The 59,703-nt window shown below is 43.0% G+C and overlaps 1 protein-coding gene and 1 long non-coding RNA gene across 3 annotated transcripts; one reads left to right on the plus strand and one right to left on the minus strand.

The window, feature by feature from the left end:
* Positions 1-10,296: 10,296 nt before the first annotated feature.
* On the minus strand, positions 10,297-15,477 carry LOC141100774 (uncharacterized). The gene is made up of 2 exons (XR_012234772.1): positions 15,386-15,477; positions 10,297-13,137 (listed from the first exon to the last, which is right to left on the minus strand). It is a non-coding gene; the product is annotated as an uncharacterized lncRNA (long non-coding RNA).
* LAMTOR3 (late endosomal/lysosomal adaptor, MAPK and MTOR activator 3) lies at positions 15,405-33,550 on the plus strand. Of its 2 annotated transcripts, none has more exons than XM_073589447.1 (7): positions 15,405-15,540; positions 19,740-19,774; positions 24,929-24,963; positions 25,234-25,292; positions 26,572-26,705; positions 27,635-27,698; positions 33,096-33,550. In XM_073589447.1, the coding sequence occupies exons 2-7, from the start codon at positions 19,766-19,768 to the stop codon at positions 33,167-33,169; spliced, it is 375 nt and encodes a 124-aa protein (XP_073445548.1). In that variant the 5' UTR covers positions 15,405-15,540; positions 19,740-19,765; the 3' UTR covers positions 33,170-33,550. The 2 variants fall into 2 exon arrangements, with proteins under 2 accessions (XP_073445548.1, XP_073445552.1); XM_073589451.1 differs by lacking the exon at positions 15,405-15,540 and adding an exon at positions 17,381-17,426.
* The last annotated feature ends 26,153 nt before the right edge of the window (positions 33,551-59,703 follow it).

Consider the following 59,703-nt stretch of genomic DNA (forward strand, 5'->3'; position numbering starts at 1 on the left):
TGCTGAACAAACCTTTTCCTAAAATTTGCTAACCCTATGCAATAGAAATGACACCTTACATTAAAGAGGTTATCTGGCACTTTTATATTCATGGCTTATACTTAGGATAGGTCAGCAATACCAAATCAGTGGGGTGCGACACCCAGCACCCACGCCGATCAGCTCTTCATGGTGCTGGATATAATCAGCTGTGGAGCGACACAGTACAGCTCCATCAACTCTATGGTGGCCACAGTAGGGTACTGAAAATCCACTGTCATTCATTCAAATAGGTGGTGGATGTTCAATAGCCGGCCGCGGACACTATACAGTTGACGACACTGTGCAGCTCTGCAGCTGATCACATCTGACAGTTGCCTGCTTCGAAAACAGTTGACTGTTCGGGGTTCCGGGTGTTGCACCCCCACTGATCTGATATTGATGACCTATGTAAAGGGTAGACCAAGACTACAAAAGTACCAGACAGCCCCTTTGATGGGTGTCTAGTAAGGTGTCACATCTGTTGTGTAGGGTTGCCAAATTTTAGAAACATTTTGTCCAGCAAAGCCAGACCAGAAAACTTTTTAAGTTATCTCTGTTCAATTTGTTGATCTTAGCTATTCTTTTGGTACTTTTCAAGTAGGAAAACTGCCACCTGAGCAAAAACCTTAATCATATGGGGAGTTGTCAACTCTGAATTATATAAGCCAGTAATAAAGGCATTCACTATGGCCGCCATGTTAGGAGCTCTCCTAATCCATGACAAAAAACTGGCAGGAACAACTTGGGTTATATGTTTGTACACTGTCTTTGAATAAAACCTATGTGTTAATTCCAAACTTTTGTCTCGTCTGGTTTAGGTCTAGCCGGTTTTACACTGTAATATAGGAATGTTCCAACTTTATGATTGGTTGCAAGCGTCATGATGTGGTGGTCTCCCAACCTTCCTCTGTTTTACGTTACTTTATCTCAATTCCATAGAATTAGTAGTCTTGTGCGGAGAAAAAAATGGGCTGCTGTTGTTTTACCTGATTGACCATAGCTGGGAAAATGTACTGCTCACCATACAATATATAAATGATTTTATGTAGACCTTTCACCAAGGTATACAACTTGAATATAAACCAAGAAATTCGAAGTGCACCTGAAGAAACAGAGGATTGGAGACATGTGACCCAGAGAAGCAGGAGGATCAGGAGGCAGTCAGCACCCATACTGCTCAGAAACCAGTACCAGGCTCTCACGCAGGAAAACGATGAAGAAATACATCAGGATAAGACTTTGCCAACAAACAGCAACCTTGTACGCCTTCAGAGTCCTCCTGGATGGAGAAAGAAAAATGTTGTGAAGAAGAAACGGAGAGTGGTGGTCATGGGGGATTCCCTGTTGAGAGGAACAGAGGCCGCTATCTGCAGACCGGATATAACTTCAAGAGAAATGTGCTGTCTTCCAGGTTCAAAAATTAAAGATGTGTCTGACAGGATATCAGGACTCTTCAGACCTACAGATGACTACCCATTCCTGCTACTACATGTGGGGACAAATGACACCGCAAGAAACGACCTGGAAACCATCTGCAGAGACTTTGAAGACTTAGGCAAGAAAGTGAAAGAACTGGGAGCGCAGGTGGTCTTCTCTTCCATCCTCCCAGTGGATGGCCATGGAACAAGGAGGTGGAATAAGATTCTGCAGGTGAACAACTGGCTACGTCGATGGTGCCGTCAGCAACGATTTGGATTTCTGGATCACGGAGTGAACTACTTATACGATGGACTACTTTCTAGAGATGGGGTGCACCTTACGAAGACTGGAAAGCAGGTATTTGGAAGTCGCCTTGCTACACTTGTAAGGAGAGCTTTAAACTAGAACAACATGGGAAGGGAAGCAAAAGACCAGAAAAAGCCATACACCTGACAAATGCTACTGAGAACTCTGCTATTAGAAGTGGAAAGGAAGAACAAAGACGAAAGAATCTAATTAATAAAAATATTGGAGAAAGAGAAACCAATCACAAACTAAAATGTTTCTATACTAATGCACAAAGCATGGGCAACAAACAAGGAGAATTGGAACTACTAACACAGGAAAAGAAATATGATGTCATTGGAATCACTGAAACTTGGTGGGACAATACACATGATTGGAATACAAGACTAGAAGGATACAACTTATTTGCAAGAAACAGACTTGATAAACGAGGAGGGGGTGTCGCATTGTATGTTAGAAATGCGTATATCTGCACAGAGATTGAAGCTTCAGAGACTGGGAGTTCTGTGGAAACTGTTTGGGTAAGAATACAAGGACAGAACAATGGAAAGGACACCATTGTAGGCATTTACTACAGGCCGCCTGTGCAAGCTGAAGATATGGATGAACTCTTTATGCATCAAATGGCCAAGTTCTCCAAAAAATATGACATAGTTGTCATGGGAGATTTCAACTATCCAGACATTTGTTGGGAATCTCTCTCAGGCAAAACTAACAGGTCAAGGAAATTCTTATCCTCTCTTGCTGACAACTTTATCTTCCAAAAGGTAAAGGAGAAAACAAGGGGAACTGCTACCTTGGATCTAATCCTTATAAACAGGGAGGAAATGGTTGAGGAGGTAAAAGTGGCTGGGACCCTAGGAGGTAGCGACCATGCTATTTTAGAATTTTGGATAACTAGAGGCGGAAGACCTGTGAAGACTCAGACGTCAAGGTTAGATTTCAGAAAGGCAGATTTTAAGGGATTCAGAAAGAGAATTGGAGGGATCCAATGGCTGGATATCCTTAAGGACAAAAATGTCCAGGAAGGATGGGAAATCTTGAAAAATGAAATTCTCAAAGCACAGTTGTTAACAATTCCGAAAAGAGGGAAGAATAGGAAGCATTTAAGGAAACCAGGATGGATGAACACAGAACTTAAGCACATGCTAAAAAGGAAGCAAAAAATGTTTATAAAATGGAAAGAAGGAGGCATATCTAAAGAAGAATATAATGCTGTCTGCAGAACCTGCAAGGCACAAATCAGATTATCTAAAGCTGAAAATGAATTGAGGCTTGCAAGAGATGTCAAAAGCAATAATAAAGGATTTTGGGGATATGTCAAAAGTAAAAGAAAAGTCAAAGATGCTATAGGATTTTTACAGGATGAAAATGATGAAATGGTAAGACAGGATGTTGAGAAGGCTGAACTTTTAAATTCCTATTTTGCATCTGTTTTCTCTCAGAAAGGAAATGTAACATCAACTGTTATTCACTGTCCTATTAAGGGAATAGAAGAATCCAGGATATCTATAAACAGAAAGATAGTGAGGAAACACTTAGCTAACCTAAATGTATTCAAGTCTCCAGGTCCAGATGAATTACACCCCAGAGTACTGAAGGAGATAGCAGAAGAAATTTTTGAACCCCTCTCCATAATCTTTGAAAATTCTTGGAGAACAGGAGAAGTGCCAGAAGACTGGAGAAGAGCAAATGTTGTTCCTATCTTCAAAAAGGGGAAGAAGGTGGACCCAGGCAACTATAGGCCGGTGTGTCTGACTTCTATACCAGGAAAGATCTTTGAACAAATTATTAAACAACATGTATGTCAATACCTGGATAAGAATGAAGTGATTAAACAGAGTCAGCATGGGTTTGTAACTAATAAGTCATGTCAGACTAATTTAATTTCCTTCTATGATGGTATTACTGATTGGGTGGATCAAGGAAATGCTGTAGATATAGTATATCTTGACTTCAGCAAAGCATTTGACAAAGTCTCTCATACAATCCTTATTGAAAAAATGACTAAGTATGGAATGGACAAGGCAACTGTTAGGTGGATTCATAACTGGCTTAGTGATCGGACCCAAAGAGTGGTCGTAAATGGCTGCACATCCAGTTGGAAGAATGTCTCAAGTGGGGTACCACAGGGCTCTGTCCTGGGCCCTGTATTGTTCAACATCTTTATCAACGATTTAGATGAAGGAATTGAGGGTAAACTGATTAAATTTGCTGATGACACAAAGCTAGGAGGGATAGCTAATACTAGAGAAGAGAGAGAGAGGATTCAAAAAGATTTAAATAAACTGGAGAAGTGGGCAGCAACTAACAATGGTTTTTAACAGGGAGAAATGCAAAGTACTACATCTGGGCAATAAAAATGAAAAAAGCATATATAGAATGGGAGGAATAGGGCTAAGTGACAGCACATGTGAAAAAGACTTGGGTATACTAATAGATCACAGACTGAATATGAGTCAACAGTGTGATGCAGCAGCAAAAAAGGCAAATGCAATTCTAGGATGTATTAACAGAAGCATACAGTCTAGATCACGTGAAGTAATTATTTCCCTCTACTCCTCTTTGGTCAGACCTCATCTGGAATATTGTGTCCAATTTTGGGCACCACATTTTAAAAAAGACATCAACAAACTGGAGCAAGCTCAGAAAAGAGCGACCAGAATGGTGACCGGTCTGCAAACCCTGTCTTATGAGGAAAGGTTGCAGGATTTGGGAATGTTTAGTTTGCAAAAGAGAAGACTGAGAGGAGACTTAATAGCTGTCTACAAATATCTAAAGGGCTGTCACATTGTAGAAGGATCAACTTTATTCTCATTTGCACAAGGAAAGACTAGAAGCAATGGGATGAAGCTGAATGGGAGGAGACACAGATTAGATATTAGAAAAAACTTTTTGACAGAGTGATCAATGAGTGGAACAGGCTGCCACGAGAAGTGGTGAGTTCTCCTTCAATGGAAGTCTTCAAACAGAGGCTGGACAGACATCTAACTGGGATGATTTAGTGAATCCTGCTTTGAGCAGGGGGTTGGACCAGATGGCCCAGGAGGTCCCTTCCAACTCTACGATTCTATGATTCTATGATTCAAGCAGTTTGATCTCTAGGTTTCATAACACTGCACAACAAATTTCAGGGAAGTTCTTGTCCCCTGAGAAAATGTTATTGTATCATAGATTTTGATATGCTGAACACGAATATGTGCTCCAAAAGTCTGTATCACATAAGGTTTTTAAGAAACAACAGTTTATAGTCTACATTAGGACGTTCACTGTGCGTGCACGGAATTCACATAAGTGCTTGCATATGTGTAGATCAGCAATTTGTTATTTCAGTGGAAAATTCAGAATATACTGTTTCAGAAAAAGTTCTTATGAGTTTTTAAAATTATAGAATTATAACAGAATATTATAATGTTTTGTATAATTTCTCAAAACCTTACGTGATGGGAAAAATCTGAAGTCATTTCTGAAATCAGCATGAAAAAATCTATCAGGAACCCTCAAAATTGTCCGAGGGACAAAACCTTGGTAACACAGTAGAATTGAGAATGAAAGAGAAACTCCTTTTTATGTCATGTGCCTATCTCCCCTCCTCCTAGACTGATCACTCTCCGTTCACGGGTAAAATCTGTGTTCATTGATGACAGATGTTCCCATTACAGAAATAGATGACAGTTGGTGCTAATAAAATGCTATGGAGAGGGCAGAAGGAGGGAGCTGGAGGCCGACACATTCTGCTTCAAGTTCTCCTGAAATACCAGGTACAGTTTTCCATAGAACAGAAAATCGGTATTCCCTGAAAACAGATATTACCTGTGAACGATCAGTCCAGGAGAAGGAAGAAGCGGATTTATCTGCTAAAAATATTTTACAAAGTTGTTTATTTTCATGTGTACTATTAAAGTTATGAAATGTAAAACGATGGTTACTCCTTAAGGCCTTGTTCACATGTTAAAAAAGTCTTTTCTTTCCCACTGCATTTTTTCTATAGGTGTCGGTTCGAAAGTACACAATAGCGATCTGCTCTGGTTTTGTATTTTTTTTAAATCGTTTCCCCTATTATTCATTTTTGGTGCATATTTGACACTTGAATCTGTCATCAGGTTTTTGCCACCTTAATCTGAGCGCATAGCTTAAAAGTGACTTTTAAAGGGGTTGTCCACTACTAGGGCAACACCTTCTTGATCAAAATGCTTGGCCCCTAAAACATAATAAAGCCTATACTGCTCTTCTATGTCAGCGCCGTTCCAGCGGTGTCTGCAGTCTCTTTCCCCAGGGCTGTCGTGCGGTGTTGTGACCAGTGATGCCAGCACCCAATCAGTGCTGGTGTCACAGTCCCTACCTTCGGACGTTTTGAACATGAAGAGGATGTCAGGGCTGAAACTGATCTCTGACTCTCCTTTTAATGCCCAAAACGTCCGAAAGTGGACCTAGTGACGCCAGTGCTGATTGGGCTCTGATGTCACAACACCGCACGATTGCCCCAGGGAGAGCTTGTGCCGACAGCGCAGGAATGGCGCCGGCACAGGAGGCAAATATAGGCTATATTATGTTATCGGGGCCAAGCGAGGGGTATGAGAAGTTGTCCAACTAGTGGACAACTTCTTTAAATCTTATCATTCTGGGCTCACATCATGGCAATGTCTACATACTTTACAACTACTCAGGCACTTGAGGCCAAAGCAGAGGTAGTACTGAAAGAAGGCGTTATATTATGTCCACTCTTTAGTCCCACATGGGGTGTTCAGTGTAGTTTCCATGCTGCTATACTGCATTGCAGATTTTGTGAGCTTCTTACCTGCACACGTTACATGCAATTTATTGTGAATTGCAATGATTTTGTGATGTCACGTTTGGCCATGCAGATTTTATAGGGGAAAAAACATCATTATAAATCATTAATTTATTAAAAACCAGGCCATTTACCCCTGTTCTTGACCTCCATTTACCCCTGTTCTTGACCTGGCACATTTGTGGTTCTTTCATACGTGTTTTTAACTCTGGGCAATTTTCTGTGTTTTTCCTCCCTTTTCTTCCAAGAGATGTAACTTTTTATAATTTTCCCAGCCATGTAGCCGTATGAGGGCTTGTTTTTGTGGAATGAGTTGTACTTTTGAATAACACCATTAATTCTGAAACGGTCTACTGGAAAACGATTCCAAGTGCGGTGAAATTGCAAAAAACAAGTGACGTTTCACAATTGGTTTATGTGCCATGTACAATATATGGTAAAATTAACCTGCCACTATAATTCCCCAGGTCAGTATGAGTACACAGATATCAACTGTATGTGTGTAAGAAGCTGAGTGTATGTGTATTTAGCCCCACCCACTCCGGCGGTGGGTTGGAAGGGGTCTGGCCTGACTGAGGGGATTTCAGGTGACAGAGGAATGGAGGATTTGGTGCTCAGGTGGTGGAGGACAGTGCGGGAGCCGGGTGCAGGTAATCACCGCATGAGGGGCCGTGGAGGGGGCGGCGGAAGCCCCGAGGGAGGAGGCAGCAGCCGCAGACAGGAGGGGAGCGCAGACAACTAACTTCTCCGCGTCCTCGCCCTTTCACCGAAAGTACTCCTCCGTGTCCCCATATGACTCTGCTGCCCTCAGCCCTGTCATGGATGGCGCACAACCTGAATTCACACTGCACAAGGTGGGTCTCACAATACAGAAGGGGTTCTCACAGTGCACGGGGTCTATGCCCGGGCAACGCCGGGCTCTTCAGCTAGCGCTATATATATATATATATGTGTGTGTGTGTGTGTATATATATATATATACACTGTATATATTCACTGTATATATTCAAAAAAAGTTGAGGCAGCATACCATATTGCAGTTACAAAGTGCTCTTTAATAGCCCATGTTAGCACTGCTCTGAGCGGAGCCACGCGTAGTGGTGACGTCACGCTGGGAGGACGTCCTGTTTGTGGCTCCTCCCAGAGTTAGAGAGCAGTGCACGTGTCACTGATAACAGCTGACATGCTCGCCTGCTGCAGACTGCAGCTCATTATAAGTAACAGCGCTCTTACGTTCTGATGACTTTTTCTGTCACTGCTCTGCCCAGTAAGACAACCGGAGAGAGCGGTCGGTATGCACATTTATGGCCCATGTGACTTATGTTCACTGTGAAGACTGCGGCAAACACTGCCTGCTGCTAAAGTGAAAATGTAATTCACCCCTCTCTATGTCCATGGGGGCGTGGGGAAGAGTGAATATTAATTTCTCTTTAGCAGCGGGGACAGGCTTTAGCCGCGGCAGCCTGCTTCTGCCTCCTGTCACCCACTGCTGCTCCGCTGGCACTGTGTGGTATGCCTCTATTAGCGACTTGCCGCTGGTTGGGGGCCCCTGCTGCAGTGGGGGCCCTAGGCAGCTGCTGGCCAGTGTGCCAGCAGGTGTCAGTGCCTGGGCTCACCGGAGAATCCTCCAGTACTCCGGTGGGCCAGTCCGACACTGCTCAGCTTTGTCTAACAGCAGGATCCCTGCTGCCGTAGCTGCGTGATCACGTGAAGCTGCTTTACACTGCAGTGATATATTAGAATGTCCCTGCAGAGTAGAACCCTGACCACCCAGAAGTTTAAAGTCTGAGCAGACTGGGAGTAGTTAAAGTAAACTTTTTTTTTTTTTTTAAGAACTGTGCATCACAAAACCTGCAGGACAAAATGGTGGCAATTTGCAGTAAATGCATGTGGTTCTACAATGTCTTCTCTGCAATTCAGAATCACAAAATATGCAATAAAACTGCAGCAAAAAATATACAGTAAGAAAAAAATATGCAGAAAAAATAATTTAACCCTTTAACGACCGCCGATACGCCTTTTAACGGCGGCAATTAAGGGTACATAAACCACAGAGCCGTTAATTCCCAGTGTCGGATTTTCTCCGGGGTCACGGCTGCCGGGGGTAGCCGAGACCCCAGAGAACATGAATCGGTCGGTTTTTACCGACCCCACTTTTGCGATCGCCATTATTAACCCTATAACGGCGACCGCAAAAAAAAAAGCGCCGCAACTTTACATTTAATTTCTCTTTCCTCTGATGTGATCGCACACCTGGTACCTCTCCGTGGTCCTCTGTCCCGCTGACGTCCTCCGGTGGGGCCGCCATCTTGGATCCGGGGAAAATGGCGGGCGCATGCGCAGTGCGCCCGCCGGGAATCTTCCGGCTCCGGCTGGCAGATTCCATTCATTCATTTTGATCACGATGATAAACTATCATCGTGATCAAAATAGTACATAACACCCCCCCCCCCCCCGTTTATCACCCCCTTAGTTAGGCCAACATAACGAAATAAAGAAAATATATTTTTTTTTTTTCCAGTTTTCCATTAGGGTTGGGTTAGGGTTGGGCTAGGGTTAGAATTAGGGTGAACTAGGATTAGGGTTGGGGTTAGGGGTGTGTTGGGGTTAGGGTTGGAGCAAGAATTGAGGGGTTTCCACTATTTACCAACTTTGGGGGTCTAAAAATTGGGTCTAAAAAAATCACTTTTGTGTAAATAAAAAAGACTTTTTATTTTCACGGCTCTACGTTATGAACTTCTGTGAAGCACTTGAAGGTTCAAAGTGCTCACCACACATCTAGATAAGTTCCTTAATGGGTCTAGTTTCCAAAATGGGATCACTTGTTGGAGGTTTCCACTGTTTAGGCCCATCAGGGGCTCTGCAAATGCAACATGATGCCCGCAGACCATTCCATCAAAGTCTGCATTCCAACATGGCACTCCTTCCCTTCCAAGCTCTCCCATGCGCCCAAACAGTGGTTCCCCCCCCACATAAGGAGTATCAGCGTACTCAGGACAAATCGCACAATAACTGTGGGGGTATGATTTCTCCTGTTACCCTTGTTAAAATAAAAATTTGGGGGCGAAAAGATCACTTGTGGAAAAAAATGGGATTTCTTATTTTCACGGCTCTACGTTATAAACTTCTGTGAAGCACTTGAAGGTTCAAAGTGCTCACCACACATCTAGATAAGTTCCTTGGGGGGGTCTAGTTTCCAAAATGGGGTCACTTGTTGGAGGTTTCCACTGTTTAGGCACATTAAGGGCTCTCCGAACGCAACATGGCATCCGATCTCAATTCCAGCCAATTCTGCATTGAAAAAGTCAAACGGTGCTCCATCCCTTGTGAGCTCTGCCGTGTGCTTTACCCCCACAGATGGGGTATCGGCGTATTCAGGAGAAATTGTACAACAAATTGGTTGATTTTCTCTTTTAACACTTGTGAAAATAAAAAAAAATTGGTTCTGAAGTAAATTTTTTGCAAAAAAAAGTTACATGTTAATTTTTTCCTTCCACATTGCTTTAGTTCCTGTGAAGCACTTAAAGGGTTAATAAACTTCTTGAATGTGGTTTTGAGCACCTTGAGGGGTCGTTTTTAGAATGGTGCCACTTTTGGGTATTTTCTGTCATGTACACCCCTCAAAATGACTTTAAATATGATGTGGTCCCTAAAAAAAAAAATGGTTTGTAAATTTTGTTGTAAAAATGAGAAATCGCTGGTCAACTTTTAACCCTTATAACTTCCTAACAAAAAAAAATTTGCTTCCAAAATTGTGGTGATGTAAAGTAGACATGTGGGAAATGTTATTTATTAAGAAATTTGTGACACATCTCTCTGATTTAAGGGCATAAAAATTTAAAGTTTTAAAATTGCAAAATTTTCGCCATATTTCCGTTTTTTTCATAAACACAAGACTTACCGAAGAAATTTTACCTCTAACATTAAGTACAATATGTCACGAAAAAACAATGTCAGAATCAGCGGGATCCATTAAAGCGTTCCAGAGTTATAACCTCAAAAAGGGACAGTGGTCAGAATTGTAAAAATTGGCCCGGTCATTAAGCTGCAAACTGGCTCTGTCGCTAAGGGGTTAAAGAGGACTTAGAATAATAATTTTATTTCTATAGCGCAAACATATTCCGCAACACTTTACATTTCAGAGGGGACTAATACAGGCAATAAGATATTATGGAATAATAATCACATAAACAACAGATAAAAAGAGGAATGAGGGCCCTGCTCGCAAGCAGGACTGTGGAGTCGGTGCTCATTTTGGTGGATTCGGAATAAAATGGACTGACTCCTAAAATATATAATAAATTGGGTACAGTAAGTCAATGCAGAATGTGCTGAATATTTTTTCATAGGAATTTGGGAAAGTTATGAAATGTCCTATAAATAACTGTTCTATTCCTGATCTAAGGCTACATTCACACACAGGGCTTTTCCAGGATACATTTTTCAGCTGCAAAAGCAGATCAACTTTTTAAAAACCGCATCACCTGAAAGGTTTTTGAGCTCATAGATGTTTTCAATACCAAAAGATTAGAAATCTGCTCTATCCATATCTTATCTGTACCAAAAAGAATGAAAGCTGGGTAGCACACAGACTAACACTCCTTTTTTTTTTTTTTTAAAGCATCAGTCAGGTACACTTCATAGCTGCTCAAAAGGACGCCCAGGACAGGCATTGCTCGTCTTCATTAACACATCAACATAATTTGATAGTTGGAATAAATAGACTGCATTCATCACCACATCTTAAGGTGCAGGGTTTATTTTCAAGTGTAGGGGTGTGCAGTATGAGGTTCTGCAGTAGCTGAGGTGTGCAGTATGAGGTTCTGCCCCCCTAGGTTTGATCCTGGCTATGCCCATGGTGTGAATGTAGCCTGAGGATCTAGGGTTTGTCTTAGCTGTGATAAGTCATAGTGTTATATATATATATATATATATACACACACACAGTACAGACCAAAAGTTTGGACACACCTTCTCATTCAAAGTGTTTTCTTTATTTTCATGACTATGAAAATTGTAGATTCACTCTGACGGCATCAAAACTATGAATTAACACGTGGAATTATATAATTAACAAAAAATTGTGAAACAACTGAAAATATGTCTTATATTCTAGGTTCTTCAAAGTAGCCGCCTTTTGCTTTGATTACTGCTTTGCACACTCTTGATGAGCTTCAAGAGGTAGTCACCGGAAATGGTATTCCAACAGTCTTGAAGGAGTTCCCAGAGATGCTTAGCACTTGTTGGCCCTTTTGCCGTCACTCTGCGGTCCAGCTCACCACAAACTATCTCGATTGGGTTCAGGTCTGGTGACTGTGGAGGCCAGGTTATCTGGCATAGCACCCCATCACTCTCATTGGTCAAATAGCCCTTACACAGCATGGAGGTGTGTTTGGAGTCATTGTCCTGTTGACAAATAAATGATAGTCCAACTAAACGCAAACTGGATGGAAAAGCATGCCGCTGCAAGATGGTGTGGTAGCCATGCTGGTTCATTATGCCTTCAATTTTGAATAAATCCCCAACAGTGTCACCAGCAAAGCACCATCACACCTCCTCCTCCATGCTTCACGGTGGGAACAAGGCATGTAGAGTCCATCCGTTCATCTTTTCTGCGTCGCACAGACACGGTGGTTGGAACCAAAGATCATCAAGAGAATGCCAAGAGTGTGCAAAACCAGTAATCAAAGCAAAAGGTGGCTACTTCGAAGAACCTAGAATATAAGACATTTTCAGTTGCTTCACACTTTTTTGTTAATTATATAATTCCACGTTTCACAGGATTATTCTGGTCTTTTCACGGAACGTTACATTGTTAGGCAACCCTTCACACTGCTATGAATAGCGAATCGCCATACCTCTCCTCCAGCCTATACCTCAGCCATTTATTACTATAGGCAGCACTGTCTCCTTCTACAAGATACTCTGTCATTTTCTTTGCAAGATCTGTGACAGTCAGTTGCTCTTCATCGTTGTCCTCGAGAAATGCACTCATTCTCAAGAATGCTTGCTCTTGGTCCATGTTCATCGGCCTCCCTACCTTCCGCGGTTTCTTTGTAGTAGATCCACCACCATGACGCATAGGAATTCCGTAATTTGTCCGAAAGTTAATGTCACATGAATGATGATACAGACAGTCTGCAGCATGTAAGTCCTTCCCAAAGTACGCGATTCTCCCTTGAATGGTGATTGCCCAGTCATCATTACGCTGTTTGCAATGTGACAAAATGGACCTTACAAATCCATCCGTTTTAACAAAGCTATAGTCATCGAAATCACTACTAGATCTTGTCCACAGAACAAACACTGCGTCGTGCCATCATAGGATCCAGTAGACACCCGTGTACCTCTCTTGGCAGGTGAACGATGAACGGAAGTAGCTTTCTCATGCTAGTCTATTTGCTTCTTGTTTATATAGTTCATACGACATCTCTTGTGCACCACTGCTCCAGCAGCTACCACAGTGCTAGCGCCCCTCTCAATACTGGCTTTATTGATCCCTTCAGCTCCTTTCGCTCCAATCACCACTCTTTCTCCGTCATCTTCTACTTCATGGCTACATAAGGGGCAAGTTTCTTGATTTTCCATCATTCTCAGCTCTGTAAAAGAAGATATATCGTTAAATAATAAATATAATAATAGTAGTAATTGTAAAAGAAATATGATAGACACTGAAAGGCGAGTCGCATTTAACATTTTACAGCTTTGGCGGCCATATTCTTTGACGTCACATTTGGACCCTTTGTGGTAACCCTATCTTGGTAAACTTTTAGTATGTTTTTCCCTACGTGTAATACTACCAAAAAAAAACAATAAAACGCTTTCTTGGAATTTGTTCAGGGTAAAGGATTTTTTTTTCGTATTTTGACTGGACTAATGTGTTAATTCATAGTTTTGATGCCTTCAGAGTGAATCTACAGTTTTCATAGTCATGAAAATAAAGAAAACTCTTTGAATAAGGTACGTCCAAACTTTTGGTCTGTACTTATATATGTAATCGATATTACATATTTACAATTTATTACAGTTTTTTGTGTTCTAAAGTTGTATTCCAATAAATATATATTCTGTTCTATCTAAATATCTTGATTATTGTATCATAAAAATAATTAAACGTCTGATGTTCACATTGTACTACAATAGATTTTTCACTTAAATATAAGCAATATATGTGGGAGTCGGAGTCGCAGGTTTGGCTTACTGACTCCACAGCCCTGCTTGCAAGCTTACAATCTATGAGGAAATAGGGGAGACATGAAAGGTGGATGGTAACAATTGCTTGCATTGTACAGTGCGGCCATCAGAGTAATAAATCGGGTATTCACGTAATAATGCTGCATGAACCGGTCACCAGCTAGAATGTGAAAACGGAGGACAGAGCAGAATTGTAAGGTCAAAATAATTAGCGGTACAAATCAATCAATGATATAGTACAAAATTTATTTTCAACAGCTGACATGTGCCCGCAATAGGCGCATGTGGATTCGCGATTCACCCGCGCCTATTAACTAGTTAAATCCCGCTGACAAACGCTGACAGCGGGATTTAACCAGCGCTTCCAGCCTCTGGGACGGAACTACGCGCATCGCCAACTCCCGTCACATGATGGGGGGTCAGCAACCCGGAGGATGGCGCTCATAACAATGTTGTAATTCTGCTACATATAGGCGATCTGCTCATCGCCTATATGTAGCAGAGCCGATCGAGTTGTGGATGCTTGTAGTCTCCCATGGAGGCTATTGAAGCATGCCTAAATTAAAAAAAAAAATGAAAAAAATAAAAAAAATATAAAAGTTTCATCCCATTTAAAATAAAACAAAAAAAAATCACACATACACTTATTAGGTATTGCCGCGTTCAGAATCGCCCGATCTATCAATAAAAAAAAAGGATTAACCTGATCGCTAAACGGCGTAGTGGGAAAAAAAATCAAAACGCCAGAATTACATTTTTTTGGTCGCGACGACATTGCAATACAACAGGCGATCAAAAGATTATATCTGCACATAAATGTCATCTCGGTGCGCAAAAAATAAGCCCTCCCCCAACCCCAGGTCACGAAAAATGGAGATGCTACAGGTATCGAAAATGGCGCAAACTTTTTTTTTTTTTTTTAGCAAACTTTGGACTTTTTTTTTTCACCACTTAGGCTAGCTTCACATTTGCGTCTTTGTGCGCATAGGACAATGCTATTTCCAGGGGACTTTTTTTTTTTTTTTTTACACAAGCCACGCTCAATGGGCGTGGCTTGTGTATATTCTGGCGAACGCTTGCATTCCCATATAGTAATGCGTATTTTTTACATTCATCCGCATGCAGATGACTGCGGATATTTGAAGCCCCAAAAAATGCAGCGATGCGTTTGCCGTGCTCCGCCAAACAACGCAACCGTACGCAAACGCATGTCCCCGCATACACCATGTTAAAGATATGCACGCAGGACGCATGCGGATGAAACGCTGCGTTCACACCAGCCTTAGACAAAAGAGAACCTAGACATGTTTATTTTCCCGTTTTGTAGTACAAGACATGGTAACACCAATGTTGTTGTTCAAAAGTACAATTCGTCCCCGCCCGCAAACCATAAGCCCTCACAGGGCCATATTGATGGAAAAATAAAAAAAGTTATGGCTCTGGAAAGAAGGGGAGCGAAAACCACTCCGGTCACTAAGGGGTTAATGACATCGTCCCTTTCTGCAGTCTCAGCGAGCAATGGGAAACCACCGACACGCTTCCTTATATGAGGGCTTTCTTCCTAGCACTAGCAGAGAGGAAAGGTGGGGGCAGTCAGCTCCTGAACGGGTTATCGTCTGCTATGGAGGCGGCTGTAGGCTCCGCTGCTATTACCGGAGAACAGAGGGACCGTATTCCGTACTTTCCCACCGCACAGTCACCTACAGCCGCCGCCCAGAACTCCAGGAAGACGCGGGTCACGTGAGCAGGTCATGTGAGCGGGACTTCCTGTCAGCTGATAGCAGCAGCCACAGGCTAGGAAGCAGCGGGTGAGTTATGGGGAAGCTCCTCTCGCGTTCCCGGTCATTGCCCGTTACTTGCATGTACCATGCGGGGCACCGGGGATCCTGTAGTAATGATTGTGCCGGACGGGGCACCGGGGATCCTGTAGCGATGATTGTGCGGGACGGGGCACCGGGGATCCTGTAGTGATGATTGTGCGGGACGGGGCACCGGGGATCCTGTAGTGATGATTGTGCGGGACGGGGCACCGGGGATCCTGTAGTGATGATTGTGCGGGACGGGGCACCGGGGATCCTGTAGTGATGACTGTGCCGTGCGGGACGGGGCACCGGGGATCCTGTAGCGATGACTGTGCCGTGCGGGACGGGGCACCGCGGCGATCCTGTAGCGATGACTGTGCCGTGCGGGACGGGGCACCGCGGCGATCCTGTAGCGATGACTGTGCCGTGCCGTGCGGGACGGGGCACCGGGGATCCTGTAGCGATGACTGTGCCGTGCGGGACGGGGCATCGGGGATCCTGTAGCGATGACTGTGCCGAGCGGGACGGGGCACCGGGGATCCTGTAGCGATGATTGTGCCGAGCGGGACGGGACACCGGGGATCCTGTAGCGATGACTGGGCCGCGCGGGACGGGGCACCGGGGATCCTGTAGCGATGACTGGGCCGCGCGGGACGGGGCACCGGGGATCCTGTAGCGATGACTGGGCCGCGCGGGACGGGGCACCGGGGATCCTGTAGCGATGACTGGGCCGCGCGGGACGGGGCACCGGGGATCCTGTAGCGATGACTGGGCCGCACGGGACGGGGCACCGGGGATCCTGTAGCGATGACTGGGCCGCGCGGGACGGGGCACCGGGGATCCTGTAGCGATGACTGGGCCGCGCGGGACGGGGCACCGGGGATCCTGTAGCGATGACTGGGCCGCGCGGGACGGGGCACCGGGGATCCTGTAGCGATGACTGGGCCGCGCGGGACGGGGCACCGGGGATCCTGTAGCGATGACTGGGCCGCGCGGGACGGGGCACCGGGGATCCTGTAGCGATGACTGGGCCGCGCGGGACGGGGCACCGGGGATCCTGTAGCGATGACTGGGCCGCGCGGGACGGGGCACCGGGGATCCTGTAGCGATGACTGGGCCGCGCGGGACGGGGCACCGGGGATCCTGTAGCGATGACTGTGCCGAGCGGGACGGGGCACCGGGGATCCTGTAGCGATGACTGTGCCGCGCGGGACGGGGCACCGGGGATCCTGTAGCGATGACTGTGCCGCGCGGGACGGGGCACCGGGGATCCTGTAGCGATGACTGGGCCGCGCGGGACGGGGCACCGGGGATCCTGTAGCGATGACTGGGCCGCGCGGGACGGGGCACCGGGGATCCTGTAGCGATGACTGGGCCGCGCGGGACGGGGCACCGGGGATCCTGTAGCGATGACTGGGCCGCGCGGGACGGGGCACCGGGGATCCTGTAGCGATGACTGGGCCGCGCGGGACGGGGCACCGGGGATCCTGTAGCGATGACTGGGCCGCGCGGGACGGGGCACCGGGGATCCTGTAGCGATGACTGGGCCGCGCGGGACGGGGCACCGGGGATCCTGTAGCGATGACTCGGCCGCGCGGGACGGGGCACCGGGGATCCTGTAGCGATGACTGGGCCGCGCGGGACGGGGCACCGGGGATCCTGTAGCGATGACTGGGCCGCGCGGGACGGGGCACCGCGGCGATTATTTAGCGACTGGGCCGTGCGGGGCTGATACTCCTTCTCAGCTCATTCCCTGATTTGGTTTCTGGCATGACGTACTGACCACAATGGCCTCAGTTCCCTGAACACACAGACATAGACTTCCCCTAAAGGGAAGCTGTCATTTAAAAACAACAAAAATCTTTACCTGCAGTGTGAGCGCTAATCTGCAGGTAAATGCATTGGTCTAAGGCCACGTTCACAATTTCAGTATTTTCCATCAGTATCTGTAAGCCGAAACCAGGAGTGGGTGATAAATCCAGAAGTGGTGACGGGTTTCTTGTAGTGTATGTGCAGACGGTCAGTAATCGGCAGCTCTTTGGCCGGAGTGCATGTTTGCTGTGTCCAGAGCGCTGCCGGGTATTGAACGCAGGTGAATCCTTTGTGATTACTGAACCGTGCCGATTCACCGCGTCCTATACATTGTGCGGGTGAAATTTATCTTGGAGGCTTACGTCTCCGCAAGATAAATAGACATGCTGTGATCTGGAGAGGCGCGCCGCATGTCTGTCTCCGGAGGTGATCCGTGGGCATCTGCACGCAGAGTGGACATGGGATTTCTTGAAATCACTTCAAACCCAGAGCCATTACTGATCGTCTGCACATACCCCTATACTTTTCCTCTGATTGTTCCTCTCCTGGCTTTGGCTTACAAATACTGAAGTAAAAACTGACCAAATACTGAGCGTGTGAATGTGTCCTAACTGGAAGTGCAGTGCTACCGTCCCCCAGTCATCTGCAGGCAGCACTCATTACGCCGTAGTCTCTCCCTTTACTGACATATGCGGAGCACTCACCCACTGCAGAGCAGGATGTCGGTAGGAGCCGTGGGCGAATACAGCGCTGACTGGTGACTGGCCATGAGCAGCTGCCGGGTCCACAGAACTTCATTCTCTTCTTGCAGATTGTGTGTGTGTGTATATGTGTGTGTGTGTATGTGTGTGTATATGTGTGTGTGTGTGTGTATATATATATATATATATATATATATATATATACACACTCTCTACAGGTTCCCTTTAGTACAGTAGCATGGCCCCACCTTATTGGTTCACGGATAAACCGTTAATGACCAATCTCCAGGATAGGTCCTCAATATGCAATCAGAGGGCATCTAACACCGTGTAATGCCACTGGTCTCTGCTCTGATGATTTCTAGATATAAGCAACGCAGATGGCGGCCCTCCGCAGTCCCATACACTGCTTAGTGCCCTCTGCCCAGCGCTGCCCTTTATCTCCCATTAAGGTGAATGACAAGCGGGAATAGCCAGCAGTGGCCACTAAACAATGTACATGGCTGTTATATTCCGCTCTGTACAGTGATAACATTACGGCTGCCGCCAGAACCGAATTCACCTCGGTGTCAGATCTCCTCTTATATCATATGGATTCCTACCCTATGACTATGTGATTAATTCTTTACTCCCAAACAACTACTTTAAATGTGTGTCCGCACTGCGTTTTTTTTTTTTTTCAGGCGGAATCTGCCCAAAGAAGCGATGCAAGAGCACACCATAAAATGAGCATAATACCCAGCCATTTAAACTGACTCAAAAATATCTGAATAAACCAAAAAAGTCATACAAAAAATATTTAGTTTTATTAGATGACAATATTAAAAGGGTTAAAAACATGTAATGACAGGGGAACACAAAATAGACAATGTCAGAAATACCATAGTACAAAGCAGGACATTAATAGGAGGACTACAAATCATAATTCTATATAAAAAAAAAATCCCTTCAGCAAATCTACAGGGTGGGCCATTTATATGGATACACCTAAATAAAATGGGAATGGTTGGTGATATCAACCTCCTGATTGTGGCACATTAGTATATGGGAGGGGCAAAACTTTTCAAGATGGGTGGTGACCATGGTGGCCATTTTGAAGTCGGCCATTTTGGATCCAACTTTATAAATGGCATACCCAGGTGTATCCATATAAATTACCCACTGTGTGTGTGTGTGTATATATATATATATATATATATATATATATACACACACACACAGCTTGACGGACAAAAAAATAGTCCAAAAAGTAAGGTGCATAAAGAGCAAAAGGGATAAGAAATAAATAACAGTAGTCAGTATCCCGTGGCTCCTATGACTCCAACGTACGTTTCGCCCAAATGGCTTTCTCAAGGAGTATCCTTGAGATACTCTTTTTTTGAGTTGGTTTAAATTGTGTTTTGTGAACATCTGAATCGTTTTATTTCAGTGAGTTTATCTCACATAGATTGTTGTTTTGATAATGCACAGCCATGTCAAAGCGACATGGCTGTGCACGTGTTCGGACGCATGTCACTTCTTTTAACAACTTCAGGGTTCAGGAACACTAAGCGGGTAAAAGACGTGACATGTTCGCTCTCTGTACTTGAAAGTATAGAGTAAAAGACACAAGAATGGCGATGGAAAGTCTCTAGCATCACTCCAACGTATGTACAGTCTTCATCAACGATGTGTGATTTCTGTTTTCTATAGGTTGTTGGTGATTGTTCAGAGAAAACATGGCTGAAGTAAGTAACCAGAATGTGCAGTATTTTCGACATACATTTCTATAGTCTAACTCCATGTTAATGTATGTGGGTAAAGATAGCCCCATAAATCATTTACAATGTTGGGCCATATACAGTAGTTTACATATCTTGGCTCAAATAGTGTGATTGAAGCATCTCAGCGGAAACTGTCCTCCTGTCTATCCTTAAAGTGGTTCTCTGAGCAAATGAAACTGATGACCTTCCATTTGGGATATATCGGTCATCAATATTGGCGCAGTGGTGGTCCGGCACCCCCACGATCAACTGTTAATAGATCAGTCGGTGGCAGGTTATACAGTGGTGAACAGAAATAAAATTAAATTTTTCATCCTAAAGCCCTATCTATTTAATGCCATAATCTGACCTATTTTCTAATCTACTTGAATTAAAACCTCCCTATCCTTCCCTAACTACATTATCTAACTGCTTGTCTTTTTTTAATTTTACATCTTTTTTTGAGGATCAGTTTAAGAATCCCAGTACATGCTGGGATATTCAAACCAAGTATTATCAGGGGGTAGAGGCTGAGGTTACTGCCGCAGTCTCTGCTCCCTCCTTGAAACAAAGCCTCATCGGTGATGCTCGTTTCAGGGGCTGGGCTAGTCCCTGCTCTGTCACGGTGAACAGACGGTGCACTTTTGTGCCGGATCAGATCATTAGTAACGAGCCTGCAACCGAGTGCACTGTACCCGGCATGCAGAAATCAGCCCTTATTCGCACAAGTAATGGCACTCGTCTCTGCACAGCAGGTATTCTTACACACACAGTGTGTCGTGTTACCAGCTTGTTACTACTCATCTGAGCTGGCACGAGAGTTCACGGTGGTCTTTGTGCACTCCAGAATTTATGGTCTATGCACAGGATATGCCATAAAAGGTGAATGGTGTTACCTCCAGGACCACTGCCTGTCAAGAGAACAGGATTTCCACTTTGCATTGGTTAACATTCTGAAGCATTACATCCTGTTCTTGGTTAGATATGGGATATATTACCCAGAGGGTAAATAAACCCTATTTAAGGGATGTATTAAAACATGACTTTTATTAATTTTCATTAATAAGTGGTCAACAATTAAAATTGCTATATACTGTATTGTTCCTATACATTGAAGAGTTTCCTGACATTGGAACACCTCTCCAATCGGCTACAAATGCGCAACCCTTTGCTAAGACACACATCTATAGCACCCCCCCCAAACAGTTTTGCCTATACAGGCTTCCTCAGGGGGCTAGGGCTATAATGATAGCAAAAATGGAGTGTTTGACCTTTTTAAGGCTACTTTCACACTAGCGTTTTTTTGCGCTGCGCTCCGTGCGCAGTACAAACGCATACAAAAAACGCATCAAGCGTTTTGTATGTGTTTGCTTATTTTTTGTGCATGCCTGTTAACCAGTTTGACTCTAAAAACGCATGCGTTTTTAAACGCTGACGTGCGCATGTCAGCTTTCCCATAGACTGTAATGTGTTTTTTTTGGGCATTTCGTGTGCATTTGTGCACATGCGTTTTTTCACACAGGTTGGGCGCACAGAAAATGCAACAGGATGCGTCTGGCGTGCATAGGCGCACACTGCAAAAAAACGCATGCGCACAAAAACGCATACAAACGCTAGACAATGCGCACCCATGTTAGACATAGGGACGCATTGCGCATGTATGCACACGCAGCGCAAAAAAACGCTAGTGTGAAACCAGCCTAAAGCATTTGATTTAACTTGATAGGTTCTAGAGAGAAATCAACTAATGCATATTATGTATCCAATAAAAATCCTTAACGTGGGCCGTTCATAGTAGATATAACTTGGCAAACCACTAACCAGCAGTCAACCTTATAATTCTGTTGCCTTGCCCTGTAGTGATGGCAAGTGGGGTTGATGTCACCAGACAACACAAAGGCAACATCAAGTTCACGGCTTAGTAATGGAGATCCATTACTAATCCTATTGTTGTATTGTAAATAAAGACACAACAAGTATAAAATCTCTTACTTGAAATATAAAGAAAACACACTTTTCCATTTTATTTAAAAATAACAGGTGAGTATAACGCCCATTCCATTGAAGCCAACTTCTCCTGTAATAAAACAAAAATAAAAAACAATATCCCTCACCTATCTGACGTTCTCGCCGTAACCCATGACTTGGGATAAATAATTTTCAACCTGGACGGTGCCAAGATGCGACTGTGCAGCCTCAGTCACTAGTGGGGACGTCACTGAGGCTGCTGTGTTCCCAGTCCGGCTGAACTGTGCTGACCCCAGTACCGTGAGAAAAAGTCACTGAGTTCAGCTCAGTGAATTCACCACAGATCTTTGCCCTGCGGTGAACTTACTGTGGTGAAATCAGTGGTTGCCGTCCAGGTTGAAAACTATTAATCCCAAGACATGGATTACAGCGTCGGACAGGTGAGGGATATGGTTATTTTTTTATTTTTGTTTTATTACAGGGGATGAGTGCTTCAATGGAATGGGTGTTAGGTTAGTATAACTTTTTTTTTTTTTAAATAAAAAATGCAAAGTATGTTTTGTTTTTCAAATAAAATATTTTATTCTTGCTTTCTGTTTATTTACCATACAACTGTAGGATTAGTAATTGATGGGCATCTTATAGATGCCTCTCCATTACTAATCTGTGGTCTTGATGTCACTAGACAATACGAAGGTGACATCAACCCCACTGATATCACTCCACTTCTCACTACCACAGGGTAAGTGGGAAGAGACGGACAAAGGGCCAGAATTAACGTACCTAAAAGATGCGCCTTTTCTGGGTGGCTGCAGGCTGCTATATTTAGGTTGAGGGGGTCAATTTCCATGGCCCCTTACCAGCCTGAGAATACCAGTTTGCTTTATCAAGGCTGGTTGTCAAAAATGGATGGGACACCATGCCTTTTATTAAATTATTTAAATAATTTAAGAAAAAAAAAAGCAGCTTGGAGACCCTTCTATTCTTGAATAACCAGCCTTGTTGAAGATGACAGCCGAAGGTTACAGCCTGCAGCTGTCAGTTTTGTCTGGCTGGTTACAAAAATACATGGGAACCTATGCCTTTTTTTATTTATAGCGCAGGCAGCGACTGATGAATACTCCCACTGTTATTAGCGGCAGCAGGTGTAGGCTGATGGAAGTAGTAGTCCCATTAGCCGCTGCCTGCTCTCGCTGTTATGATTTTCGCGCAGGGGACAATGATAAGTGCTGTCTTCAGCACCCCTGAGGAAGACACTATCCAGTGTCGATACGCGTGGGGTACCTGCTCCCCTGGCTGCACATAGCATTTTATCTTTGAATGGTCATATGGCTTCCTAGAATCCTTTGTGCTTATACCGGCTGGAATCTTATTTGGTAATAGCTCTGTAATTTTTAACACGGCATTTTCTTCCAAGCTGTTGACTTTATTTATCTGCATTTTGCTTATCAGTTTTTGTAGATCTATTTATAGCTCATTTGACAGAGCTGGTAGCACACCATCAAATTATTTGAGTTTTTTATGTGGTTTGAATTCTAATTCTTGTAATCCAGCTTTAGTATTTTCTATATTTGCATTCACATTGTCGAAAAATATTGATATTTACTATCGTTTTTGATGCTGTATCCTTACTCATGTCCTGGGGAGGACCATATTTGGTCAGGTTCTTGTTAGCCATCTTTTTGGCATTTTAATGTTTTTAATATTATGGTTGTATACTTATGCTTTCTTTTTTGTATCCAGAGAAATAAAAATTATTTTGTTTAGGCGATCTCTATTCGTATGCATACTTTTTTTTTTTTTCTTCTCTTCTCCATGTGCCGCATCAATACCACACTTACCGGCGCCTAGGAAACAGTGGTACAGTTTGGGCTGTTCCCCGGCGCCGAGTGCTGAAGACAGTTTGTAATATAGATAGTAGTGGGCATCACAATGATAAGAATTAGTAGTTGTCAGGGGTCAACCTCATGCTTACTACGTATGAAAGACAAGGATTAAAAGGAGTATGCATACGAATAGGGATCACCTTAACAAAATAATTTTTATTTCTCTGGATACAAAAAAATACTCAAAACATAAAAATGCCAAAAATATTGCCACGAGTAAGGATACAGCATCATGTATTACACACATGGACACACTGACACATGGACAATGATATCTGATATCTCCAGTACTGGCTATTCCGGTACCAGAAATATCAGAATGTATGTCTTTTAGCATCTTAAGTGGCTCCTGTAGGAAAGAAAATTAAATAGCCCCTTATTGAGCAGGCCAATTTTTTTTAGATCTGACATGTCACTTTATATGGTAATAACTCTGGAATGCTTCAACATATCCCATTGATTTTGAGATTGGAAACCCCCAAAACTGATACCCTTTTAAAAACTGCAACCCTCAATGTAATCAAAGTTGCTTTCAGGTAGTTCATTAACCTTTCAGGTGCAAAGTGGCATGACAACTCTTTTTACCACCTAAATTGAGAACTTTTGAACATGCCACTATTGCTGCTAGACTTTAAGGCCATTATTTGGCCGTGAACTGCCATAAGTGTCAGGAACCACACGATCAAGATCTCAGGGTGTCAATGAGTTTAAAGAGGAAGCCCCCACTCTCTGTTAACCTTCTAGATATCGTAGTCATTATTTACAGCAGCATTTAAGGGGTTAAATGACCATAGTCTGTGCCAACGCTGGTCATGGCTGATGCAGCACGTTGTCAGCTATAGCGTACAGCCGACAGGTGCTGGATTGTCACCCATCGGGGGATGCTAGTCTCTTCTATTGCAGGTCAGTAAAAAGATGTATTGGTGGTCACTAATGGCATAGATCTATAAAGCGCTACATAGATTCATGGGCTGCAGCCATCATCTAGATAGGGAAGCATATAAATATAAAAAGGATGAGCATTTGTAGCTGATTGGAGAGGTGTTCCAATATCAGGAAAACCATCTATGTATCGGAACAATAAATGCCCACTACAGTAATTTTAATTCTTGACCACTTTTTAGCAAAAATAAAGAAGTCATGTTTTAATACATCAATTAAATAGGGTATATTTTTCTTCTGGGTAATAGGTAGTTTAGAACTATCCCTGAAGGGTTGTTCACACTCTGATATATTATTGCTTAGATATGAGGACCCATACTCATCTGCTTTTTTGTTTTCCTAGGACTTGAGAAGGTTCCTGTACAAAAAACTTCCAAGGTACTTTCTTTCCGTAGTTTTTGTTATGAGTAGTGAATGCTATTAAGTCATTACACTTAATAATGTAAGACCTGAACTCACCAGTGTATGGCTAAGGTCTGAATGACAATACTTCTGCCCTCCTCTCTGACGATGCAGCCTGGTCTCGCGGTCCTCTGTTTCTGATCCGGATGCCCATGCGCTCGCTCATTGACAATGTACATTCTGATGTGAGGTTTCTATTGAGTAATGTCCATTACCAACATAACCTTTTGATTGTTGTTTTATTAGTGTTGAAGGACTTCATGCCATTGTAGTGTCAGACAGAGATGGGGTACCTGTAATTAAAGGTAAGGAGCTAGAATGGCCATACACATCTATGCTGGCAGTCGTGCTGTAATGTGGTTCTCGGCCCATATACTCACTCTTACAGGCAGGTTACACATCAACTTTTATCTCAAATTTCCAAATTCATCATGTGAATATGGTGAGCCACAGTTGTGCACACAAGGACCTATCTGACCAGGAGATTTGTTCCTGCCAATATTAGAACTCAATCTAATCATTATGAACACTGGAGCCATAATGATAATTGAGATTAAGGGTTTGTTTCCATTTTGAGATTTTTTTTGTGTGGTTTTTGAAGCTAAAGCCGGGAATGAATAATGTTGATGTCTCCTTTTTTTAATCCACTTTTGGTTTTAGCTTAAAAAACTGCATCAAAATCATCTGATATTGGAAATCACTTTCATTGTTTTTAAGGTGGGGGGAGGTGATTTGAATTTTAATGCAATTTTTTTTACTTTAATTTTTATAACTCTCAGGGAACATGATTACTATGATCCTTTAATATATACTGCAAAACAGTGATTGCTCTATTACACTGCCATTGTCGGTGATTGACAGCAGCACCTAAATAGTTAAACAGCATTTGGATCAAGTGCCGGGCACTAGTGATGATTGAACGTGCTCAGATAAGGTGTTATCCGAGCATGCTTGAGTGCTAAGAGCATTTTCCGCATGCTCGAAAACTATGCTCGAGTCGCCACAGCTGCATGTCTCAAGGCTGTTCAACAGTCGCACCACATACTGGGGAAAGAAGCCACCTATCCCTGCATGAACATACAGGTACATGCATTTGCTGCAGGATGGTAAAAAGCCATGCCACATGACTTAGGATTAGTGATGAGCGAGCATACTCGTTACTCGAGATTTCCCAAGCTTGCTCGAGTGGTCTTCAAGTATTTTGGAGTGCTCGGAGATTTAGTTTCTGTTGCCGTAGCTGCATGATTTGCGGCTGCTAGACAGCTTGAATACATGTGGGGATTCCCTAACAAACAGGCAACCCCACATGTATTCAGGCCGGCTAGCAGCCGCAAATCATGCAGCTACGGCAACAGAAACTAAATCTCCGAGCACATCCAAATACTTGAAGACCACCCGAGCATGCTCTGGAAATCTCGAGTCACGAGTATACTCGCTCATCACTACTTAAGATATAAAGCCAAACAAGAATCCTCCATTTGTATTCAGCCACTTTGGGGTTCTTGCACCTCATCTATGAAAAGTAGGAGACTGGATTATAGACTGTTCACATTTAAACACTTATTGCTGTTTTCTTTTAATCAGTTGCAAATGAGAATTCGCCTGAGCACGCTCTGAGGCCATGTTTCCTATCCACATTTGCACTGGCCACTGACCAGGGAAGCAAGCTGGGACTCTCCAAAAACAAAAGCATCATATGTTACTACAACACGTATCAGGTAGGTAAGGCTGTACAGTACAGCTTTGTGAGCATCGGGTGCGATTATCCCAACCGGTAATGGACGTGCTCATCCCAACCAGATTCAGCCTCTCCATATCCTCAAATATCGTCTTCTGGTTTTGAGGTTTTTTGGGGGCAGGTATTTTAATTCTGCCTCAGGTATCGGTTTTGTTGTACTTATGAGTTATATCTAACATGTATTATTCATTAAAAATTAACTTCTAATTATAACTATCTTTTTAGAAAATGGATGCTACAATTTTACCAGGTCCGAGCTGCTATACAGTTAGCTTCAGATATATAGAAAGATTGTAAACATTTTCCAAATTTCTCTAAGGGATTGTCCCCCGTTCAAAAAATCTTGATCCCTGGGTGCAGTTTGTTATAAAAACATTGCAAAATTGGCTGATGCTAATACATCTTTACTCGCCCTCTTCTGTTCCGCTGCTGAGTCTCTGCGGCTGTATCCAGTGTGGCAGCCAATCAGTGAGCTCTATAGCTCCATGTACACGGGAGTGATGGTAGAGACTCAGTCCTGCATCGGGGCGGGTGAGTAAAGCGTGGTTTGTTTTCTTATAACAAATTGTGTCGGTGGTCCAAGACTTTGTGAAAAGAACCAGCTGCACCCTGATGAAACACTTAATCTTTTAATTCCATTTCTTATGACGATTGTGGGTAAAGTGCTGGTGGTAATAGACATATTAATAGGCCCATCCTCCTGTTTCGGTCCTCATTGCACTGAAGTCACTTTCTCCATGGATTCCCCACATTAAGGCTCATAGGGATCCATTGAAAGTGTTTTCCATGTTCATTGTACAGTAAAACACTATTTACATAATGGGAAAACCCTTTACACAGCTTGGGAATATGGAGGCTATAAGTATCACTTAATTTTTCTTGACTGTAAGTTATTGATTTATGTTTCAGGTTGTCCAATTTAACAGATTGCCATTAGTTGTGAGCTTCATAGCTAGCAGCAATGCCAATACAGGTATGTGTCCTTCTGTGTTATTTCCATGTCTAGCCGGATAAAACGTGCATTGTAAAAGGAGAATATCCCACCTGGAAGCAGAGGAGAAAATCTCATCTACCCTGTCCCCCCATCTCCATGAAATAGGTCCTGGATCTTGTCAGAGTTGATGAGATACAACTACTAATCCCTCAATGATCCTGTAGGAATTCTGTATTCAGTAACAAAAAAAAAAAAAAAAAATTAAATTGTGCAGTCAGTGCCATAACATAACAAAAATACCAATAAACTGTCCTTAAAATATTCTTTCTAGGTGTTTAGAAAGATATACAACTTATACTAGACTTCAAAAAAGTGCTCTTGTCTCCTATTCTCAACCCCTGTCTTAGCAGATCCACTTCTAACTTGTGCTCGACACAGGATAAAAGCTCTTATTTCCTCTTTGTGCTGTTCACATGCTTGCAGGGGGCTGGCTGATTTCAGTAGCTGAGCCAGCCACCTTCTGCACCACAGCCAATTCACACACAGAGAACGGGGCTGGCTCGGTTATTGAAGTGAGAGGGTCTGACAGCCCCCTTTGCGCACAGCGCTGATGCCATGCCAGCAAAGGGTCAGTAGTGGAGTTCTTAAGACGGGGCAGATATCTGGCGATCTGGGCACCTTTGTAACTCTGGTATGTTAGTAAGCTTAAATATCTGAAGAATTTCAGATTTCTTTTCCAATCTGCACAACCCTTTTTTTAAGTGATGTTTATTCAGGACTAGAGTTGAGCGATACCATCCGATACTTCAAAGTATCGTATCGGATGGTATCGGCCGATCTTTAAAAAAAGTATCGGTATCGCCGATTCCGATACCGGAAGTCCCATTCAAGTCTATGGGACTTCCGGTATCGGAATAAGAAAAACCCTTTCCTGCCCTTGTACAGCCTCTCTGGGGTCTGTACGGGCCTTTCGGGGGGCTGTGCCGGCCTGCCAGGGGGTCTGTGCAGGCTCCGGTGGTCTGTGCCGGCCTGCCGGTGGTCTGTGCAGGCTCCGGGGGGCTGTGCCGGCCTGCCGGGGGGCTGTGCCGGCCTGCCGGGGGGCTGTGCCGGCCTGCCAGGGGGGTCTGTGCAGGCTCCGGTGGTCTGTGCCGGCCTGCCGGTGGTCTGTGCAGGCTCCGGGGGGCTGTGCCGGCCTGCCGGGGGGCTGTGCCGGCCTGCCGGGGGGCTGTGCCGGCCTGCCGGTGGTCTGTGCAGGCTCCGGGGGTCTGTGCAGGCATCGTCCGATGGGACTACAAGTCCCATCGGGCGATGCCTGCTACCATGACAGTGATTGACACATTAGCCAATGATGGGACAGTAGTAGTCCCATCATCCGGCTAATGTGTTAAATGTAAAAAAAAAAAAAAAAAATTACATGCTACATTCATACTACATACTACATACATGCTACATTCATACTACATACTACATACATGCTACATTCATACTACATACTACATACATGCTACATTCATACTACATGCAACATACATACTACATATATACTACATGCATGCTACATATATACTACATGCATGCTACATACATACTACATATATACTACATGCATGCTACATACATACTACATATATACTACATGCATGCTACATACATACTACATGCTACATGCATGCTACATACTACATACATGCTACATATATACTACATACATACTACATATATACTACATGCATGCTACATATATACTACATGCATGCTACATACATACTACATATATACTACATGCATGCTACATACATACTACATGCTACATGCATGCTACATACATACTACATACATGCTACATATATACTACATACATACTACATATATACTACATGCATGCTACATATATACTACATGCATGCTACATACATACTACATATATACTACATGCATGCTACATACATACTACATGCTACATGCATGCTACATACATACTACATACATGCTACATATATACTACATACATACTACATATATACTACATACATACCACATACATACTACATGCATGCTACATATATACTACATGCATGCTACATACATACTACATATATACTACATGCATGCTACATATATACTACATGCTACATACATACCACATACATACTACATACATGCTACATATATACTACATGCATGCTACATACATACTACATATATACTACATGCATGCTACATACATACTACATGCTACATGCATGCTACATACATACTACATACATACTACATGCTACATACATACCACATATATACTACATACATACAATACATTCATACAATACATACATAGACATACAGTACATATAACATAGAGTAACATACTTACCAATACTTGTCACATTGTTCCCCGAAGCCATTGTCGTCTACGGAATAAATATTAACATAACAAACCACAAAAATACTCACCCACGATCCGAAGCAGTCCACGAGTGTGTCCCACGACGATCTTGGGTAGAGAACTGCAGCATCAGCTGATGCTGCCGTTCTCTACGGGCTGCAGGAATCCAATGACGGAAGGTAGGTATCCTTCCGCACTGTATTCCTCCGCCACTTAAAAAAAAAAAAAGTCCCTAGTCTCACTTTATGCCATTGCTGTGTGGGAATTTCCCACACAGCAATGGCATAAAGTGAGACTAGGGACTTTTTTTTTTTTAAGTGGCGGAGGAATACAGTGCGGAAGGATACCTACCTTCCGTCATTGGATTCCTGCAGCCCGTAGAGAACGGCAGCATCATCTGATGCTGCAGTTCTCTACCCAAGATCGTCGTGGGACACACTCGTGGACTGCTTCGGATCGTGGGTGAGTATTTTTGTGGTTTGTTATGTTAATATTTATTCCGTAGACGACAATGGCTTCGGGGAACAATGTGACAAGTATTGGTAAGTATGTTACTCTATGTTATATGTACTGTATGTCTATGTATGTATTGTATGAATGTATTGTATGTATGTAGTATATATGTGGTATGTATGTAGCATGTAGTATGTATGTAGTATGTATGTAGCATGCATGTAGCATGTAGTATGTATGTAGCATGCATGTAGTATATATGTAGTATGTATGTAGCATGCATGTAGTATATATGTAGCATGTATGTAGTATGTATGTGGTATGTATGTAGCATGTAGTATATATGTAGCATGCATGTAGTATATATGTAGTATGTATGTAGTATGTATGTAGCATGCATGTAGTATATATGTAGTATGTATGTAGTATATATGTAGCATGCATGTAGTATATATGTAGTATGTATGTAGTATATATGTAGCATGCATGTAGTATATATGTAGTATGTATGTAGTATATATGTAGCATGTATGTAGTATGTATGTAGCATGCATGTAGCATGTAGTATGTATGTAGCATGCATGTAGTATATATGTAGTATGTATGTAGCATGCATGTAGTATATATGTAGCATGCATGTAGTATGTATGTGGTATGTATGTAGCATGTAGTATATATGTAGCATGCATGTAGTATGTATGTAGTATGTATGTAGCATGCAGTATGTATGTAGTATGTATGTAGTATATATGTAGTATGTATGTAGCATGCATGTAGTATGTATGTAGCATGTATGTAGTATGTATGTAGTATATATGTAGTATGTATGTAGCATGTAGTATGTATGTAGTTTTTTTTTTTTTTTTTGTTTTTTTTTTAACATTTAACACATTAGCCGGATGATGGGACTACTACTGTCCCATCATTGGCTAATGTGTCAATCACTGTCATGGTAGCAGGCATCGCCCGATGGGACTTGTAGTCCCATCGGACGATGCTTGCACAGACCCCCGGACATCAGCACAGCCCCCCGGCAGGCCGGCACAGCCCCCCGGCAGGCCGGTACAGACCCCCACAGGGTGCACAGCCCCCCGGCAGGCCGGCACAGCCCCCCGGCAGGCCGGCAGAGACCCCGGGCAGTCCACACAGCCCCCCGGCAGGCCGGCACAGCCCCCCGGCAGGCCGGCAGAGACCCCCGGAAGGCCCGAAATGACGGCGCATCATGATGCGCACACACCGCGCATCATGATGACGTCAGGCCGTCAATCAACTGAACTTCCGATTCCGATGCCGAATTCCGATATTGAAAAAATATCGGAAGTCGGTATCGGAATTCCGATACAGCAAGTATCGGCCGATACCCGATACTTGCGGTATCGGAATGCTCAACACTATTCAGGACTGATAAACTGCAGCTTTCTTTTCAGAAACTAGGCAGCTTATTACAGTCGTAGCAAAGTGGATGAGATTTTGCCACATGTTACCCACACCCTACTCCAAATGTCTGGGAGGAATCTGTTCGGCGTTATTTTGAAATGTACACTATATGCATTCACATAGAATTTGTATATATTTTTTTTTTATTTCACCCCCTACTAACTGCAGTTTCTCAATTACATTTTGAACTGAGGAAAGGGCAGGTTGAAAACACTTTGCTATCTTCTTATAGCCTTCTCCTGCTTTATGGGCCGCCACCATTACCATGTTCAGAGTGTTAGGCAGCTGCTTAGAAGAACCCATGGCGGCTGCTTTTTGGCACAAGGTTAGAGGAGGCTGGGTTTATATAAAGCTGGGACCTTTCATAACGATGATAGTGAACAAGCCATAACCCTAACAGGCTAACTAAGGTCTGATACCTTGGTCAGGGGTATCTGAGCACACAAATCTCCAAGGGTGCCCAAACTTTTGCATTGTCCCATTTTCCTTTTTGTAACTTGTAAAATGTAAAAGAGATTTTAAACTACATTTTTTTTCCCCCCCTAAAATACAAAGGAAATGTGTCCTCTTTAACTTTAGCCCTTTCTGAGATCATTTGATCTTCAACTTGCTTAACTGTTCACAATAACAATAATTTTAACCAGGGGTGCACAAACTTTTACATGCCACTGTATTCGCCTACTCCAAAAATAGCTGGTAACTTATCGTTGTAGATATGACCAGTGCAACCTGCATCGACCCGCAAAAGAGAGCCCTTTTATGCCCATTAGTACGGATGCTCAACCGCCGCGCTACTTCTTCACCGTGGGGCTGCTGAATTCTGCATTCGACTTTTTCCGGCAGCTCCAGAGAGAATGAGCGGTCCTGCAATCAGGCATGTGCACTGCCGCTCCATTTTAATGAGGATGAAAAGACCCTGTTGGGGATAAAATTCCTCGTTTTCTCCCCTACTAATCAATAAGTGATAACTTCTCTTTGGAGAGTCCTTTCAGGCAAAATGTATTGGCTTCATGTGTCCTCTCAATGGAAGATGTCTGGAACCCACTACAGTAGTTACACTTGCCAACAAATGCCATCAATAACGTCTGTCAACAACTGGAATATAGATAGAAATGATGACTTCTGCATTCAATTTTCACTATTAAAATGATTTTTTCTTTTAGGTCTGATCCTTAGTTTGGAGAAAGAGCTCGGCCCCCTGTTTGAAGAGCTTCGGCAAGTGGTGGAGAATTCTTGATCTGCGGATCCTCAAAATAAGTCGTGAACTTTTTGTGTGGGGGGAAAAAAAAAGGTTGCCATTTCCAAAGCAATGAAACACTTTGTACTTGCAGTTCTCCCAGTGCACTGCGTAATATTCCTCTCTGCTAAGGAAATGAAGGAGAACTTCTGTATTATTAGGGTGCGTCAGCCCTAATATGTGACGTTCACCCTAAGATAAAGAGCTATCAACTACGGAGCAGATGTGTCCAGTGGTAGTTACACCGCGCAATTAACCAATGAATTCCTCGCAAAAAACACTGTATCACGCAGTCAGAGGCATATATTTGGATCAGGTGTATTCTCTGTTGCTTTGCTATCCGAAACCACATTAAATTTCAAGTTGCTGATGTTAAACCTACTGCGAGTCAGGATGTTGCGTGCACAGGGTCAGTAACCTCTGCAAATCATTCTAGGTGTTCTCAGAGCTGCTTAAAATGCCATTGATCTGCAGGGACAGGTAGAATCCAGAATACTGCCAGAACGATTTGCTCCCCCTGCTGATAGTCGTCCTCATGGTCACTATAGAGGGCGACTGAGTGTGAGTGCACGTATCAGAGTGAAGCTTCTGTCCCACCTTCCTACACTCCACTCAGTTTACTGTATCTGGTAAACAATGAGGAAAATGGAAGAAAACATTTAAGGGGATATTTTATAGTACTAGAACAGCCCACAGATTCTTATCAACACAGTTAAGCGGGAGTCACACATAGCAATCTCGCTAGCGAGATCGCTGCTGAGTCACAACTTTTGTGACACAACAGCGATCTCACCAGCGAGATCGCTGTGTGTGACAGCGATCAGCGACCGGCCCCCCTGCCGGTATCGCTGATCGCTGCAAGAAACTTCTGGACATATTTTTCGTCACTGGTCTCCTGCTGGCCAGCACGCATCGCTGCGTGTGACAGGCAGGAGACCAGCGATCAGCTGTAAAAAAAAAAAAAAAAAAAATATTGTTATGCTCACCTTCCGACGTCCCACGCAGCCACCCCGCCTCTCTCCACGCTCCCGGTCCCAGTAATCCTTTGCACGAACGACCGCGAGACGTCGCGCTACCGCAAGACTGTGACATTCTCGTGGTCATTCTCGCAAAGGATCACTGGGACCGGAGTGTGGAGAGAGGCAGGATGGCTGCGCGGGACGTCGGAAGGTGAGAATAACAATATTTTTTATTTTAATTCTATTTTTTTTCAGGGATATGGCATCAGCGCTAACGAACACAGCGACGCCGGGTGCTCGGCATAGCTGTGCTGATCACTGGTGAAGCTGTCTGTTTGACAGCTCACCAGCGATCACATAGCGACTTACCAGCGATCCTGACACGTTGATATCGTTGTCGGGATCGCTGGTAAGTCGCTATGTGTGACTCCAGCTTAAGACTGTAATAGCAAGCTATGTTCAGTGAGCTTTCCACCTAGGAGCAGTGACAATGGGGAGAGCTCAGATAGTTGTAATAAACAGTTCACCACTAGATGTCAGCATTAGACCATTTTTGTAGCTACGAAGCTTGATTATATAATATAATGCACTCCCCCCCCCATCTTTTGAGGAAGCAAGGCTTGTGGTCTTAAGACTAATACGGACAAGATTACGGGAAAAAAATATGCTAGCAGTAATTTTGTGTGGAACACATTCTGCTTATAATGCAATTTTTCAGCTCCCTTTTAGTAGGTCTGAGTGTGGGAAGGCGTAAGCTCGTTCCTCTTCTGTGATGTGCTGGCGGGGCTGCGGGAGGAAAGCTGCTCTTTAGTCAGTGGCATCTAGCTGCTGCATGGAAGGAGAGTCACAGACTTATCGGTGCCATGGTAAACTAGGGTCTTTGGGGGTCAATGTATAATTGAAGTGATAGACAATTTGGTGGAAAAATCCAGCAACTGCAACACACACCACGCGTATATATGTGTGTGTCTATCACATTTATCTGGATTACATATGGATACAAACAAAAAATGAAAAGCATATAAAATAGCATACAGTTCATCATTCTTCTGACATGTCGCCGTATCATTTGTGGGACTTGGTGAGTTTGAGACTCGTATAGAAGGTTAAAATAAGAAATGCCGAAGCCTTGTCACTGGAATTAAAGTGTCTTCAATTGACACATTACATGGTTTTTTCATCTCGCACCACATTTATCTTTAAAATAAAAAATTGAATGCTCTGATTGACATAATTTTGGCCCAACAAATTCATCATGGAAGATCCCACAAAGTGGTGTCAGTTGTGACATGGCTGCGGTACATTTCTTGGGGTGGCGCACTCTAGTGGAAATATGCTCCAAATTCATTAAGGAGCCTCTTATTCTGGCGCTCCCATTATTGAAACTGACATACAAAAGGCCAGTCTTAATGAATCAGGTCCTTTACCTTTTTAATAGGCTGAGATTGAGCATTGATTTTCTACTTCAGCTTGGTGTGCACCATATAATAAGTGTTACATTAACCCTATATTGGATATGATTTAATTTTCTGTGCAACTCCTGAGGTTTCTCAAACGGTTAATATTTTCTATACAAATAAACTGGCAAATCCTACAGAAATGAAATGAACATGTACCCTCCTGTAAATAAAAGCAATAGTGCATATCATTAAATAGGGTACTTAGTAAACGCCGTGTTTGATCAAAAAAGCGTAAAAGCCATCTCGCCAGCGTCAAGGTGTACCCTAATAATTCTTTTCATTTCAGTTTCAGGTTTCTGCACTTGGTGCAGGTAAGAGTGCAGCCTCCCTTTCTTTGAGCTGCTCGAGCTTTCTGCTCGATTCTTAGTCACATTGACGTCACTTTGACACCTGGTAAGGTTTTAATACTAGAGGTTAGGACCATCCTGATTTGGGTGCACCTTGACGCTGGCATGATCACACACACACATACATATATATATATATATACACACTATTGCTTTTACTTACCGCAGGGTATATGTTCATTTAGTTTCGGTCTTGGGTTTTGTCTGTTTAATGGCCATTAATGTGAACATGCTCCTATCTTGCTTGCATACCAGCTTATCCTCCAGTTCATTTTTTTCGGTTAAGTTGCTAAAGAATATGTCTGCAGGACAGAACACGTTACTAGTAGCCGCTACGAAATGTAAATTGATGATAACAGTCATCATAATCTACACAAGCTCCTTCATCTTCATAGAAGATCGCTTCATATTTTTTTTTTCTCGCAGACAATAGAATAAAAAATTAACCAACTTTTACTGCCCTTCTAGGATTTATGAACGGATGGTACCTACATCAGCAGCACGGAGCTGTTCCTAGGATTCCAAACTGCAATAGACAAAGGCACTATTAAAGGGGGTTGTCCTAGTAAACTTTATGCAGAGGACGGAATCTGCATAAAATGGCAAACTCGGCCATACTCCTTTGCACCCACCTGGGTGTAGTGCAGGAGAGACAGGATTTGCAGATGTCACTGTTCCACCAGCGATGGACCGCTGCAGCCATTGGATGACTTTGAGTAGCACTTCAGCATAAAACATTCGATGATGCACTGCTGAAATCGCTTGACCCCTGCAGACAATTACAGGTAGTAGTGATGCTACTGCTGGCGGAACAGTGACGTCTCCTCTTCATCCTGTATGAGAGCCAACCACAAAGTGGCCTGTGCTGGATCCAAGTGAGTGCCGCCGGTAGATGAGTATCAGTTATTTTTTTAGGTTTTTTTAGTGCTCCAAGCCAACTGTGAACTTTTCATTTTGCCCAAAGAACACCTTTAACTAAATAGCCTTTTTCCAGAATAGTTGGTAAACATTAAATTACATGGGACGTTAAGGGACTAGTTGGCTTTTATGGCTGTTTGTTTCCTTGCTCATTGAAAAATGAAATGAATTCATCAGTGATCTTGTTTTGAGGGGAGTTTGTAATTGTGTTTTTTTTCCCTCCCCTTCTCTTGGCTGATTTATTACCACAGACAACATCAGAAGGAGCTGACTGGCAGATTCTCAGTTACCTCATTCTGTAGCCAGCAATAAACAGTGCAACACAGAGATTATAGAACGTAAGTGACGCAATATTTTTAATTAAAATCACTTGCAAAAATAATCTTTGGCTCAAAATATATGAAAAAATAATACGAGAAATTGCTCCCTAAAGTCCTATAAATATCGATAACTATGACCATATTCCCTGTGCGGGTGTATGGGTGTCATAGAATAGGGTCCCACACCCTTTTTGGCACTTCCTGTATTACATGGGCACTTGGGACAGTCATTCATCTGAATTGCTGACTTTTAATACAACTGCAGCTTTCCCGGCGAGATGAGGCCTGATTAGACATCCCCTTTTAGAAGTATTATCATTTAACCTCAGCCCCATAACAAAGCTTACAGTTTTATGAAGAAATCACGGTACACATCACATCTCGTTTGATGGCAGCAAAACATAAAAACCCCAATATAAATCTGGTATCGCTGTAATCGCATCGACCCGAAGAATAAACTCGCCTATTCACTTATACCGCACAGTGAACCTCGCAAAAATAAAAATAAGAACTATTCTCATACTGCTGTCTATTTGTTTATTCTGCCTCTCAAAAATCTGATTTTTTTTTTTTATACATCCTAAAATGTTGTTTGCTTTTGCGGCTGCTGCTTGACAGAGTACTGCTGCTCAGCTTACTTGTAACCATAATTCCCAAGTCCTTCTCCTGCTCTGTAGTCCCAAGTGTACTACCATTTATTATATGCGAAGCAGGTGCAATACTGTACATTTATCATTGAACCTCATATGCCAAGTGTTTGCTCATTGGGACAGGAGAGCTACCCGCATTTGCTATAAGTTAGTTGGAGGTAACCTGAACAGCCTGTTCTACTTCGCTTTCACTGGATGTTTTTACTCGATCGCTCCACAATAAGCATACACCTCTGCACAGAAACCCCCCCCCCACACACACACACACACACACAAGGTTGGCAGTATTTCATATACTAGTATAGCTGCCTCTCTGTGTCACTCAGATCACCCCATTGTTCTAGGTGTTCATGATCAAATTGATCCTCAAACTTTTTTTTCTCCATTTTATGCTTCACCCTGGGTTCACGTGGCTAATTTTTAAAAATGGAAACTACAATCAAGGAAAGACAGGTGTCCAATTATGTTACAGGTTCTTATCCTGCTTTTGTAAAAGTTGCTTTCTTCTACAGACAGCTCTTCGGTTCATAAAATGGATACTGGTGGAGGAGAATGTGACCAAACCTGACAACCAGCCTTCTCCGATTGAAAATAAACTTCCTATGTACAGTATTTTTCAATCAGAGGAGCCTGATGGACAGGTCTAGTCACATTCTCCTCCATCATCTGCCATTTTCTGAACAGGAGGTCTGCATACTATGAAGAAAGCGGCACTGACAAGAGTAGAAAGAGAACCTGTAACACTTAATTTTGTGGTACATGCTAAAAAATGTTCCCAGCACGTATTTTGGATAAAATCAGCAACCCCATTAAATGATAAAGAAACAGAGTGCAGTATACGTCAGGATTTCCTGACATATATTTCCAAATAATGCCTCTTACATATGTGTTCCGTAGCACATATAAGGTTAAAGCTGCACAGTAGACAAAATTTCACAGTGTGGCTTCAATTGCTTCCAGAGGTTAGACCCAAACCTGCAATGTAGAAAAGCTCAAGAAGAGGAAAAAGCAGCACTCCCAAGAATAGTTTCAGCTCCTCCACAGAGTTCTTTTCAAGCCATACAATGCCTTTCATTAGCCATAGGCTTTCATGATATATATGTGTGTGTGCAAAGGGAGCTGGCAGCAGCGGATTTTGATGGACGTGAGAAGCCGAATGCATTCAACGTGGCAGAACATTTCTCAGACAACCATTAATTTACAACGTCAAAGCGTGCAACTGCTTGTATTTCTGCACCTGGCGCTAATACTCGATGCAGAATAAATCAAGATATTTTGAATATTTTGTTTTCATTAATGGCATATTCGTGGGTATATGACAAAAAGATACTGCAGTATGGTGTGAGTGTACCCCCGTCTATTGGAGTTGGCGCTCGTAGAATCCCTTGCAGGCCTGTCAGAGCAATTACATGAGTTGTGAATGCAAGGGCCAGGGGGAGAGATTGGAATCCAGTAAAGCAACAAGTGACATTTGGAACAAGTGTACATGGCCTGAAAACAAAAAGGGGAGGGAAGAAGCTAATATTGAAAAGCCTTTTCAATATTGTGCAAATTTTCCCTTTAAATCCTGTACCAGCAGGTTTTTAAGATATTGCGCTTTCACTTTTTTTCCTCACTTTTAACTTTCCATTCACACCCATATGAGGGCTTGATTTTTTTTTTTGCTGGGTGAGTTGTAGCTTTGACTGATATTGTTCATTTTACCCAAATATATATATATATATATATATATATATAGTAAATCTTGTTAGATAAAATATAGCTTTTATTGAGCCATTTAACACGAACCTGTATAATCCACGTTTCAGCACATGGCGGGGCAGTACATTACTGTCACTGTTCCTACCGTGGCTGCTCTGCCCTTACCCATGCGAGGCTCTGATTCACCCCCAACAGGTGAGCTGACGATTATATTTTTCTTGTAAAAATAATCTGGCAGGATGATTCTACAGGGCAGTATGATTACCCTGACATTAATATTGAATGTATATATATATTTTGCGTAAGTAATGAAAACAAATTGGGAAATTTGTAATAAAAAATTGAAATGGAAAACTCCATTTTGCGTTAAATGTGACATTTTGATTACCTGCAACAATGCAATAAAAAGAAGTAATGGAGACAAGAAAATGTAAATTCTGACATTTTTAATTCTTTTTCTCATTTCAATGTCCATAGTATGGGATAAATATTCTTATTTTATGAATTTGGGGGAAATGGAGTGAAATAAACTTTGATATTTAATTTTGGTATATACATATTTCATTACAGATTCTGTCACATTTGTAATGAGTCCCTTTTGGATAATTGAACTTGTGATCTCTGCATAACACTGCATTGGAATAGTATTGCAGTGTATTGTGAAATAGACCATCTAATATTTTATTTATTTTACTCCTTTATACAGCGCCATTAATTCCACAGCTCTTTACAGACATTATTAGCGCTGTCCCCAATGGGGCTCACAGTCCAGATTCCCTATCAGTAAGTCTTTGGAGTGTGGGAGGAAACCATAGTACCCAGAGGAAACCCACACAAACACGGGGAGAACTTACTCCTTGGGGGGATTTGAACCCAGGGCCCCAGCCCTGCAAGGCTGCAGTGCTAACCACTGAGCCACCGTGCAGCATATGAAGCCCAGTCATGCACTGGGCTCTCAAGATCTCACAAAGCAAGCATGGGGGCCTTCAGAAATCCACTGGCTGCGATGGCAATGGATCAGAAGCGAAGGCGGCTAAGTTTTCAGTTAGTTCCAGGACCTGGATCAGTTACTGTCCACAGTCAGCTATACAGTGGCTTGCGAAAGTATTCACCCCCTTGTTTGTGATTTTTTTTTTTTTTACCTACTTTTACATTACAACCCGTGTGTAAATATTTTGGTAATCCAATTTGTGTGTGATGCATCAGCACTAAAAAGTCAAAGTTGGTAAAGTGAGAAAAATATAGCCATAAATTAAATTTATGGGATCAAATAACAAAATATTGTCATGTACATATGTATTCACTCCTTTTGCTATGAAGCCTCTAAACATTTTAAGTGCAAGCTATTACCTTTATAAGTGACCTGCTTAGTAAAAGGAAGTCCACCTGTGTGCAATCTAAGTGTCACATAGACCCTGTGATACTTAAATTGCACACCAGTGGGCTTCCTTTCACTAAGCAAGTCACATATGAAGGTAATTGCTTGCACTTAAAATGTTTAGAGGCTTCATAGCAAATGGAGCGAATCCAGTATAGTCAGTATATACACACCATTTCTGAAAGGCCACAGCGGCTACAACACCATTAAGCAAGAAGCACTACTAACCAAACAACACCATGACGACCAAACAAGTCAGGGACAAAGTTGTTGAGAAGTACAAATCAGGGTTGGGTTATTTTAAAAAAAAATATCCCAATCTCTGATGATTCCTCAGAGCCCCATCAAGTCCATTATCAAATGTAAAGAACATGGCACCACAACAAACCTGCGAAGAGAGGGCTGTTCACCAAAACTCTAAGCCTGGGCATGGAGGGTATTAATCAGAGAGGCAGCACAGAGACCAAAGGTCTCTGTGCTGCCTCTCTGCACCCTCTCCCTTAAGGAGCTGCAGAGTTCCCAAGCAGAGACTGGAATATCTGTCCATATGAACACAATTATTATTATTAATTATTATAGCACCATTTATTCCATGGCGCTTTACTGTACTTGTATGTATTATGTATACCCCTCCTCACATGTAATCTTAAACAATACAAGTCATGACTGGTACAGGATGAGAGAGGACCCTGCCCGCGAGGGCTCACAATCTACAACGGGATGGGTGAGGATACAGTAGGCGAGGGTAGAGCTGGTCGTGCAGCGGTTTGGTGGATCGGTGGTTACTGCAAGTTGTAGGCTTGTCGGAAGAGGTAGGTCTTCAAGTTCTTTTTGAAGGTTTCCATGGTAGGCGAGAGTCTGATATGTTGTGGTAAAGAGTTCCAGAGTAGAGGGGATGCGCGGGAGAAATCTTGTATGCGATTGTGGGAAGAGGAGATAAGTTGGGAGTACAGAAGGAGATCTTGTAAGGATCAGAGGTTTCGTGCAGGTAAGTACCGGTCCCAGATGTACAGAGGACTCAGGTTGTGGATGGCTTTGTATGTCATGGTTAGGGTTTTGAACTGGAGTCTTTGGGTGATGGGGAGCCAGTGCAGGGATTGACAGAGGGGAGAGGCCGGAGAATAGCGGGGGGACAGGTGAATTAGTCGGGCAGCAGAGTTAAGAATAGATTGGAGGGGTGCGTGAGTGTTAGAGGGGAGGCCACAGAGCAGGAGGTTGCAGTAGTCAAGGCGGGAGATGACGAGGGCATGGACTAGGGTTTTTGCAGATTCTTGGTTGAGGAATGTACGGATCCGTGAAATATTTTTGAGTTGAAGTCGGCAGAAAGCGGAAAGGGCTTGGATATATGGTTTGAAAGAGAGATCAGTGTCAAGGATAACCCCGAGGCAGCGAGCTTGTGGGACTGGAGAGAGTGGGCAGCCGTTTACTTTAATGGATAGGTCTGTTGGGGGGGTCATGTGAGATGGGTGAAAGATGATTAATTCTGTTTTGTCCATATTAAGTTTTAGAAATCTAGCGGAGAAGAAGGATGAAATAGCAGACAGACATTGAGGGATTCTGTTTAGTAGGGAGGTGATATCTGGTGCAGAGATGTAGATCTGTGTGTCATCAGCATAGAGATGATACTGAAAGACATGTGATTCTATGAGCTGTCCGAGGCCGAAGGTGTAAACGGAGAAGAGCAGGGGCCCTAGAACTGAACCTTGCGGGTCTCCGACAGATAGGGGGCACGGTGAGGAGGTGGTGTGCGAATGGGAGACGCTGAATGTCCGGTCTGCTAGGTATGACGCAATGCAAGATAGGGCCAAGTCTGTGATACCAAGAGATGAGAGGGTCTGTAGTGATAGGGAATGGTCCACTGTGTCAAAGGCGGAAGACAGAGTAGTGTCGCTTGGCCTTGACGGCTAGTAGGTCATTGGTGACCTTAGTTAGGGCAGTTTCAGTGGAGTGGTGTGGCCGGAAGCCGGATTGCAAGTGGTCAAGGAGGGAGCAAGAAGAGAGGTGGGAGGATAGCTCAAGATGGACGTGTTGTTCCAGTAGTTTTGAGGCATAGGGGAGAAGTGATATAGGGCGATAGCTAGATACAGAGGATGGGTCAAGAGAGGGCTTTTTGAGGATAGGTGTGATTGAGGCATGTTTAAAGCTTGAGGGGAAAACACCAGCTGTTTTATTGATAGGTTGAAGAGATTAGATTAGGGTTAAGGCCCCGTCACACTAAGCGACTTACCAGCGATCCCGACACCGATATCAAGGTGTCAGGATCGCTGGTAAGTCGCTATGTGATCGCTGGTGAGCTGTCAGACAGACAGCTTCACCAGCGATCAGCACAGCGACGCCGAGCGCCCGGCATCGCTGGCCATCCATGTAAAAAATAGAATCAAAATAAAAAATATAGTTATTCTCACCTTCCGATGTACCGCGCAGTCTTCCGGCCTCTCTCCACGCTCCGGAGGGTCTCAGTGATCCTTTGCGAGAATGACCGCGAGATGTCACGGTCTCGAGGGATAACAAAGTCTCACGGTGATTCGTGCAAAGGATCACTGGGACCAGAGCGTGGAGAGAGGCAGGAAGACTGCGCGGGACGTCGGAAGGTGAGAACAACAATATTTTTTATTTTTTTTAAATTATTTTTTACACCTGATCGCTGGTCTCCCGCCTGTCACACACAGCGATGCGCGCTGGCCAGCGGGAGACTAGAGACCAAAGAAATGACCAGAGGTTTCTTCCAGCGATCAGCGATACCGGCAGGGGGGCCGCTCGCTGATCGCTGTCACACACAGCGATCTCGCTGGTGAGATCGCTGTTACGTCACAAAAGTTGTGACTCAGCAGAGATCTCGCTACCGAGATCGCTTAGTGTGACGGGGCCTTTAGGGTTGGGATGAAGACTGGTGAGGTTTGGGATGAAGTTGGATGGGATCGGGTCAAGTGCACAGGTAGTGAGATGTGATCTTGAGAGTAGAGTGGAGAGTCGATCTTCTGTACTGGTGGAGAAGTTGGTTTTGGGGAAGCAGGGCAGGTAGGAGGAAGGGCACTGGGGGTTGTTGACAAAAACTGTCTCTGATGTTATCAATCTTCTCCTTGAAAAATGAGGCAAAGTCTTCAGCTGAGATGAGTGGAGAGGGAGGAGGTGCTGGGGGGCGGAGGAGAGAATTGAAGGTGTTGAATAACTTTAGGGTTGTGAGACAGGGAGGATATGAGAGATGAGAAGTAAGTTTGTTTTGCTGCAGCGAGTGTGGCCTTGAAAGTAGTGAGGGACTGTTTGAATGCAATGAAGTCCTCATTTGAGTGGGATTTTTTCCATCTCCGCTCAGCAGCCCTGGAAGCCCGCCTCAGTTTTTTGGTCAGACTGGTGTGCCAGGGCTGTCTGTTGATTTTGCGAGTTTTGGTATGTTTGAGAGGGGCAACTGATTCCAAAGCTACAGCTATTGTGGTGTTATATAGAGCGGCATCCGCATTGTGTAGGGAACTTATGTCTGTAAGAGAGAGGAGGGATTCAGACAATGAGTGTAGATCGAGGTATTGAAGATTTCTGCGAGGGTGTGCAAGTTTTTGAGGTGAGGATTGCGGACCTGAGGAGGAGAGGGAAGAGAATGTAAGTAGGTTGTGGTCAGAGAGAGGAAGAGGTGAGTTAGGCTAGATAGGGAGCAGAGGCGGGTGAAGATGAGGTCTAGTGTGCGGCCATCTTTGTGAGTGGCTGCAGAAGACCATTGAGTGAGGCTGAAGGAGGAAGTGAGAGATAGAAGTTTAGTGGCAGCTGAGAGGGAAGTGTCAGTGGGGATGTTGAAGTCACCCAAGATGATAGTGGGGATATCGGTGGAAAGGAAATGAAGTAGCCAGGTGGTGAAGTGGTCAAAGAAGGTGGTGGCTGACCCTGGAGGGCGGTATATGACAGCTAGTTGAAGGGGGAGTAGATGCGCACAGAGTGCACCTCGAAGGAAGGGAGGGTAACATAGGGCGGCAGTGGGATTGGGGTGAAGGAGCAGTTATCTGACAGGAGAAAACCAACTCCTCCACCATGCTTGCAGCTGGGGCGTGGGGTGTGGGAAAGGTGGAATCCACCATATGAGAGTGCAGCAGGAGAGGCTGTGTCAGAGGTGAGCCAGGTTTTGATGATGGCGAGGAAGGAAAGTTTGTTAGTTATAAAAATCATGGATGAATGAAAGTTTGTTGCAGACAGAGCGAGCGCTCCACAGAGCTCCTGTTAGTGGGACTGGGGAAGTTGGAGCTGGGCGAATGTGTATAAGGTTGGAGTGGTTACGGAAAGTTGTGATTGGGCGTGGATGGGAGGTAGAAATGACTGTGGGAATGTGGTGAGGAGGACCAGAATTTGTAGAAATATCGCCGGCAGTGAGGAGGAGCAGAGAGTGTTAGCAGGTGGGAGCAGGAGAGGGCTTGAGGGGGCTGTCTGTGTTTGGAGACAGAGGATTGTATGTTGAGGAACATACACTCCATCAATGTGACCTTTAAGGAAGAATGGATAGAAAAAAAACCCTGTACTTACAATTTTTGTGTGTAAGTCTCAATTTGAGATTGTCAAAAGACATGTGGGCGACTCCCCAAATGTATGGAAGAATGAGCTGTGGTCAGATGAGGCCAAAATTTTTGTTCATGAAGGTAAACGCTATGTCTGGTGCCAAACCAACAGAGCTCATCATCCCAAGAACACCATGCCCACAGTGAAACATGGTGGTGGTAGCATCATGCTGTGGGAAAGTTTATCAGGTCATGAGGTAGCAAAAAATGCCAAGGGCGATAAATACTTTTGCAAGCCACAATAAGCAGTTGCATAGTAAACAGTGATAGCACACTTTTGTCATACATGTATGGTAATTGTTGCTAAGAGGTTAATGATCTTTGCAGTACGAACAAGGTTAAATGTTAAAGGAGACTTGTCAATTGGATTAATGTCAATAGTCTCTGGCCAGCTCTTCAAACTATATTTTCACTGAAACGCTGGAGCATTTCAGAGAAAAGCATACCTGGTTCCAGTCTGGCAGCTAGGCCTCTTATTCATGTTGCCTCTGGTTTGACCAGTGACAAGATCCCTTTAACTTTGCAGTTACTGAATAAAGAAAATAAGCAGTAATAAAATTATCCAAAGGTTTACATAGCCTTTAAGCAAGTCATGTAAAGAAAAAATTCTAGGACAAACTTTTGATAAACCCAATATAAAGGGTCCATCTTCCTGTGTGCATTTGATTTGCCCAAGAACAGTGGAACACATTTGTATAAACAGGCATGGCCCTTTCACACACTTTCTAAAAGTTTGTGTTATTGGGATACGCATAAGTGAAATACTTAGGACGGCTGGTGTTTTTCAACCTCTTCGATCATCACAAACAGAAGTTTTCCACTGTCGTTAAAAATGTTTGTGTTAGAAGTAAAACGTTAAAAGATTTAATTTCACTTTGGAAAAAAATGCATTTTTTGTTCTATTTAGGTTGTTGTACAAGGCTTTGTGCTATGTGTTCTGTCATACACAAACTATTCACGGGATACTCATTGTTTGGACTGATAATTAGTGGGATGATAATGGGCAGTCGGACAGGACTAGGCCTGTACAATGTGAGATCCAGAGTATGAATAGTCCGGGTGGGGGAGGGGGTGACCCATTCAGGCAGTTTTCTTTTAAAAAATAGTTCTATTATAGTGTTAGAATGTCTGCACGTATGCTGCTTGTCAACATGTCAATTATAGGATGTAATTACATATTTGATGGGCTAATTTACCAAGCTTGAAAGAAGCGCACATTGGAAAAGAATATGTTACATAAATGACCAGTTCTAAGCATTACGTAGCCTAAAGTCTAGTGTGTGAAACAATCATTTACATGCATAGTGTGTTTCATCATAACCAGTGGTGTAGCTAGAGGCTGATGAGCCCTGAAGCAAGATCTGGCTCGGGGTCCCCCTCCCATCCTGAATAAAAATTTTTACATATAAATATAGGGGGCGGATCTTTGTGGCGGCCGTGCGCAGACCGATGCAGGTCTGTGCAAAGAAAGTGTGAAAGTAGCCTAAGGGATCTCTTGTGCTGACATATTTAATTTAAAGCACCACTTCAGCGTTCTTTTTTTTCAGCTTTGGAGTAGTGCTACTAACGTAAGGTCTCTGCACCTAAGATTATACTCACCAGCCGAAATCTTCAAATGTTCCTGACATCTCTCAGATCCTGTGGCGCCATCTTTTGACCGCAACGTCTGACTGAACGGAAGTCAAAGGTAACGGTCACTGTTGGACGCGGATTAATCTTTGTACTGTCCAGCCGTTCAACAGTGAATATATATTTATTCAGGAACAAAGCTAGCACAGTCTACAACTGGTATTTCTTATCGCTTAGGAAGGATCTTAGCGTCTTGTCTGTCAACTTGCAAAGTGAAAGTAAAGAGTGCTCCAGCTACACACAGAGTGAACAGGAACTTCCTGTTTTGATTTGTTTTTAACAGTGCTTTACTAGTAATATAACACTATTGCTGGAGACAAAGACTCATGCACTATCAAACAATTGTAAATAGAAGTTGATGCCGTATATACAATAATAAACATTATTCCAACACCCCCACTCAATAACTACTTATCCTGCTACTCAAGTAATGGTTCTGAATTCTTCAAACTTGGCTATTGGAAACAGGGTGACCATCAGGGCATTACTGCCCTTACTGGCGTATGGGGCCTGGTGAGTATAAAGAGGCCCGGAGCGTGACCCTCACTTTTTGCTTCTGCTCACCTGGTATTAAGCTGGCGTGCTGGAATGCTGAGTATCAGTGCGACCCATGCACTCGTTCTCTGCTCCTTCCCTCTGTGGTATAGTGAGGAGCAGAGGTCGGTGGTGCGCGTGGCCATGTAGAGAGTTGCCAACTGCAGTGGAGCAGGACGAGCAGTCACACGCTGTGAAATTACTCACCCCCCAGCACCTGCAGTCAGTAGCAGAGCATCTGAGCCGTCCTCTCCAGCAGTGTCACAGCTATCAGACTGTGAAGAAGAGGGGCGGGGCTTAATGGCGGCGGTGGAGCCATAGACAAGCAGAAAGGAGGCAGAAGGAAAGATAAAAAATAGAGAAAAGATGAAAGGAGAGAGACAGGTAAGAATGCTACAGTATATATAAGACACTGGCTGTAGTGGTAGTATTCAGGGGGCTCGCACCGACACTGCTTGTAAAAAAAAATAGCAGGCGGTTGCCTGAACCATCAAGAAGCAGTGCCTCAATCCGGTTTCCTGGCCCGCAATTTTCAACTAAATGTGCATCTGTGGATGCACATTCAGTTGCAATATATTGCGGTACAGAAAGCCACCGGCTTTCTGCACAGCAATAGTTACCAGCTGCCAGCCAATCACAGGCCTGCAGCTGACATCGGCGCTCACGTTGCTGGCGTCTGATGTCACTGTCGTGTGCCGGCACATCTGCACCTCAAATAAATGAGGGAGATGGCACCGCTGGGCCGTGGCCGGGTAAGGATAATTTTTTTTTAACTTTCCTTCTGTACTAAAAGCCACAGGATGGGAGCTCAAATAGCTGGAGCCAGGAATAAGACACAAGGGGGCAAGGATGGGAAATATTATTACTGTAGGGGCGAATTAAGGGGTTATATTACCGCAGTGATGTATTTTTTGTTTGGAGGATACTGTTTTCAATAAGGGGGTCCTGTTACTGTACAGAGCGACACTATGTCACCTTTTTTCCTTCATCTGGACTAGTATAGAAATTGGGAAAAAAATTAAGTAATGTGTTCTCCAAGTGGTGCTCTAGATCAGGGTACTCCAACTCCAGTCCTTAAGGCCCACCAACAGATCATGTTTTCAGGATTTCCTTTGTATTGCACAGGTGAAGCAATTATCACCTGAGCAATACTAAGGAAATCCTGAAAACATGATCTGTTGGTGGGCCGTGAGGACTGGAGTTGGGGAACCCTGCTGTAGATAACTGTGTTATTTCCTGCAAAGACGAGTCCTGGCTGGAAGAAGTGATGGTGGTCTGTGCTGGATGAAGAAGAAAAGCGAAGATGGAGGACTTCACCTAGAGACGTCACTGATAAGTCAGTGTATTACGTGTACATGCACAGTATACACTGTATATTGTATACAGAGCTCCTGTGTACAATGTCACCAGTGACCACTGTATTACCTGTACACTGAATATATACAGAGCTCCTGTGTATTATTTCACTGATGATCACTGTATTACCTGTACACTGACACTATACAGAGCTCCTGTGTAAAATGTAACTTTTGATCACTGTATTACCTGTACACTGACACTATATGCAGAGCTCCTGCGTATAATGTCACTGGTGATCACTATATTACCTGTACACTGATACTACATACAGAGTTCCTGTGCATAATGTCACTGGTGATCACTGTATTACCGGTACACTAGAGACAAAGCTCCTGTGTGTAATGTCACTGGTGATCACTCTATTACCTGTACCCTTACACTGTATATTATGTACAGATCTCCTGTGTGTAATGTCACTTATAAAAAAAGGGGGAGACAGGGCGCTTCCCATGCGTAGGTCTGTATGGAAAGTAGATGAGTGCACAGCAAGTGTTAGGCTCTCCTGATAGGGTTGTGAGAGTCACAACACCTATAATCGCATAAAACAGCTGCAGCAGTCTGCACGAGGTCCAAGGACTTGGTACAAAGAGAAGGCTGGTAGTGCAATAAGAGACTGCGCTGCTGTGGTAGAATTCAAGGTATCTTTATTGGCAATAAAGATACTTTGAATTCTACCACAGCAGCGCAGTCTCTTATTGCACTACCAGCCTTCTCTTAATGTCACTTATAGTGATATTAGTATCGTGTTTTTATGTTATTAATGATCAGTATTGTAGTAATCGGTCACTATGTGGTGGTAATATGTGATCTGGTCATGGCGTGATGGTTTTGGTCATTTTAAAAATTTAAAAATAAATAAAAATATACCTAACTTGTATTTGATATTTTAACAAATGTTTAATAAGTTACAATAGAATAGAGCATGGTCAAAAGAGTCTACAAAAGCTGCTGGCTATGTATGTGATCTGGTGATGGGAACTGTTAACCCCTTAACCCCCAAGGGTGGTTTGCACGTTCATGACCGGGCCAATTTTTACAATTCTGACCACTGTCCCTTTATGAGGTAATAACTCTGGAACGCTTCCATGGATCCTGGTGATTCTGATATTGTTTTATCGTGACATATTGTACTTTATGCTAGTGGTAAAATTTCATTCATATAACTTGCGTTTATTTGTGGAAAAAAATGGAAATTTGGCGAAAATTTTGAAAATTTTGCAATTTTCCAACTTTGAATTTTTATGCCCTTAAATCACAGAGATACGGCACACAAAAAACTTAATAAGTAACATTTCCCACATGTTTACTTTATATCAGCACAATTTTGGAACCCAATTTTTTTTTTCTTAGGAAGTTATAAGGGTTAAAAGTTGACCAGCGATTTCTCATTTTTGCATCACCATTTTATTTTTACGGACCACATCACATTTGAAGCCACTTTGAGGGGTCTATATGATAGAAAATACCCAAAAGTGACACCATTCTAAAAACTGCACCCCTTAAGGTGCTCGAAACCACATTCAAGAAGTTTATTAACCCTTCAGGTGCTTCACAGGAATTTTTTGAATATTTAAAAAAGGAACATTTAACTTTTTTTCACAAAAAAATACTTGAGGTTCAATTTTTTTTTTTATTTTACCAAGGGTAACAGGAGAAATTGGACCCCAAAAGTTGTTGTCCAATTTGCCCTGAGTACGCTGATACCCCATATGTGGGAAAAAACTACTGTATGGGCACGCGTCGGGGCTCGGAAGGGAAGTAGCGACGTTTTGGAATGCAGACTTTGATGGAATGGTCTGCGGGTGTCATGTGCGTTTGGAGAGCCCCTGATGTACCTAAACTATTGAATCTCCCCACAAGTGACCCCATTTTGGAAACTAGACCCTCCACGGAACTTATCTAGATGTGTGGTGAGCACTTTGAACCCCCCAAGTGCTTCACAGAAGTTTATAACGCCCGGGCATGAAAATAATACAATCGTATTTTTTCCACAAACATGATCTTTTAGTCACCAATTTTTTTATTTTCCCAAGGGTACCAGGAGAAATTGGACCCCAAAAGTTGTTGTCCAATTTGTCCTGAGTATGCTGATACCCCATATGTGGGAGAAAACTACTGTATGGGCACACGTCGGGGCTCGGAAGGGAACTAGTGACGTTTTGGAATGCAGACTTTGATGGAATGCTCTGTGGGTGTCATGTTGCCTTTGGAGAGCCCCGAATGTACCTAAACAGTGGAAACCCCCCATAAGTGACACCATTTTGGAAACTAGACCCCCTAAGGAACTTATCTAGATGTGTGGTGAACACTTTGAACCCCCAAGGGCTTCACAGAAGTTTATAATGCCCGGGCATGAAAATAATACAATTGTATTTTTTCCACAAACATGATCATTTAGTCCCCAATTTTTTTATTTTCCCAAGGGTAACAGGAGAAATTGGACCCCAAAAGTTGTTGTCCAATTTGCCCTGAGTACGCTGATACCTCATATGTGGGAAAAAACTACTGTATGGGCACGCGTCGGGGCTCGGAAGGGAAGTAGCGACGTTTTGGAATGCAGACTTTGATGGAATGGTCTGCGGGTGTCATGTGCGTTTGGAGAGCCCCTGATGTACCTAAACTATTGAAACTCCCCACAAGTGACCCCATTTTGGAAACTAGACCCTCCACGGAACTTATCTAGATTTGTGGTGAGCACTTTGAACCCCCCAAGTGCTTCACAGAAGTTTATAAAGCCCGGGCGTGAAAATTAAAAAAACATTTTTTCCGCAAAAATGATATTTTTGCCCCCAATTTTTTATTTTCCTAAAGGTAACAGGAGAATTTGGACCCCAAAAGTTGTTTTGCAATTTGTCCTGAGTACGCTGATACCCTATATGTGGGGGTAAAACACTGTTTGGGCGCATGGCAGAGCTTGGAAGGGAAGGAGCACCATTTGACTTTTTCCACGCAGAATTGGCTGGAATTGAGATCAGACGCCATGTTGCATTTGGAGAGCACCTGATGTGCCCAAATAATGGAAACTCCCCAATTCTAACTCCAACCCTAACCCCAACACACCCCTAGCCCTAACCCTAGCCCTAACCCTAGCCCTAGCCCCCTAGCCCTAACCCTAACCCTAATGGGAAAATAGAAATAAATGCATTTTTTTTATTTTTTATTTTTTTCCCTAACTAAGGGGGTGATAACGGGGGGTTTGATTTACTATTTATGGCGGTTTTTATGTTTGGCAGCTGTCACACGCTAAAAGACGCTTTTTATTGTAAAAATAGTTTTTGCATCACCACATATTGAGAGCTATAATTTTTCCATATTTTGACCCACTGAGTCATGTGAGGTCTTATTTTTTGCGGGACGAGTTGGCGCTTTTATTGTTATCATGATCGGGCACGTGACATCTTTTGATCACTTTTTATTCCGATTTTTGGGACGCAGAATGAACAAAAACCAGCGTTTCATTAATTTCTTTTGGGGGTGCGTTTACACCATTCTGCGTGCGGTAAAATTGATAAAGCCCTTTTATTCTTCGGGTCAGTATGGTTACAGCGATACCTCATTTAGGTAGTTTTTTTATGTTTTGGCGCTTTTTATGCAATGAAAACTATTTTATATAAAAAATAATTATTTTTGCATCGCTTGATTCTGTGAGCTATAACTTTTTTATTTTTCACTGATGACGCTGTATGGTGGCTCGTTTTTTGCGGGACAAGATGATGATTTCAGCGGTACCATGCATATTTATATGCGTCTTTTTGATCGCGCGTTATTGCACTTTTTGTTCGGCAGTATGATAATTAATCATTAATTTTTGCTTCGTTTTTTATTTTTATTTTTTAAGGGGTTCTCTAAAGGGGTTAACTAATGGGACAGTTTTATAGGGCGGGTCGTTACGGATGCGGCGATACCAACTATGTGTACTTTTATTGTTTTTTTTCATTTCCAATTTTTAAAAAATTATTTTTACACTTTTTTTTTTAACTTTATTACATTGTCCCAGGTGGGACATCACTGTCCTGTGACAGATCGCTGATCTGTCACATCACAGATCACTGTGACAGATCAGTGATCTGTCACAGGCATAGACGCAGACTTCCTCATGCCTTCGCTTTGCAGGCACTGAGGAAGCCAGTTCCCTGCAGGCCCCCGAAGGTCCCCGTCGCCATCTTGGATTCGGGGACCTGCAGGGAAGAGGCTCCCGCAGCAGCGCTGCACATTGCGCTGCTGTGGGGGGCTCAGGGAAGCACAGAAGGAGCCCGCTCCATGCCGATGCTTCCCTTTAACCCCCGGTACACCACGATCGTGTTTGATCGTGGTGTGCAAGGGGTTAAAGTGTCAGGGGCGGTCCGTGACCGCCCCTGACACATTGTTCCGGGTGTCAGTTGTGATAATCAGCTGACACCCGGCCGCGATCAGCGGCGCTCACCACGTGGGCGCCGCTGATCGCTGTGACGTACTATCCCGTCCCTGGGAATTAAGTCCCAGGGCACATGGACAGGATAGTACGTCTCATGGCAGAAAGGGGTTAATGTATGATTGGTGAGGATGTGGTGCAGAAGTGGAGTTTTTCCAAGAGAGGGTGACTAGACTGTGGAAGGTACGAGGGGTGGAGCCAGAGTTTGGGCGGAGTCTCAAGGGGGCCCCGAAATTCCTACTGGCAGCCCTGCTTGGAAGTGGCTTTGTCATAACATCAGCTATCATCAGGTCAGTCTCGCAATAAAAAAAATCAATTATGTCGCGATTTATTAAATCAGGCAGGTGGTTATATTTAACATCAATGTGTTTGGTTCTCACACTGATCTTCTCACTGCATTACATCTCTGCTTATTGTGACCGTGTTCATTTTTGGGTGCAGGATTCTATATGCTTTCTGGGTTTCACTGTAGCCCACCAAGATACCCTGTTTTGCATGAAATTCCCACTTGGTATATTTTTCTTTTGGTATATGTACAAATACTTTACCTACGAATATTTGTATGTGTTGTAGTTCAGGCTTCTTGCTGTTCCATTGCTTAAATTGAGTTTTTACAGTAGCTTTACTTGTTAGTCTGTTTTGTAGATAGCAATCTGTCATGATGGCTTCACCCAATATGTTGTTAGCAAATTTGTGTCAAATAGTATACTTCTTCCACTTTCACAAAGTGTCCAGTTTCTTCCTTCCGCTACACCATTTTGTTCAGGATTGTATGGTACAGTGGTCTAAAACCTGATCCATTTTTCCTTAAGATGCTTTGCATCTCATTACTTGTGTATTCAGTTACATTATCTGCACACAGAATTTTAGGCATTCTCCAAAATTTGTTATACATGATGGTCCAAAAGTAGGTGGACAGAAAATAATAACATTTATTTTGATTTATACATAAAATTATATTTACTAACACAAGCATAACATTGACAATTAAATTTTATTCTGCAGAATAATACAAAAGCCCTTAAATTTTATCAACGCAGGAGCTCAAACTGTTTTCCATCACAATTTGCACAGCTTTGAAGTCTGCCTCTTACGCTTCGACAAACATTTTTGCACAAGTCTCTTTGGGTATTAATTTCTTGAAATGCATCTCTTATGTAATTTTTCAAATCACTGACACTTTTTAGTTTTCGACTATAAATTTTGTCCTTGAGTACTCCCCAAAAGAAAAAATCCATTGGGGTCAAGTCTGGTGAACGTGCCGGCCAATCAAGTGGGCCTCTTCGGCTAATCCATTTATTAGGAAATGTTTCATCAAGATACTCGTGGACTACTCTTGAATAATGTGGAGGGGCCCCATCTTGTTGGAAATAAAGGTCATTTGAATTAGGCTGTTGCTGTAACTGGGGAACAACTTGATTCATTAGAATTTTGAGATACTTATCTACTGTGACTGTTCCATAAAAAAAAATGGTCCAAAAACACCAAAACTTGAAATACCACCCCAAACATTGACACCAGGCTCATTTAGTTGTTGCTCTAATGTTAAATGCATGTTCTCATTATACCAGTAAATACAATTCTGTCTGTTAATATGGCCAGATAATTTGAAAGAAGCTTCAACACTCCACATAATGTTATGTAAAATTACTGGCATAATCTCACTAAATTCCAGCCACCTATTTGGATCATCCTCCCATAAACCATGAATTAGACGTGGACAATAAGCTTTCCACCCAATAGATTTCAGAAGTCGCATGATGGAAGCTTGTGAAATTCCCAATTCTAAAGAGACTCTTCTCGTGGACTTTTTTGGTCTCTGAACAAATGTTTCAGCAACAAGTTGTTTATTATTTTCTGTACAGGCTGTTTTGGGTCGACCAGTTTTTGGAGAATTAAGGATTGAGCCACTGGCATCAAATTTGTCACGAATGCGGTAAATGGTTTGTCTCTTTGGGGCTTGAGTACCAAATGTTTCAACCCAATTTGCTCTAACTGTTTCAACATTTTGAGATTTCCAATACTCTTTTAAAATCCATTTTCTTTGATATGTATTTAAACTATTTGCCATTATGGGTTATCTGAATTATCTGAAAAGAAAACAGATTTGGGGAAGATTTATCTGTGAAAACTGGATCTGTGAAACTGACTCCGTTGCCCTTAGCAACCAATCAGATTCCACCTTTCATTTTCCAAAGAGTCGGTGAAGAATGAAAAGTGGAATCTGATTGGTTGCTAAGGGCAACTGAGTCAGTTTCACTTTACACCATGTTTGATAAATCTCCCCCTTTGTAACCCTATTACACATACTGTCCACCTACTTTTGGACCACCCTGTATATTTCAGCAAGATATATTTCACGGTTCCCTGGAAATTCATCTTTGATGTGAAGCAGACAGACAACTGTATATCTTGAATAATCATCGATAAATGTGAGAAAATGTATCTTCTTTCCAGGAGTTTGAGTACTCATTGGATCACAAACATCTGTATGTACTGGTGCTTCTCGCAAAATGAAAATATCATCAAAAAGTTAATTTATTTCAGTTCTTCAATACAAAAAGTGAAACTCATTATATAATATAGAGTCATTACAGAGTGATCTATTTCAAGTGTTTATTTCTGTTAATGTTGAAGATTATGGCTTACAGCCAATGAAAACCTAAAAGTCATTATCTCAGTAAATTTGAATAATTAACGAAAAACACCTGCAAAGGCTTCCTAAGCATTTAAAAAGGTCCCTTAGTCTGTTTTAGTAGGCTCCACAATCATGGGGAAGACTGCTGACATGGCAGATGTCCAGAAGGCCGTCATTGACACACTCCACAAGGCGGGTAAACCACAAAAGGTCAAGAAGCTGGCTGTTCATAGAGTGCAGTATCCAAGCATATTAATGGAAGGCTGAGTGGAAGGAGAAGTGTGGTAAAAAAGGAGCACAAGCAACTGGGATAACCACAGCCTTGAAAGGATTGTTAAGAAAAGGCCATTCAAAAATTTGTGGGAAATTCACAAGGAGTGGATTTCTGCTGGTGATTGCTAAAAGAGCCACCACACACAGACCTATCCAGGACATAATAGTCAACATAATCTATTATGGTTGGTGCTATATAGATACAAGGTGATCCAAGAGAAAGTTAGAGGTAAAAACATTATCTTTATTAAATAGCAATGTTTAAAAGTACCAATAAAAAGTTAAAAAGACTGGGCATGAAGGGGCCTCCAAATTGGGGACAGATAACAGCAGCAGTCAAATGTTTAAGTATGCAAAGTGAACTAATGATGCAAGCACATCCAATATTCAAGTTCTGCACACCTCCTTTCCCTTTCAGTTACATTTTTCCATGTCCCTTTCCCACTTACCGGGTCCATACCTAATGCCTAAGATCAGCGGCCGCTTTAAGCCCATTCCCTCTCTTCAATACGTCACCGCCTCTCGCTGCTCCAAGTACGGCCTTCTCCCCTCCCTACTCCCTGGTGGTTGAATGCGCACACGTGGGACCTGATTTATCCTTTTGACCTCCGGAAGCGCTCACACACGTGACCGCAGTGCATTCCACTGCGTGTCACGGAGCGCATTTCTGGAAGTCCCTTTGGCAATAATAGGCAGGTCCTCTGCCGTTGAGTGCTACACAGATCTCCAGTGAACTGGCTCATTCAATATCTAATCAGACCTATGCACCTTCCTATTTATACCTTCTTTGACACTTTACACCTGTCATGCCCCTTGGAAGAAGCAACTCTTGCGAAACGGTGCTCGTTGGGCTTGGGGATTGCAAACAGCAGCTAACCCTGGTGGCACAGCTTCACAGCACCAGTACAACAACACCAGTTTATAGCAGGTAATTAATTACAAGAGTCTATGGATTATGATATAATTTTATACCTGCTTTTCCCAAATGGTGATTTACTGGCACTAGTATTATATAGCTATTTTTGCCACTGTATTTAATATACCAACTACAAGCCCCTTATTTCTTATTTCACCTTCTTCTCGATGCTGTGCTTCTCTTTATAGGCAACCTCACATTGCTCTTGCCAAGCCCATCAATACAATGCAGTAGCTTTTGAGATAATTAAGCCCTTTTTCTTGGGCTGATTTACGTCTCTTCCTAGGAGAGATTTGGTTTACTAACAGCATCAGAGAAAATTGGATGTGCTTGCATCATTGGTTCACTTTGCATACTTAAACATTTGACTGCTGCTGTTATCTGTCCCCAATTTGGAGGCCCCTTCATGCCCTGTCTTTTTAACATTTATTGGTACTTTTAAACATTGTTATTTAATAAAGATGATGTTTTTACCTCTAACTTTGTCTTGGATCACTTTATATCTATGCTATCATGTACTGAAGTGCTTTTTGCCTTTATAAATATACTAGCTGAAGAGCCCGGCGCTGCCCGGGCATAGTAACTAACTGTGGTTAGTTATAACAAATTATAATTATCCTCCATCCCATAGTCCCGTGCCCATATACCCATCATACATATCCTCCATCCCATAGTCGAGTGCCCATATACCCATCACACATCCTTCATCTCATAGTCCCATGCCCATATACCCATCATACATATCCACCATCCCATAGTCCCGTGCCCATATATCCGTCATACATATCCTCCATCCCATAGTCCCTCATACATATCCTCCATCCCATAGTCGAGTGCCCATATACCCATCACACATCCTCCATCCCATAGTCCCATGCCCATATACCCATCATACATATTCGCCATCCCATAGTCGCTTGCCTATATACCCAACACACATCCTTCATTTCATAGTCCCATGCCCATATACCCATCATACATATCCTTCATCCCATAGTCCAGTGCTCATATACCCATCACACATCCTCCATCCCATAGTCCCATGCCCATATACTCGTCATACATATCCTCCATCCCATAGTCCAGGGCCCATATACCCATCACACATTCTCCATCCCATAGTCAACCATTATGACATCATAATGAGCGGCGGGGCATGCAACCTATGACAACATCAGCGTCGCCATGGCAACCATTATGACTTCATAATGAGGGGCGGGGCTTGATACACACACACTTTTTCCCCATTATGTAGGTAGGGGCAAAATTGTTTGGTGAATTGGAACCCGCGGGATTAAAATTTTGCCTCACAACATAGCTTAGGACACTCTCAGGGTCCAGACGTGTGACTGTGCCAAATTTTGTGGCTGTAGCTGCGACAGTGCGGATGCCAATTCCGGACATACATACACACACATACATACATACATACATATATACACACACTTGAGCTTTATATATTAGATAGGACTATGGGATTAATGTATCCGGGACATGGGCTACAAGTGTCACATTCCTTGTGTCAAGCCACTCATGACCAATAGACAATGCCAGAAGTGTCTTACCTGGGCCAAGGAGAAAAAGAACTGGACTGTTGCTCAGTGGCCCAAGGTGTTATTTTCAGATGACAGTAAATTTAGCATTTTATTTGGAAATCAAGGTCCCAGAGATTGGAAGAGTAGAGAGGCGCACAATTCAAGCTGCTTGAGGTCCAGTGTGAAGTTTCCACAATCAGTGATGATTTGGGGAGTCATGTCATCTGCTAGTGTACAGTAAGTCCACTGAGTTTTATCAAGACCAAAGTCACCGCAGCCATCTACCATGAAATCTTAGAACACTTCATACTTCCCTCTGCTAACAAGCTTTTTGGAGATGGAAATTTCATTCTCTAGCAGGACTTGCCACCTGTCCACACTGCCTAAAGGACCAATACCTGGTTTAAAAACAACAGTATCACTGTGCTTGATTGACCAGCAAACTCACCTGACATTAACCCCATACAGAATCTATGGGGTATTGTCAAGAGGAAGATGAGAGACACCAGACCCAACAATGCAGACGAGCTGAAGGCTCATAGTAACCTGGGCTTCTATAAAAGCTCAGTAGTGCCACAGGCTGATTGCCTCCATGCCAAGTCACATTGATGCAGTAATTGATGCAAAAGGAGCCCCGACCAAGTGTCGGGTGCATTTACAGAACATATATTTCAGTAGGCCAACATTTCGGATTTTAAAATAATTTTTCAAGCTGGTGTTATAATCTAACTGAGATAATGACTTTTGTGTTTTCATTGGCTGTAAGCCATAATCATCAACATTAACAGAAATAAACACTTGAAATAGATCACTCTGTCTGTAGTGACTATATATAATATATAAGTTTCACTTTTTGTATTGAAGAACTGAAATAAATTAACTTTTTGATGATATTCTAATTTTGTGAGAAGCATCTGTATAAAGCTGTTCAGATTTTGTAGTACTAATCTTAGGAAATGATTTTCTTGACA

The sequence above is a fragment of the Dendrobates tinctorius genome, unplaced genomic scaffold, assembly GCF_039654945.1.
Source record: "Dendrobates tinctorius isolate UK_male_01 unplaced genomic scaffold, ASM3965494v1 ptg000011l, whole genome shotgun sequence".
Taxonomy (NCBI): Eukaryota; Metazoa; Chordata; class Amphibia; order Anura; family Dendrobatidae; genus Dendrobates; species Dendrobates tinctorius.

Coding starts and splice junctions, on each gene's coding strand:
- LAMTOR3 (XM_073589447.1), top strand. Junction 24,964..25,233: donor CTGTACAAAAAACTTCCAAG/GTACTTTCTTTC, acceptor TTGTTTTATTAG/TGTTGAAGGACTTCATGCCA. Junction 25,293..26,571: donor TGGGGTACCTGTAATTAAAG/GTAAGGAGCTAG, acceptor TCTTTTAATCAG/TTGCAAATGAGAATTCGCCT.